We start from the raw sequence: 70,116 nt of genomic DNA, 5'->3' as shown, positions 1-70,116 counted from the left end.
ATCCATTGATATTTATGTACAACTAAAAGTATAAAACTTTTCCTGGAAAATAAAGGACAGACCAGTTTCTCAGGCCAGTTCCTGGAAAGACTGGTTCCCCCGTGTCTTCTTTTCTTTCTTACTCTATTTTCTGGCTGATTCCCATCTGGGACATAGAGGCTCGCTGTGTCTACTTATTTGCCTGGGCTTCTAAGACCCATGCGAGAGGGAGCCCAAGGTGGGGCACCCTCCGCTATTCAAGCGGGCGCCTGTGACCTACATAGACGGTTCAAGTCCTTTGTCTCGGGGCTTTATTGGCTTTCTATGTAAACAAAAAAATACAGCCTCTTTCTCTCCTCTGTTCTCTTAACTGCAAACTCTTTCCTTATCCCTCTCTAAATCTATATATCTCTCTTGCCACACTGTCCCCGCTTCGAATTACCCTGGATCCAACCGGGCTGGACCCTGGCAACTCTGCCCATCTTACAGCTTGGCAAGGTGAGGCCTCGGGGAGCAGCACGTATCCAGGAGGCCGCTGTAGCGAGCCCCAAGCCGGGGCAGGGGGGCTCCCTCACCCCACCCCCACGGGCTCCCCCACCGATGCACTTTCTTCAGCCTCTATAAACACAGTTCCCCCAAGTCAGTGACATCTGAAGCCCTGGACACTTTAGTGAGAGTACGTTCACCTTTCTCCCTGAGCAGAAACACCAGGAGCGAATGCTCAAGTCCAAGTCCCCACCCTCTGTGTGGCCAAGGGGAACAGAGCCCTGGGAGCAGAGGGGCCCCGCCCCTCAACCAGCAGCCACGGATGTCGGCGTGTGATTGGTCCTGGGCCTCTCCAAGTGTTTTTTCCAAAATTGTTAAAAATAACACGGTCCTGATTCAGTTTCAGTCCCAAGTATGTACAGGCTGGCATTGCAGGAGGAGGCTGCGTCATGGACTCCCAGCTGGTCAGGAGGGGCCTGGGCTCAGAACAGGCCCGAGGCTACCAGCTCTGCGGACGGAAAGTAATAACCCCACGGTCCCGGGGCGCTGTGCCCATCCCCCCACCTCACGCACGTGTGCACGCACGCAGGCATGCCCATGAACTCCATGGCACGCTCACACACTCCATGGCACGCTCACACACTCCATGGCACGCTCACACACTCCATGGCACGCTCACACTCGCCCCCAAATACCACCCCTGCCCCCGCACGCAGGCATGGCTCAAGCTTGCATCCACACTCCTGGAGGTCCTATCTCCCCTGGTTCTCACACCCCACCCTACGACCCCTGTCTCTGCCTTAGCACACCCTCCATCATGCCCAGCCCCACCACAAGGCCAGGGTGCCTGCCTCGACTCCCAGGCCCTGCCATCAGCCACACCAGCCCCCTGGGGTCTGCACCCGGCCCAGCCTCCCTGTCCCAGCAGGCCCCCGTTCCTCTATCTTCTGCCGACGGCCCCTGGATGGGAGCCCCTGCAGTACCCACCGCTCCTCCAGCCCTTGGCCCCCTGTCTCTCAATCCTGTCCTTCCCTTCAGCGGCCACCCCACCCAGCCTGGACCCTGAGCCTGGAGCCAGTCAAATTTCCCTTCCTGTGTTTGTTAGCAAATCAGAATCAGGTTGGATGTCCAACGTTGCCGCATGCGAGCATGTGTGTGTCAGGGTGTGCACGTGTGTCTGTGCACGTGTGTCAGTGTTTGCAGTGTGTGCACGGGTGTCTCTGTGCATGCGCACTGGTGTGCTTGTGCGTCAGTGTGTGCATGTATGCATGTGTGTACATGTATGTATCCATGCGTGCGTGTGTGCACACACGTGTCTGTGTGCATGCGCATCAGTGTTGGCGGTGTGTACACAGGTGTCTCTGCGTGCATGCCCATCAGTGTGCGTGTGTGCCTGTGTGCGTGTGTCTGTGTGCGTGTGTCTGTGTGTGCGTGTGCGTCAGTGTGTACATGTGTGCGTCCGTGCGTGCATGTGTGTGCACACGTGTCTGTGTGCATGTGCACACCTCCCCATACGTGAGTGCTGTGTGCCTGCACTGTGTGCTCATGTACAGCTGCACACGTGCAGGGCATTTTCTGGGAGGAACCTTGCTGTTTCTCGTCTGCTGCCCAGCCTGGTAACCAGAGCCCGGCATCGGCTTGTAACTAAGGTACATTCTCATCACTGCGGGCATTTGGGGTTTTGGAAATTTCTCGATGGTTGTGTAGCATTCTCCCCATATATGGTCTCCTTTTCCTGTGTGTTTTCTCTCGCTTTCTGCCAGCGTTCCAGCTCTGGTTTCTTCCAGGCTCCAGTACCCAGGCATTGGGATATTTGCTCTTCTGAACTATAACTCACATCAGTCCTGATGAGTCCCAGCCCATCCTGGGCAGATCGGCCGAGGAAGGAAAGCTGTGGAGTGGCCAGGACCCTCCTGTCGCTCTAGCCATGAGGCCTGCGAGCCAGGGGGCGGTCCGGGGTCCCAGGCCAGCGGCGGGAGATGCTGAGGGTGGTCCAGCTCAGAGGTCAGGTGGACCTGTGGGCCCTGCAGGCTGCGTCGCTCTCAGGAGCTGGTGTCTGCCTTCTCATTCGGTTTGATCCCCATGGAGTCTTCCCACGCTGTAAGGTCACGACGCCCTTTCAGAGAGGAGAAAACTGAGCTGTGGTGGTCCTTAGCTCACCACGTAATACAGAGCTCTGACCCACAGCCTCCAGCACCCAGCAAGGCTGGTGGGCACAAGCCCCCGAGCCCACTGCCAGCATACCCACCACCAGCATTCAAGTGAGCAGAGAGGAGATGCTGTCTCCAAGGGGCCCCACCAGACTCCAGGGCTTGAGGCCGGGCAGTGCCCTCCCCTTGGAGCCGACTTCCCCTTGGAATGCTGAGGACCCTCCTCCTGCAGTGAGTCCTCCGGGGAAGGAAGGGGCCGCGTAGTGACTGGACGGGCTCCAAGGTGGAGGGCAGAGCCCTTGCCCCATATTCCCCTGAAACAGGACCACAGAGGGGGAACAGAAGGACATGGCAGGCCCGAGGCCACAGGCCGTGAAGGTGCTCCCACAGGACACAGCCCCACGGAGAAGGGGGCAGCGAGGTGGACATGGGGGTGAGGCGGCCAAGAGCCAAGACGCTGGGAGAGGCAGGAGGTTTCCTCCCCGGGAGCCTCCCCTCGGTGGTGATCCCTGCCTTGCCAACGCCTGGGATGGGACTTCCGGCCTCCAGGACTGAGAGTCAACGTCTGCTGTTCGAAACCTCCAGCTTGCGGTCATTTGCCCGGCGGCCCTCTGTCCTCTGAACTGTGTGCCTTCCCCGTTTCTGTGCTGAAAGCCCTAATGTGTGACTGTGTCTGGAGATGGGGCCTCTGGAGGTCATTAACATGAGGTGGGGTTGTACATGTGGGGCCCTGATCTCACAGGATGGTGGTCTTTAAAAAAAAAGCTTTATTTCTGGCTGCACTGGGTCTTCGTTGTTGCACGCGGGCTTTCTCTCGTTGTGGAGAATTGGCTCCGTTGACCTGAGGCACGTGGAATCTTCCTCAAACAGGGATCGAAACCTTGTCCCCTGCGTCAGCAGGCCGATTCCTAACCACTGAGGCACCAGGGAAGCCCAGAACTGTGGTCTTATGAGTAGGGAAAGAGGGAGAAAGATTTGCCCACCTCACTCCCCTCTCTGCCCTGAAGACACAGCTGGGACGCAAGCCATTAACCGAGACCCCGGCTGCAGCTGTGGGTGGAGCTGACATGTGGGCCTGATACGTGGGCTGCACCAAATTTCCTCCTAGGGTTCAGATGTCCGAAAGGAGGGGGGTGGGTCAAAGGTCATGCACCCTCCTCTGGGTCCTGGTGCAGAACACGGCACTGTTTCCTGGAGAGCTGCTGTGGGGAGACCCTTCTGCACCCTGTCCTTGCTGCCTGGACCGCCCCTCTGGAAGGCGGAGACGAGGCTGGACATGGCCCGTCTCCCTCCAAGGGGTCATGACACCTGTGCTCCGGTGACTTGAGTCTGGGCAGGACAGCAGGTGATAGACGGAAGTTTCCCTGCACTGGGGAGCTGGGCTCGCTGTCAAGTCTCTAGGTCTGTCTCAGCCTCCTCCTGACGGTGGGCACTGGGGCCCTGGCTGCCAGAGGGAGCCTCGCCCTGGGGGGCTCTCTAGGCCCTTGGCCTGGGTAACTGCAGCTGACGATTCCATCCTTCCCCTCCCTCCCCCGCCTCTCCTGTCCTCTGCCTCCCACCGCTTACTTCCTCTCTTTTTCTTTCTGACTGTTACATTCGGTTATTTTTTTGGCAAACAAAAGGGTTAATTTTCTGTAGTCAAATCCATCAATCTTTCCATTTGTGCCTTCTTTCGCTTCTTTAAGTGTGGAAAGGCCCCCCACCCCCAGGGATCTGTGAAAGCCGCCTACGAGAGCTCGGGGGCGCTTGGGGTCTGGTGCATATGTGCGGTTGCACGGGGTGGGAAGCGCTCTGCTCTGAGCACTCGGGGGTCCCAGGGGAGGCCCCTCAGTCCCCCTTTCTCTGGCAGGTGCAGGGGAGTGCGCTTCTCTCAGCCCTCCCACTCCAAGCTCTTGGATCCCTGCTGGCTCCCACGTGGGGGGGGGCCTGCACCAAAGCCTGGCTGTTTGCTCCCCGTTTAAGACACATTGTCCTCTGGAGAGACACCCCTCTGCCACCCAGGCCGGCCTCTGCAGCTCCAGCCCCAAGCCCAGCACAGGCCGAGAACAGCCAGGCCAGTGATGGAAGGTGCTGCGGGCCAGGGGTCTCTGTGTGCTGGTGTGTGACGTTAGTCTCGAGCTGAGGGTGTGCCGTGTGCCAACTCTGTCCCAGGCCCTGGGAACCCGGGGCAGGGGGTGGGGTGGGTGAAGGGCACACATGAACCCTGACCCCTGGGAGCACCTTGGGTGCAGGCTGTCCTTGCGGTGGGAGGCTGGTGGGCACTAGCTGGCACCGCCCTCTGGCCCCGCCCTCTGGCCCCGCCCTCTGCCCCCCCCCCCCCCCGGCCCCTTCCCTCTCTTCTTTCCCTTTTGTACGCTCCTCTGTTGGTTTCTCTTTTTTCCTCCCAGGTGGGCATTCATTTTTATTTTTAAACTTAGTTTAATTCTATTTTGGCCGCACCTTGAAGCATTCAGTTCCTCTCCGACCAGGGGTCAAGGCTGAGACCCCTGCCGTGGGAGTGTGGGGTTCTAACCACTGGACTGCCAGGGAGGCCTCCTCTGTTAGTTTCTAACTGCTGCTGTGAAACCAGTTTCCACAATCTCAGTGGTTTAAAACAACTCAGATTTATTCCCTGGTAGTCTAGGAGATCCAACCAGTCCATCCTAAAGGAAATCAACCCTGAATAGTCATTGGAAGCACTGATGCTGAAGCTGAAACTCCAATACTTTGGCCACCCGATGCGAAGAGTTGACTCATTAGAAGAGACCCTGATGCTGGGAAAGATTGAAGGTGGGAGGAGAAGGGGACGACAGAGGATGAGACGGTTGGATGGCATCACCGACTCAGTGGGCAGGAGTTTGAGTAAACTCCAGGAGCTGGTGATGGACAGGGAGGCCTGGTGTGCTGTAGTCCGTGGGGTCGCAAACAGTCGGACATGCCTGAGCAACTGAACTGAACCCGAGTCTCGGGCCAGGAGTTCAGAATCAGTGTCTCTGGGGAAACCCGAGTGGGGGAGGGGCTGCTCTCTCCTGGAGGCCCCTGGGGGCCCACCCCCACCTTCCAGGCCCAGCGCTCTGCTCTCTGCTGCCCTCATCAAGGCCTCTCTCTGACTCCCACCTCCTGCCTCCCTCTGATGACGACCCTGTGGTCATGTGCCCCCTTCGTCGTGAATCTAGGGGGACCTCCCTCCTGGGACCCTTCCCCTCATCACATCTGCAGGGCCCCCTGGTCATGTGAGGTGACAGGTTCCAGGGATCTGGACGTGGGGGGGGGTGGTCTTTGTTCAACCCATTCCAGGCCCTTGTGACACGGTGCTGTTGGCTGTGGAGTCAGCCAGAGATGCTCAGGGGGCCTCTCAGGAGGGGTGGGTGCAGAGCAGATCCCCCAGGGAAAGGCCCCTGACTCCTGGAGACTCAGGGACCCACACTCTCAAGTTTCCTTGCCTCTCTGCCTTGATCCTGAGCACATGGGGAGCTGCAAGGCGGGGGGAGTAGGGGTCACATCAGGCTCCCCCCACCAGGTGCAGGCTCACCTGCAGGACCCTTTGGCCCAAGGGTGCTTCACTGTGGGCGGGGGCAGCTGCTGGAGCCCCTAGAGGGGTCTCAGATTAGGAGTAGTGTGTGTGAGTGTCTGTGTGTGTATGCGGCTATGTGTGTACCTGCGTGTGGCAGGGTGTGTGTGTGTGTGTGTGGCGTGTCTGTCTTTGTGGATCTTGGGTCTTGACTCCCAGTCTCTGCGTTGTGCTCCACGTACACTGAGTCCCCAACATACAAACGAGTTCCGAGCCGAGAGCGCGTTTGCAAGTCCAATTTGATCATAAGTCCAACAAAGTGAGCCCAGGTACCCAACTAACACGATCAGCTATATAGTACTATCCTGTAATAGGTCTATAATACTTTCCACAAGTAATACATGAAAGACAAGCACCAAAAATAAACATTGTTAATCTTATAGCCCAGTGCCTTGAAAGGTACAATGAGTAGGCCAGGACAGCAGCGGGCACACAGGGGCTGGCATCCGGTGAGCAGGCAAGAAGAGCCACTGACTGGAGCGGGGAGGGGGCGGGAGATGGCAGAGACGAGGGGTCGTCAGCAACAGGAGACGGGGGCGAGCTGCAGTGTCACTCACGCCTGACGCTGAGGGCACAGGGTCTGGCTCCTTGCTGGATGCAACTCCATCGACTCTCTTAAAAACAATGGTCCAGTGACATCTGGGTGGTAGCTCTGTTTTTCTCACAGTAGAGGACTCAGCAGCACTGGATTGTGCGCTGAACGGCTGCTGCAACCTTTGTGCACCATCTGCATTTGAGTCCTACGTCTCAAGAGCTAACGGTGCCTCCTCAGGCAAAGAAAATCCCCTGGCCACTTCCTGCATCGCGAATCTCTTCGCTCACTTCTCTCGTCTCTCCTCGTCCTTCCGCCGGGCCTCCAACCCCATCGGGTCTTTATTGTGAGCTCCTCAAGTTACAGGCTGACAGTACCGCGCAGTGAAGTACACGGAAGCACAACCACTCAGACAGGACTCACACGCGTGACAGCGTGCGCCGGACATGGGCACTAACATGCATGAGCGAACGTGCGCACACATGTTCCCATCTTCCAAAGTTCACAGTTTGAAGGTTCGTGTTAGGGGGACTTTCTGTATTAGAGCCATCACCTCCCGCCGGGGCTTCCCTGGTGGCTCAGCTGGTAAAGAATCTGCCTGCAATGTGGGAGACATGCGTTTGATCCCTGGGTTGGGAAGATCCCCTGGAGGAGGGCATGGCAACCCACTCTAGTATTCATGCCTGGAGAATCCCCATGGACAGAGGAGCCTGGCGGGCTACAGCCCACGTGGTCCCAAAGAGTCGGACTCCGCTGAGCGACTCAGCACAGCACACAGCATCTCTCCCACGGAGCCCCCAGCTGCCCACCTGCGTACAAGCTCCATGAGCTGTTGTCACCAAGCACATCCCAGGGAAGAGCGGCCTGCGGGCTGTTCAAAGTCCCACATGGGCGGTGAGCGGTGAGCTGGGACCCTCCTGGCTCGGCTCACCGCCTGTCGCAAGACAGAGCCCAATCATGAATTGGACAGGCTGTGGAGAGGGGGCGGGAGACCCTGCCCGGCGGCCGGGGCTGCCAGGTTGTTCCCTGAGGTGCGGTAGGCCATGCGGCAAGGCCCTGGCTGGCAGGTGGGGTCCTGGGGGCAAGGCCCTGGGGTGGGTGGTGCTGGCTGAGGCAAGCGGCTCTCTGGGCAGGCGATGGCCCCATCCATTTTGTGTGGCCAGAGAGCCCCTGGACAAAGCGTGAAGGGCAAAACGTCTGGGGGAGGAGTTCCTCCCACAGGCCATGTTACTTCCCTGGTACCACTGCCTCCAGGAAGCCTACCCTGGTCTCCCTGGTGGGGTGGGGCATGTCCGTTGCTCCTGGCCCAGCATCGGCGTGTCGCCATCATCTCTCTCTGGGCGGCCTCTCTCCCTGGAGGCTGGGGACTGTGTGCGCGCCCTGGCTCTGTGTCCGGTGGGGGGCTCTGCACGGGTCTGGGAGTTGGTTGTCAACGGAGCAGATGGTCAGGGAGCCCAAGGAAGTGGGGTGGTGGGGAAGGGAGAGGAGGCAGGGTCCTGCCTTGCCCTGGAGGATGTCCTCAGGGAGCCACAGCCACAGGCATCCGGGTCAGGGGGCACACGCCCAAGTGGGGAGGGAGGGGACAAGCAGGAAGTCGCTTTCCCTCACTGATGAGATGGCCTGATTCCTGGTGGAGAGATGGGACCTGCTTCCTCCCCACTTTCTCAGCTCCAGTGCTGCCGGCCACCTCTCACTCCCTGTGATGGCTGCACTGGGGCCAGCGGGGAAGGGGGACCATCCTCAGCTCTGTTTCCATGGAAACTGGTGGGGTCCCCCAGTGCTCCAGCCAGGCCGGGGGGTTCCCCCAGGAGAAGACCAGCAGGATGACCTCAGCCTGAAGCCCCCGGGGTCAGGCTGGGGCCTCCACGTGTGCCTCAGCCTCTTCCCGTAGGACAGCTGTTGGAGACGGGGAGGGGGTCCTGGGACATCCTGGGGGGCCTGGGGCCAGAGAACAGGATCCCAGAACCAGGGAGTTTTGAAAGGATCAGGCTTTGAAAGGATCTGGGGGGAAGGAAGAGACAGGGAGAAAGAATTTCCCTGGAGGCATCAGAGCAGCCAGAGGAAACCCCTTGACACATGACCCCTCCACCCGGCTGCTCCCATAGCGCGGGGCTCCCCGGGGGCAGCGGCGTGGCCAGCAGGCTGCTGGCCAGTCAGGGCTCCGTCCCTGAGGACCAGGCGGAAGCAGGAAGGATTCATGCGCTGGTGGAGGGATAAGCAGTGGGTGTCCAAGGCCAGAGAAAGCCCCAAATGCGCCGGGAACCCAGGCCAAGAGTCCCTCTGGGTAAATAGGATCTGTGAAGCTCGGGACAGGGTGGGGCTGTCACAGGTCAGAAGCGGAGTGAGGGTAACCCAGCGGCTCTGCTGCCCAGCTGGGGGCTTCTAAGAATTTACCTTCACGGGGACTGTGCAGAGGGCGGGAGGAGCAGGGGCCCGCCTCTGGGTGCTCCTCAGAGCCAAGCAGATCATCCAATGGAAATATTCATGGGATTTCCCGGCCACTCAAGGAACACCCCTTCCTGCCCACCTCCAGCCTCGTTCTCAAGCACCTGGATCCTTGTGGTGGTTCTGAGCATCCTGCTCTGAGGAAGAGTTAGTACAAGGCGAAACTCCAAGGAGGGGTTGCCAGCGTTGTGAAAACCCATCAGCGTTTCTTGGATGAATGAGAGCAAAGTGGGAAACGGTCCCCACTCATGCCCAAGAGGGCCTGGTGAGGGTGTGTGTACTGGTCAGCTGCTGCTGTGCAAGGAGCGTTGCGCGGCCTCTGAGCGGTATGGGGGGGAGAGACTGAGGGGAACCCTGGAGGATGAGGGAAGACCCTCGGGCCACGGACAAAGCCCTTCTGATGTTTGCAGATGGCGCTGTCGACCGTCGTGCCTGGAAAGTCAAGTCGGAGAACAATGAGAAATCTCTCGCCCTTCCAGCTTCACCTGGACGATCGCAAATATCCCCAAACCAACCAGTGACTCTTTGGTCCGTTTTAAGAAGTAGCACTTAATTGCCATGGTGACTGTGAGCTTGCTAAGTACAAAAGAAAACAAGCTTGTTTCTCCTGCTTTGGCTTCCTGCCGGGGCTGTAACATCCCCATCAGGCGGAGTGGCCGCGATGACCTGCTGAGATGTGGTATCTGATCTCCAGGGCGCTCTCTGAAGACGGAGCCGTGTCTCACGCACTCACCCTGGGCTGATGACCCGGGGTGGGTGGTGGCCGCAGGCCGGGCTCTGGAACCTGTCCAAGAGGGGTGAAATATTCCAGCGTCATGTCCAGGTGCCAAAAAGAAAGCGAGTTTTATTCTCTCTGGTCAGATTGGACAGGTGCTGCGGAGGCTGGGGGTGCTGTGCTCAGGTGTGTGAAGAGAGGCAGCCTGGGAGTGTTTCCTCCGCCGCCTTCTCGTCAGATGGAAACCGGGTCCAGTTAAAGAGCCCCAGAGGCGCGTGGCTGGAAGCGCAGCAGGGACTGGCTAGACAAATCGGAGCCCATGACTGACGCTAAAGCAGGATTAAAATGTAAAGGTGGTTACTGGAAGAAAGATGGTGACGATCAGCACTGATGATGAAGTTTAATTCATGGGAGGAGGGGCTCTAAAACCTGAGAGTAAGTCAGCCAAGGCAGGGGCCCGGATGATCACAGCCGCGCCCTCTGAAAGCACAGCAGTGAGGGACCCTGGGGAAGCCTCCAGCCCCACCAGGAGCCCCTGAGACCCAAACGCCGCTCGCTCACTGTCAGCAGAGTCAGCAGAAGAAGGAGACGGTTTTGATAAAACTGAAGTAAACAAGCTCAGAAATAAAAGCTCCACGGAGGTGATAATTAAACCTGAGCTGGCTCTTTGAAAACATTCTGTAAAATGAACAAGCCCTGCAAAACGTGATGGAGAAGAGTCAGTTCCCCACTCCCCAGAAAAAGCGGAGGCAGGTGGGGTCGAGGGCGCGCTGGGCTCAGGTGGTGGTGGGGGGCCTCTCCCCGCACCAAGGTGCCCCCGGTCCAGGTCATTGTCGCCTCTCCGGCTGGAGGCAGTGGCAGACACACAGCTGAGCTCAGAGGAGACATGGGTCAGAGCAGAGACTAAAAGGGGGCGGTGAGCCAGAGGAGAGAGGATGGAGCCCTGGAACCGCGAGGGACGACTGTCCTGATGAATATCCCCAAACCAACCAGCTCACCGGGGACATAAGCATGAAAACCACCACCATGACCAGCAGGTGGCCTGGGTCAGACCCCCCACCCCAGGTCATGGGAGTGTGGGAACCTTTGCCAGCATGTCCCCAAAACCTGGCCCACCCAGGAGAGGCTGGAGCAGGGGGAGGGGGTGGTCCCTGGCACCGCACGGCACGGGCCACCTGCAGTGGGTGGCCCAAGAGGGTCCTGTAGTCAAGACCCCAACCAACAGGACTTAACCACTGAGCGCAGGGACGTCAAGGACGTGAGAGCAGGTGACGGGTTCCGACGAGTTTTGCGAGGTGTGGCCCGGGCAGTCTCCAAGGCCCACCGGGCTGGGGGGGTGGGGGTGCCACTGGCAGGGCTGGGGCTGCAGGGGTCCCTGCTCGTGGGTGTCCGTCCTCTAAGGGTCCACTCTCAGGGGAGCTCAGGATGGATCTGATGCTCTGCCATCCCCACCTCGATTGTCGGCCGGTTTCGGACAAGAACCCTGTATTTTCATTCATCGCCGGGTTCCTGTGATGTGAGGGTTTCCGCCTCATTCACAGATGGGGATGGTACAGGGCTTCTTGGATGTGGGATGCTGAGTGGCTGGGGCATGACTCTCAGGAGGGCAGGGAGGGGCCCTGTGCTTGCGAGGGGTAGCCCTGTGCAGGGCATCCTGGAGTGGGTGGCTGTCATGGGGGTACACCCACCCCCAGCAGGTACCACCCTTTTTCTCCCCGAGAGTCCGCTCAATGGACTGCAGCTCCTGGGACAGGGGTAGGCCCCCCTCCCCAGACCACGCCCCTCCCTAGACCATGCCCCTCCCTAGACCACACCCCCTCCCTAGACCACCTCCTGGTGGGTCTGGAGGGCATGCACAGAGATGCCCCATGGGGCATGGGTGAGGGTGGGGGCATGGGTGAGGGTGGGGGCATGGGTGAGGGTGGGGGCCGGAGGTCCTGGAAGGGGAGACACGCTCTGGGGTTTCCACCTGGTGGAGGAAGGCTGGGAGGGAGCAGAGGCCCGGTCCAGGCCCTGGGGGACCCAGGGTCCTACCCAGGAGGACCCTTACCAGGAGCCAGTTCTTCACACAGCGAGCCCCTCCCAGCCGTGGGCAGACGCGCCTCATTGGCATGCCAGGGCCTTCTCGGCTCACTGCACAGCCAGCGCCCAGAGATCTGGTTTCAAGATCGTTACTGAGAAGTCCAGCTTTCCTGTAAGCATGAGTTATTACTTGGGAATCAAAGCCCAAGTGAAGGAAGATGACAAAAGTCTGCTGTCTGCCAAACACGTCTGCTGGGGGATAGAGGGTGATAAACACTGCCGAGGCTGTCTCCGGCGCACAGGCGCCGTGGCCAGATGAAACCGGTTCAGCCGATCCCCGGCGGGCATGGGCTAGTCCTGGGCACTTGGTGGTGGGGGAAACCAAAATTCGTGATTGGAGTCCATGGCACTGCTTGAGGGGCAGACTGGGTCAATGGAGGAGGTCATGGGGGCTCAGACCGCCTTAGGTCTCAGGACAGCCAGGCCTCCAGCTGTGTGCTCGCTCCCCTCCCCCCACCTCGTCCAGCCATCACCCGCCCATCCGCGGAGCACCGGAGCTGAGTGCACAGCCTGTGCGGGTGATTGGCCCAGAAAGAGCCTCGCGGGAGAGACGGGTGGGGGAATTTCTGAGAGGACGCGGCAGCCTGGGAGGCACCAGAGGGCAGAGGAGGCTCCTAGCACAGTGGGCAGTGAGGAGGGGAGAAGGCTTCGCGGGAAGGGGTCCTACACTGAGTCTTGCGGGGCGGGGCAGGCGGGGGCCCAGGTAGGTGGGAACCCCAGAGCAAATGGGCAGTGGGGGGGGCGGGCCCGTGAGCAGGGTGTGGAGGCCAGACCCGGGCACCCGGAGCATCCTGAACTTCTAGGACAGGGGGAGACGGGGACCCAGCTGGCAGAGGCCACAGTTCCCGAGACAGAGGGGCGCCGGGACGTCGTCCTATGGCCTGGGAGCCTCTGCAGAGTCCAAACGTGGATCGGGAGATAAAGGTTTAGAAAGGCCCATGGGTGAAGTGCTAACACAGAACGGAGCTCAGCAAAGCTTTCTGCACGGGCAGGACATTGGGCCTTTTGGTTTTCTCATCTACGCCCTGTGGGAAGGATGACCCAGGCTGGACGGGTGCCTGGGGTGCCCGGGGTGGTCAGCTTTACTGAGAGACTGGGCATCGGCCAGGTTTGCCCTCCAGCCCTCTTTCACCTGAGTCTGAGGGGCCCCTCTCCTTGGGGGCTGTGCTGTGGACTGACCCCCACCCAGTGCAGCCGACCTTGCCCTCGAGGGCTCGTCTGGCCTTACATTAGGTCTGCCCTTGAGACGGCACCTCCCCGTCCTCACCCCTGCCGTCGCCCTGCCAGCCCTGGAGGCCGTGTGTGGGCAGCGATGAGCCCTGCCCTGTCTGGACTGTGGATTCATCACCCACCAGCTCCTCAGTTCATTCAGTCGCTCAGTCGTGTCTGACTCTTTGGGACCCCATGGACTGCAGCACACCAGGCCCCCTGTCCATCACCAACCCCCAGAGCTCGCTCAAACTCATCCATTGAGTCGATGATGCCATCCAACCATCTCATCCTCTGTTGTCCCTTCTCCTCCTGTCTTCAGTCCTTCCCAGCATCAGGGTCTTTTCCAATAAGTCAGCTCTTCACATCAGGTGGCCAAAGTATTGGAGCTTCAGCTTCAGCATCAGTCCTTCCAATGAATATTTAGGACTGATTTTCTTTAGCATTTATTTGGACCGAGGACTGACTCATTTGAAAAGACCCTGATGCTGGGAAAGATTGAAGGAATGAGGAGAAGGGGATGACGGAGGAGGAGATGGTTGGATGGCATAACTGATGGGATGGACATGAGTTTGAGTAGACTCCAGGAGTTGGTGATGGACAGGGAGGCCTGGTGTGCTGCAGTCCGTGGGGTCACAAAGAGTCGGACACGACTGAACTGAACTCAGTGTCCCCACACGGAAGTTGTCTGAGTGATAGCTGTGTGACCCACGGAGCGGGTAGAGAGGTGGGTAGAGAGAGGCCGCCTTCCTGGCTGGGACGCCTGGTGCTGAGAGAAGGGGCACGCGGGTTTCGTCCAGTGTGTCTGGGAGGCACTGTCTGAGCGCCATCCGTCTCGAGGATGGGGGTGGGGGCACTCTACTGGCCGGCTTCCTGGCAGCTACGGCGGCTTTGGAGACCAAATTGGCTATTCATCTTGTGGTCAAAATCCCAGTTGAGCCATACCGCCGCCTCTTTGCACACCCCTAAGTCCAGCTCTGTGGACTGAATTCAAAAGTGAAACGTGCGAAGCCCGGCCCACTGTGAGGTTTCCTGTCTCTAAAGCGAAGCTGCCAGCTGTGCGTGAGATGCCCGGGCCAGTGGGGGCTCTGGATCTAGAGGGTCCTCCCGTCGGGTCTCGGGGCCACCAGGGTGGAGCCTGGTTAGTCACGCCGAGGTGTTTCTGTCCCCGGTGAGACTCAGAGGGCCACCCCCTAGATTCCATCAGGCCTGTGGGGACAATCTTTAACCAGGCCATAGGTGCCTTGATTTATACTGTCCCTGCGATGACAAGGCTTTAGGGCTCCCAGCTGCTGGACCCTTACTGTTAATCTCCTTGGCATGAAAATGCATCTGAGCTCATTTCAGTCCTGTCCGTGAGCTAAAGAAATCCCCCGTTTCAGACAGTTTAAGCAAGAGAAAATGACTAAGCGAGCGCTTTATATAACAACCATTAAGATAATTTGATGCTGTGTTTTGATTCAGGGCACAATATTCTCTTGAAAAGAGACATTCTCTGCTTTCTTGAGCATTTCCAAAAGACTGAGAATTAAATCTCGTCCCCAATAAAAGTGAAAAGCCTGGTTTTCCATCTCAATATTGAAGTTAAGCTGAGGCAGGAAACAGTCTTTCAAATTATGCAGGAGTCTCATTAACACTCAGATTTTATGTAATGAAAGCTGCTGACATTTGTGGGGTGTTTAATATTTACCGAGTCCCAGCTTTAGAACAGAGGCTACTATGGCCTCACTTTACGGGGGAGGAAGCTGAGGCAGAGATGGGTGAGGGCTTCGCCCTGGGCAGCCTTGGAGTTGGCCAGGCAGGGGACCCTCAGTGGAGCTGAGGCCAAGGGTGGTCAGAGGCCCACGGATGTGTTCTCTGCAGGTCGGGGCAGCACCGGGAAGACTCGGGGTGAGGAGGGGTCGCCAGCTCGCGTGAGGCTCACTGTCCTGCATCACAGCATCCCAGGCCTCCTTTGAAACACTCAACCCTGACTCCGTCCCCTCCTCCAAAGACCTCAGGATGTGGCTAAGACCTCCTTAGCAGACGTCCAGAGGATCCAAGACCACCCAGCTCACCTCACCAACAGCTTCCTGTCTGCTCTGGAAGCGCCAGCAACCCCAGATCTCTGCGGCCCCACCCGCAGACTTGGTGGCCCAGCTTCACCCTTGCGTGTGGCCTGAGAGCCTCCCGGGACCTCCCAGCCTGGAGGGCGCCCACCAGTCCTTAGTCACCCTGCACTGATGCCTGCCCACTTCTCTCTTCTTGGGCGCACTTTCATTCTCGCGGACGGCAGCTTCGGTGGCTGTTTCTGCCCCAGCTCTGCCTCCTGGGTGCAGGGCTCTTCCCATTATGGCCTGAAGCCCAGAGCCCCCTTGAGGGGGGTGCAAGGAGGCTGCAGGGCTCATTGCGGGCCTCTCACCTGCCCCAGGGCACCCATCCCGGCCAGGCGACTCCTGGAGCAGGCGCTCCTTTCCCACTGGACTGCCTTGCAGCCGCCCAGAGGCACTGGGCTGTCCCGGCCTCCTTGCCCTGAAGTCCTAAGGTCCTTCGGTCATCATTGTTTTGGAGTTAAGTCCCCTCACTTTGTTCTTCTTTCTCAAGGTTGTCTTGGTTATTCTGGTTATTCTGGGCTCCTGGCACTTCTGTATGAATTTTAGGATTTCTAAAATTTATTAAAGCTTATCGGTTTCTTTAAAGAAGTCACTTGGGACCCCGGTCATGGACACAGAGCTGACCAGGATTGTGGCTGCTTGGGAGCGGTGGGGTCTGCCCGCGGGACGTGGGCAGCCTGCTCAGGACGGTCCACAGTCCTCCAGGTTCAGACTAAGTAGGTTTCTGAGACAGCTCGCTGAGCCGTGTGTGTGTATCTATGCGTCTGTGTGTGTGCATGTGTCTGTGTGTGTCTTTGTGTGGGTGTGCATCTGCGTGTGTGTCTGTGTGAGCATGTGTGTGTGTCTGTGTGTGTGTGGGTGTGCATCTGTGTGTGTGTCTGTGTGAGCGTGTGTGTGTCTGTGTGTGTGTCTGTGTGAGCATGTGTGTGCATCTGTGTGTGTCTGTGTGAGCGTGTGTGTGTCTGTGTGTGTGTGTCTGTGTGAGCATGTGCGTGCATCTGCGTGTGTGTCTGTGTGAGCATGTGTGTGTGTCTGTGTGTGTGTCTGTGTGTCTATGTGTATGTTTCTGTGGGTGTGTCTGTGTGAGCATGTGTGTGTGTCTGTGTGTGTGTCTGTGTGAGCGTGTGTGTGTGTGTGTGTATCTATCCATCTGTGTGTGTGTGTCTGTGTGAGCATGTGTGTGCATCTATGTGTGTGTCTGTGTGAGCGTGTGTGTGTGTGTGTGTGTGTGTGTCTGTGTGAGCATGATTTTCTAGGAGGGGACCCAGAGGGCACGAGCAAGGTCCTGAGCTCTGGCTCAGCCAGCCAGGGCTGGAATCTGGCTGTGAGACCAAGCCCAGGTTAGGTAACTGCTCTGAGCCTCAGTGTTCCTAATCTGCAAGATGGGAAGAATGAGACTGTGGTAAGGATCAGATCCGACGCTCGGTGTCAAGTGCAGATGTAGAGACACACTCGGGACTGTAGCCACTAGTACTGTGAGATGTTCTTTGCTTGCTGCTGTGGGTGTGTGGTCTTCAAAGAAGAGCAGAGGGGCTCCAGGGACCCCGCGTCCAGTGGCTGAGAGCAGACCCGGGTGGGGCGAGCTGCTGACTTTGAGGCCCCCTCCTCGGGACAGTCCCAGCTCCCCTGGGGGTCAGGTGGAGAGATTGCTGCCAGTGTCCTGAGCCCCTGGGGTGTGGGTGCCAGCAGAGGCAGCTGGGGCCCTGAGGAGGCGCCTGCGGGGTGCAGGGGCAGACGGGGTGAGACTGGGCGCCTCCAGGTTCCCTCCAGACCCGGAGCTCCCAGGCTCTATGCTCTGGAGCACGACAACTGCTCGGTGGATTCTACTCCAGTGCCACCCTTTGGTGCTAGAGAGTGGGTCCAGACTTTCCGCCAGGGACCCCCGCCTCCGCCCCATGCCTGGAGATCCCCATGCAGCCACCCGTCTGGGTGCCCTGCATCAGGAAGGCTGCCTGGGGCCCTGTGCGGAGCCTGTGCTGTCGAGTTACAGGCCTGGGTGGGAATCGGGGCTCGGCATGGCCGGGGCTCTACTTGCCCACCTGTGAAATGGGCAGGACGCGGTGTGGCGGGGAGGAGCCCGAGGAGACGGGCGGGGAGCGCTGCACCTGTGAGCGGCGCTGCTGCTCCATGGGGGCACGTGCGCTTGCTTCGCGGCCCTGGGCCCCGAGACCACCTGCGCTCAGCGTCTTGTCGGAGCCTGGGGGTGAGGAGGCCTGGCAGCTCCCTGCTCCTCTCCAGTGGCGCTGACCTGGAACAGGGGCCCCGCGGCCCCCCCGATCTGACTCGCCTCGCCCCTAGGACACCCCAGCTGGCCTGGGTTCCCCTGCTTGACCACGGAGGAGACAAGTCATGTCCCATGAAGTGACACCTGGTGGGCTCCCCAGGAAGCAGAGATTCAGGGTGTGGATGAGGAGGTGAAGAAGCGTGCCTGCCTGCCCCTCGTCCCACTAGACCCGGCCTCAGCATCTTGGGGCAGCTCTCCCGAGGTTCACTCCCAGGGCCCCGGGGACCGTACAGTGGTCCTGTGACCTGGCCCCGCCGGGCTCGGGGCTGCAACCTCTGCAGACCTGCTCTGAGATCCTCAGGCCCCAGCCTCTCCCCTGGGCTGAGGTCGGACGCTGGGACCTGGATGACTGTCAAGTCCTTCCTGGGAGGAGGCCACAGAGACACATCTCTCACGAGCACCTGGCCCCCCTTTGCCAGCCAGGCCTGAGGTCAGCTCTGGGAATGAGGAGGCCCGGGGCTCCTGGGAGGCGGTGGGGGGACGAGTGGAAGGGGGCTGGACACGTGGGCTCAGGGTTGATCCCCCACTGGTCCCTCAGCCTTGAGGAGAACGGGGCTCCGCTCAGCCGCTCCCAACTCTCGACCCATCCGTGAGGAACCGTGGGGAGCATCAGGCCTGTATTCTGAGATTTCCTCAAGATCTGGGGTGGACAAGGGTGGGCAGAGGGGCCGCCTGAAGCCAGGGGCCTTGGGAGCCTCCCCCCTCACTGCGTTTCTGGGTCACTGTGCCCTGTGTCAAAACTCCGAACAAAAAATGCCAACAACCACACAAACCCGCTGCACGTTCCGAGTGCCTTCTCTGGGTCCACCGGATGGGTGAGTCCAGACTCGCCCTGGCCCGCAGCTCTGCCGCCTGCTCCCTGCAGAGGGTGCAAGTTCCGCGCTCGGCCCAGCCAGCGGACCCCCGAGGGCCTCGCCGCCCTCCCTCCCCGCCCCCGCCACCCTGGTGGGCTGGGAAAGGCTGGAGCGTGGTGGCCAAGGGCATCCACGTGGGATGCTCTGCCCTCGGACCGGGGCAAGGCCACTCTTATCTTCAGCCACAGCCCCTGATGGAGATGAGACGCTGCAGAAAGTGTCACTGGCTCCTGCCCTGAGCCCACATCCCTCCCCTTAAATGATTTAGACAAACACACATCCCTGTCACAATGGCTGCCCAGAGCCCTTTTATCAAAACCAGAGAAGAGGAGGTGGCCACGAGCCATCAGATTCGGTGAAGATGCATAATGTATGAGCGGAGACTGTTCCCCTCCAGCCACCGCGGAATCAGAGCAACTCAGCCTCAACCTGACAAAAATTAAAGTGATTCTTGGCCCTTTTCCTTACAAATAAGGATCTGACTGTGGTTCTGGCCGAGCTGTTTGCTCAGTAGGTTTATGTGTAATTGGCTCGGCTCGGGGACTGTGGTTCCATCCTGGGGTAGGAGCACTGGTCTGGGGCTGGGAGAGCTGGCTGGACCTTGGTGGTCATTTTCTGGGCCCTCCTCTTGGAGACTGGGAACAGCAACATCCTGTGCTTTTCTGGAAGAAATCCCGGGAGACGCTGAGGTGCCCAGGGGATGGCGGCTTCTCCTCCCAGTGGGGCCGGGGTCTCCTGGCCCCAGGCTGGCGGCTTCTCAGCAAGTGGGCATGGGGAGCGGGGTGAAGGGTGTGGCACGCAGCTCGGTCAGCACCTTTGTTGAGTTCTGTGCACAGGATGCTGGGTTCACCTGTCCTCCACATGGGGATCACCTTCTCTCTCATTCTCTGGCCTCTGACTGTTACTGATGGGATGGTGGCCTTTGGTTTGACCTTCACCAGCATGTCTGTTCAGAGAAGGTAATGGCACCCCACTCCAGTACTCTTGCCTGGAAAATCCCATGGACAGAGGAGCCTGGTGGGCTGCAGTCTGTGGGGTCGAGAAGAGTCGGACACGACTGAGCGGCTTCACTTTCACTTTTTGCTTTCATGAATTGGAGAAGGAAATGGCAACCCACTCCAGTGTTCTTGCCTGGAGAATCCCAGAGACGGGGGAGCCTGGTAGACCCCCGTCTGTGGGGTCGCACAGAGTCAGACACGACTGAAGTGACTTAGCAGCAGCAGCAGCGTCTCTGTTTGGGGGTTTCAGAATATTCTTTCATGTCTTACCTGCTCCACCTGTCATATGCCTTCTGTTTTCAACCTGAGGACTCCTGTCTTTCATCCTTTCGGAAAACGCCATCATCCTCTGAGAACTGGTCCTTGGGTTCTCTTTTCTCACCAGAAGCACAGCTTCTGGTTCATACTGAGTTCCCCCCAAACTAGCCCACATGCCTCTTAGGGCCTGCCTTCACCCCATCTCTCCCAGGAGCTGCTCTGTGCTCCTGGGAAATCACTTCTGTTATGTTCTAATCATTGCCAGTCCCATTTTCCAGCTGTGACAAACCTGTATTGCCCGTCTGTGGAACTGTCTTCTTCAAAAGCTACATTTTTGAAATAAAAATAGAGTTGCCATATGATCCAGCAATTCCACTCCTGGGCATATATCTGGAAAATGTCACAGCTCTAATTTAAAAAGACACGTGCACCCAATGTTCACAGCAGAATTATTTGCAGTAGCCAAGTCATGGAAGCGACCTTAGTGTCCACTGACGATGAACGGACAGAGGGGATGCGCGTAAAGTGCACAGCGGAGTGTTGCTCAGCCCTAAGAGGATGAAACATTGCCGTTTGCGGCAACATGGATGACCTGGAGATGATCACGCTAAGTGGAGGAAGTCAGACAGAGAAAGGCAAGCATCATATGATATCACTCCTGTGTGGGACCTAAAACGTGACCTAATGAACCCGTCTGCACAACAGAAACAGACTCTGAGGCGCCTCTAGTAAGGTTATGCTCAAAATCCAAGCTAGGCTTCAACAGTATGTGAGCCAAGAGCTTCCAGATGTACAAGCTGGATTTAGAAAAGGCAGAGGAACCAGAGATCAAATTGCTAATATCCACTGGATCAGAGAAAAAGCAAGAGAGTTCCAGAAAAACATCTCCTTCTGCTTCATTGACTACACTAATGCCTTTGACTGTGTGGATCACAACACACTTAGGAAAATTCTCAGAGAGATGGAAATATCCTACCACCTTACCTGTGTCCTGAGAAACCTGTATGCAGGTTAAGGAGCAATAGTTAGAACCAGACATGGGACAATGGACTGGTTCTAAATTGGGAAAGGAGTACGTCAAGGTTGCATAGTGTTGCCCTGCTTATTTAACTTCTATGCAGAATACATCATGTGAAATGCCAGGCTGGATGAATCACAAGCTGGAATCAAGATTGCCAGGAGAAATATCAACAACCTCATATATGCAGATGGTGAGGAAGAACTAAAGAACCTCTTGATGAGGGTGAAAGAGGAGAGTCAAAAAGCTGGCTTAAACTCAACACTGAAAAAACTAAGATCATGGCATCCAGTCCCATCACTTCATGGAGAATATATGGGGGACAAAACTGAAATAGTGGCAGACTTTATTTTCTTGGGTTCTAAAATCACTGAAGATGGTGACCTCAGCCATGAAATTAAATGATGCCTGGTCCTTGGCAGGAAAGCTGTGACAAACCTAGACAGTGTACTAAAAAGCAGGCACATCCCTTTGTTCACAAAGGTCCATCTAGTCAAAGCTATGGTTTTTCCAGTGGTCGTGTATGGATGTGAGAGTTGGACTATTAAGAAGGCTGACAAAGAACTGACAGTTTCAAATTGTGGTGTTAGAGAAGAATCTTGAGAGTCCCTGGGATGGCAAGGAGATCAAACCAGTCAAACCTAAAGGAAATCAGCCCTGACTATTCACTGATGCTCAAGCTGAAGCTCCAATGCTTTGGCCACCTGATGTGAAGAGCTGACTCATAGGAAAAGACTCCAGTGCTGGGAAAGACTGAAGACAAAAGGAGAAGGGAGTGGCAGAGGATGAGATGGTTATGTAGCATCACTGATTCAATGGACGTGAGTTTGAGCGGACTCCGGCAGATACTGGAGGGCAGAGGAGCTTTGTGCTGCAGTCCATGGGGTTGCACAGAGTCAGATACGACTTAGCCACTGAACAGCAGCAGCAGCTGCACTGGGTGCTGAGTTTTCTTTTGTTCTTTATTGCTGAGCAAGGGTACACTCTGAGACACCTCCCCCCTCACTGAATTGCCTGGGTTCCAGCCACAGTGCCCCCACTGCACTCGTCTCCCCTGAGCATCTCCTTGATGACCACAGTGGTAGAGAAAAGACTTCTCTGTCCGCTGGCCTCATGTTACAGCAGGAGAGCCAGAGGGAGACCCTAGCTTCTAGACTGGGGGAACAGGCTGTGCTCCCTGCAAGAAGCATCCTTTTCTGAGAAACTGGGACTTCCAAGTCCAGCAAATCCAAAGCCCAGGGCTAGGCAGCAGCACGCTTTAAGTGGGTTACCTGGAGTAACAGCAAGAGGGTGGCTGTCATTTCCAAATCCTGGCTTCCAATTGTGTTTTATGAGGGATTGCAGGAAATAAGAGTAGGTGCTGGCGACTGGTTTAAAACACAAGCTGCATCTTCAGGGCAGCGCCCACATAGCTCCGGGAGTGCGTCCGCTCTTCTGTGAGGCCAGCCATGTCCAGGTGATGTGGTGTGTGTTGGACCAGTGAAATTCATGGACATAAGCCCGTAGCCGCACCGCTTTCAGAGGAGATTGAGTTCCTGGGTGGAATGGGAGACCACGGCAGTGACGAGGACTTTCTTCAGCACCATGGAGAGCAGTGCTGGGCCCTCCCTGCGTTTAAGGACGGTGGTAGTCCTGAACACCTGCCTGCCTGTCCCCAGGAGGGTGGTCGCGGCCGAGGGCAGGACTCCAACCCCACGTGTGCGGGCTGCAGTGTGACGGGCGCAGCTTCATCGCAGTCTTTCCCCGACCCCTCATTTTGGAAGGACCTCAAGGAATCATCCTGGTGGCTCAGCTGGTAAAGAATCCGCCTGCAATGCAGGAGACCTGGGTTTGATCCCTGGGTTGGGAAGATTCCCTGGAGAAGGGAAAGGCTACCCACTCCAGTATTCTGGCCTGGAGAAGTCCACGGACTTCCGTGGGGTCACAAAGAGTCGGACACGACTGAGCAACTTTCACTTTCGTGGACTCATCCTACCAACCTGGGCCCCAGGGATGGTGCCTTGTTTCAGGTCAGCGTTGGCCCCTGGCAGGCGGTCAGCAGACAGAACCTGCAGCAGTGCTATGGCCAGGCTGGGGCCCTGGGCCCTGGCACAGCCTTCAGCACCACTGCCACCCCCGCCCCTGCCCCCTCCCTTGGCCCCCGTGCTGTTTCCGGTCAATCTGCCCGGTGGACTGCAGGCCCAGTACAGGCCGAGCTCCAGACTTTTCAAGAGAAGGCTGAAGTTTGCATGGTTGGGAAAATGCCCTGGGTTTAAAATACTGATCACTAAGTCAAATTTAGAACAAATAAACATACATGCCAATCCAAAACAGAAAAAGAAAAAATCCATATTAAGGGCTTAGACTGACAGGAGCTTGGGGCTCCCACTGCTTGCCGACGGTTATCTCAGCTCTTTCTACTGGCTGATGGGGCTGACTGGCTGTGGCCACCGGGCTGAGTTTTCTGCTTGTGTCTTAAGTTATGGAAACGGTCTGACATCCACACAGCGGGAGAGCAGCTGGGCTTGCATAGCTGACTTCCTGTATCACCGTGGTTCTCTCACATGCTGTGGGCCCCACGCACCCCTGGAGACTGGAGGACCACGCCCACCCACCTCCCGAGCAGGCGGGGCAGCCCTGAGACAGGCTCAGAGGACATGGGGACCTGGAGCCCGGGTTTTGGGGGTCAGTGGCTGTGGAGGGGCAGGAGGAAGAGAGGCAGGGGTGGCCACCCCTACCCTGGTGCCCAGTGCACAGGTGACTTGGGGACACCTCTTGGGGGTGCATCTGACTAGTCGTCTGCACCCAGGAAGGTCCCCAGGAGGAGCGGAAGCCAAGTTCAATGCTGTCCTGAGGGTGGGGGTCAGGGAGTGGGCAGTTGCAGTGGATGCAGGCGGTGGGCTCTCAGGTGGAAGGGGCTGGTGGACGAGATCCCCCTGGGCAGGTCCTGCTCCATGCTGCCTCCTTCTGCTGAGAACCAGGGACCCTTTACAGGGCCGCATACAAGTTCACCTGCGGAATAAGAATGTACGCAACCGTAGATTACAAGTGTCATTTTAAGGAATATTGAATATGGTGAAAAAAAGGATGCTGACATCCTGCGGTCCTAGTTATTAAAAATCATACAATAAATACAATCATCAGAGCTTTATTAAGAATCTATGTAACTGTAGATTACAAGCATCATTTTAAGGAATATTGAATATGGTGAAAAAAAGGATGCTGACATCCTGTGGTCCTAGTTATTAAAAATCATACAATAAATACAATCATCAGAGATTTATTAAGAATCTATGTAACCGTAGATTACAAGCGTCATTTTAAGGAATACTGAATATGGTGAAAAATGGTGCTGACATCCTGAGGTCCTGGTTATTAAAAATTATACAATAGACACGACCCTCAGAAAAAAATGAGAAACCACTTGCCTGTCTAACACTGAGGAATAATTCGGATAAATTCAGCACCATCCGTAGATTGGAATTCCATGGAGCAATTCAGAATGGGGCTTCTAAGGACCTCGAGGCCTCGGGGAAGACGCTCTCCGGTTCTGTTTCACAAGACTGTCTGTGTGGCTGTGTTCCATGCATGTCATGTGTTAACCATGTGAAATAATTAATTCGAAGATGTTCTTTTAAACCCCGAAACTTGATAAACCTCCAAGCTGTGGTATGAAAATCAGCCGTATTTGTCTGATCGGAGAGACCATGGCAGATTCACCAGGGACTGGGCTGCTTTAATTCCCTGAAACCATCTGGTCGTCTGTCACATGGGAAGTGAGGGGATGGAAGAGTTGCTTCAGGGAAGTGGACTCTGGAAGTCTGGAAGCTGGGAAGACAGCTCCTCCCAGCAAAAAGCTGGGGATCATGGGGCAGGAGCTGCCCGGCAGCCTATTTTCCGGGCTTCCGGGAAAGGCCCAGCATTTCAGATTTGGGTTCATAGTAGAGGTCATTTCCTGCCCACGGGTCCTGCTCAGCCCTGCAGTGCAGGGCAGCCAATACATGGAGTGGGAATGCCAGCGGCCTAGTCTCCATCAAACACCCAGGAGGCACCACTCTGCACTCTCTGCTGGGATCCCTGGATGGCAGTGCTCAGCTCTGAGCCCAGGGAGGGCGGAGGGGGAGGGTCCTGGGCCCGTGGAATCACAGAGGATGCCTGTCTCTTCGGGGGCTGCATTGTCTCTGGGAAGTAACACAGAGGGATCCTAGGGCCCCAGACAACTGCTGTCCCCTGTCTCGTGCCCCCCAGTGGGTGTGACTCACCCTGGTCCTCACTGCCCTGAGGCTGGTACAGGAGTGAGGTGCAGACGGGTGCTGGTAGGAGGACTGCCTGGAGGAGGGGGCAGGGAACAGGTGCCGGGTGGGAAATTCTTCACCGATATGGGAAAAGACCAGCTTGTGGAAGAGCTTCCAGAAGATACGGGCTGCCCGTGGTCACCTGGTTGAGGCACACGGCTGGTGAGCCTGGCACAGCCTTCAGGACACGCCCTTCTGGGCATCTCTCATTTTTCTCTAGAGCTCACCGGGTCACCTAGAAGGGTACGCACGTCTGAGCTACCTGGGAAGCGCTGCTCTTTATCTGATTCTTGTGCCATGTGACTCAGTTACGTAGCCTAGTGGTCAGGGTCTGCCGCTGCAGAGGGTCCCTTGTGGGCTCTGGGGGTGCTAGTGGTAAAGAACCCGCCTGCCAATGTAAGATGTAAGAGAGGCGGGTTTGATCCCTGAGTGGGGCACGGCAACCCACTCCAGTAATCTTGCCTGGAGAACCCCATGGACAGAGGAGCCTGGCGGGCTGCACACCACAGCGTCGTAAAGGGTCAGACACGACTGCGGTGACTCAGCACGCACAGCCATGAGTTTTTAAAGCTGTGTCTCTTTCTGCATCCGTAACGACCTCTCTGGGGTCAGCTCCTAGCAGCGGGCCTGCCAGGTGGCATCTTGCCAAGCCTGAGGTGCACTTGGCCACAAGCTCTGCAGATGGTGTCTGTGGGGACCACCCTGTGTGTGAGGATGGGAATGTTGGGGGACTTTTAAGCAAGGTGTGATCTGATCTGCACTTTAAAGGGTCTCCATGGCTGCTGAGTTAGGGGCTTCCCTGGTGGCTCAGACAGTTAAGAATCCGCTTTCAATGTAGGAGACCCAGGTTCGACCCCTGGGTCAGGAAGATCCCCAGAGAAGGGCATGGCAACCCACTCCAGTATTCTTGCCTGGAGAATACCAGGGACAGAGGAGCCTGCCAGGCTACGGTCCACGGGGTGTCAAAGAGTTAGACTGAGTGACTAACGCTTTCACTCTCACAGGCTGCTGAGTTGGAGTGGTCTTTGGGAGCAGAATGGAGGCAGCAGGACCAGCTTGGAGGAGGAGGCTGGCGCTCTGGCCAGAGAAGCTGTGCCTGGGGGGTCCCGGGGGAGGGCAGCAGGTGATGGGGAGGGATGGGGTTCCCTGTGCTGGAGGGCAGAGCCAGCGGAACTGGCTGACAATGTGGTAGAAGTGGGCGTGAGGCGGGAGGGGGGGGGTCACAGGGGACTTTGGCCACAGTGCTGATGTCTCAGATACGCAAGGCATCTCCCCAAGGGAAGGTCACGCTTCCCACTGCGGGAGCCGGACGTGGCCACTAGACCAGTGGCCAGGGATGTGGAGGGGGGCCCAGTGCACGGGGAAGCCTGTCGGCCCGGGTCCTCTCGCGATGCGATGAACAGGCGGGAACACAAGCCGAGCTCGCTCACCTGAAGCCCCTGGGACGCGCGTGGTTTGTTAGCATCATCTGGGCTGGCCTGGCTGCTGCAGGCTCCAGGATTTCTGGTCCGAGCCAGGGCAGGACAAGGTCATCAGTGGACTGAGAAAGGTAAGATGGGTGCTGGGGGGAGCAGTCTGGGGACTGCATGAAATCTGGAGCCCTATTGACGTCGGGGGACAGCTGTGTTCCCCGAATGTTGATGCTGTTTCAAGCCATAGCAGTCACAGTGGCGGATACAAAGTCGGGCTCCTGTGTCTGACTCTTTTCCAAGCGCTTTACATGGACTAACTCTGGGTCTTCAGGGGAGGAAGCTGAGACACAGCAAGCGGAAGTGAGAGGTCAAGTCCCCCGCTCCTCAGCCATGGTATAGAATTGACCTCTGGGTCCTTGCACAGAACTGCTCCGCGTTCCCCACCAGACCAGGGCAGAGGGCTGGTCCCCAGCCCTGCCGGCCTGTTGTCCAGGTGGGCGGCTGGACTGGGCGTGGCCCTCACTGCTCAGGGGTCCGGGCTCGCCTGCTGCCTGGCCCGTGTGCCCAGCCTCCAGGGGCCGTGGCCAGGTCTCCTTCTCCTCTGGACCTCCAGCTTCCACAACGGGGGTCCTGGCTTCTACACCGACTGTTCAATAATTACAAGGGCTTTTCTGACTTCATTGTGGAGGAGAGAGAGCTCCCACAGGCAAGGCGGTTAACCAAGAGTCGCCAGATCGTTCAGGCGTCAGCTTCAAGGCTTGCACTTAAGCTGATTACTGCTGGTGGTAACAAAGGAACAGGTGTTTCCAACCCTTTAAAAACAAATGTATTTGTGAAAGTGAAAGTCGCTCAGCCCTGTCTGACTCTTTGCAACCCCATGGACTATACAGTCCATGGAATTCTCCAAGCCAGAATACTGGAGTGGGTAGCCTTTCCCTTTTCCTGGGGATCTTCCCAACCCAGGGATCGAACCCAGGTCTTCCACATTGCAGGCAGATTCTTCACCAGCTGAACCACAAGGGAAGCCCAAAAATACTGGAGTGGGTAGCCTATCCCTTCTCCAGAGGATCTTCCCGACCCAGGAATCGAACCGGAGTCTCCTGCATTGCAGGCAGATTCTTTACCAACTGAGCGAGGTGAATATTTGCATGCTGCCTCTGGTACAAGTAACATGCTCTCCTTTATCTCCGGGGCCCTGGCGCCCCGGCGCCCAGCGCATGTCAACGTCAACACCGCTGATGGGCAGGGTGGTTCCCGAGCCCCTACCTGGGCTTGTTCACCTCCAGGCTTCCATCCTCCCTGGGTGAGCTGGGGTGGACCATTTTGCTTCTCTACAGCCTCACCTCCAAAATGATGATCCCGTTATAATGTCTGGGATGGTTAAGTGCGGCAAACATAGCCCACTGGAGAAGGGAATGGCTAGCCACTGCAGTGTTCTTGCCTTGAGAACCCCATGAGTAGTATGAAAAGCTTAACTGAGAAGTTATGTTGAAAGCATCAGTACAAAGTAGCTGCTAAGCAAGGGCTTTTGGGAATGATTAGACACCTGCCTGGCGCAGGCAGGGTGCTGGGGTGGGCGCGGTCATCCTCAGGAGCTGTTTGTATTTCTCACGCACCCTCCAGATGAGTCTGCGGCCTTGGGCCGTGGCCTCAGCCCTCTCTGTCTGTGTCTTGCTTCGTGCTACCTGGCAGGTCTCAGGGGGAGACGGAACCTTCCTATGCTATTTCGCATGGCCTAGTTTGCATAGGGGATGAGCTCATAGCAGGTAAACGTTTGCCATCTGTGTTTCCTCTCTGTGTAATCCCTGTCCCTGCCTTTATCCACTTTCCCATCGCATCCCTGTCGTTTTCTTGTTGGTTTGTGAGAGCTCTTTATATGTGCTGGCTCTGACTCCCGTACTGACTGCTGTGGGGTGCAGTGGGGGGCTTACCTTTTTGGGGGTCCTGTTTTGTTTTCACCACAGTTGCTTGAATCCGTTTTGCATCAAAACATCAATTCCTCTTCACTTGCTTATAAATATTTCAGTATGTGTTTTTAAAATATGGAGAATATATGCAGGATTTTAATGAACAGAATTTATTACCTTGATGGAGCTAAATCGATGAAGCTTTTTGCTGTGTCTAGTGGTCTTTGCTTATTATGAAATCTCTACCCACGCCAAGCTTATGAATGTGGTTTTCCTTTATTCTTGTTAAGGTTTAGAGTTTTGTCTTTCATGCTGAAATCTTTATACTGTCGAAGTCTGAGTTCTTTTGGTGTCTGTTGTGAAGAAGGAAAGCAGTTCACTCTTAGCCACGCAGATCGCCGTTTTCCCATCACCGTGTATGAAGGGGGGTCCACCCTCCTCTCACAGATTGGTGACGACTGCGGCCACAAACATCTCTCCGTTTTCAAAGTCATTTAAATTAGTTAATCTTTGGCCTCGCCATGTGGCGTGCAAGATCTTAGCTCCCTGACCAGGGACGGAACCTGTGGCCCCTGCAGAGTCTTAACTACTGGGTTGCCGGGGAAGTCCTCAGCCACAGCCTTCTTCTACGGTGTAACTGGATTCCTTTGGAGGCTCCATCCACTCTCCCTGGCCATTTTGCCCATCTTTGCTCAAAACCACCCTCCTTTAAGATGTGATAACACTCCTTCACCGTGCGGCGATACGATCTATACATTTTCCGCTGCTCCCCTTGTCAGGTTGAGGAAATTTCCCATCTGGGCTTGGTTTGATAAGAGTGTTTATGACGAATAGGTGTTGAACTCCATGACATTCTCTCAGTTTTCCGGATGCATCGAGGTGAGCTTATCAATTTCCTCTTTCAGTCTGTTGAAGGGGTGAATTACGTGGGATGGTTTTCAAATGCTGGACTCACTTAACATGCTTGGAACAAATCCACTTAGTCAGGAAGTTTTACCAGGTATGTTTCAGCAGGTATCACGGGTTCCATTTGCTAATACTCTGTTACGAACTTTCATATCTATATTCATGAGAGATCCCAGACTGTAGTTTTCTTCTCTCAGAATATCTTTGCCTGGTTTTCATGCAGAGTATCACAAAACAAGGAGGGAAGCGTTGTTCACATCAGGATGGATTCATGGATACGGGGTTACAAGCCAGGACTACTTCGCTTCTGCTGCAAGTTTCCCAGGTTCGGCCACTGGGAACCCTTCCGGTGGCTCCTGAGCCCCCCGATCAGCCCCTTCGTTGCGTGCCCGTGTACACTCTGTTTCTGAGCACGTTGCTACTTCCTGGCGCTGCAAGAGCCCGAGCAGTGCTGGAATCAGCCATTTCACCGAGCAGCCCTGGTTCCTTTTATTGGGAGAAGGCATTAGAACCCGAGCACTGGGCACTAGGTGCTTCCCGCTACTGGGGAATCATTCCTTTCAGGGCCCTCCAGACCACAGAGCAAGGAGACGCGTGTGTTCGTAGTTACCATGTACACACACACACATCTGTAAAGGTGTCTGCATGTAACCGTGTGTGCATATATTAAATCGTCGCAGGGACCATTCTAGTCCCCTCCTCTTGCTTACCCGTAACTTTCCACACACAGAGAAGGCTGGCTTGCACTGTCCATCACCCATTTATTAAATTGTTCGATTCCAGTAAACACGCCTTGGTTGGTTTTGGTTGATTTGCGTCTCTCTCTTTTCATCCATTCCGTCGAAGCCGCTGAGCACACCGGTCTAAGTGCTTGCCAGCGCTGCAGCAAGCCTCTTTGATTCCTAATGTTCGTGATTTGTGTCTTTTCTTCTTCCTTGATCCAGGTGAGAGCTGTATTTCACCAGGGCTGGGGTTTTGCCGGTTGAGTGTCATAAGCGCGACGAGGGGTAAGGGAGTGAAGGTGTGTGCGCGCGTGAGTGCACTCTGGTAAAGGAGAGACTCTGTGCACTGTTGAGACCAGCTGAGCGATGAGGGGAGTGAGGGCAGGAAGCAGGTGAGAGGCCTGAAGGCGCGCGGGGGATGACGCACTGCGAGCCCCAGGTGCTCAGGGGCCGCTGGCCCGCATGAGACGGGAAGAGAGGACCCTGCGGGCCGTGATGACAGAGACGCTTGGATGGGAGGAGGCTGTGAGCTTGAAGGTCATGCCGAGTCCAGGGGACACCCACGGGGGAGACGCTGCCGGAGTGGACGGCACGTCAGGAGAGGGGGTCAAGGAACCGGGAGTCCGGCTGGGCTGAGCTGGTGTTCCCGCTCTGGGCTCCGTCTGCAGAGACCCAGCGGTCAGCTCTGTTTCCCAGGGGGACGAGGAAACGGCAGGGCCTGGCACGGTTTGGATCTTCACTGGGCCACCTGCCAGCAGGGTGACCTTGTCTTGGTCTTTAACTTATCTGAGCCTCAGTGTCTCCATCTTTAAATTGGGATAATGGGCACTTGCCCAGCGGTCCCGTGGTTAGGACTCTGAGCTTCCCTGCACAGGGGACAAGTGCAGTCCCTTCAGGAAAGTAAGATCCCGTATGCCGTGTGGTGGGGCCAGGTTAAAAAGACGGGTGACAGTACCCACCTCATAGGGCTGTTGGCCACATTTAATGAGGCAAGACGCCTCAAGTGCTGCCTGGCGCAGAGTAAGCGTGCAAGAAAGTTGAGTCCCCTGTCAGCTATTTGTAAAAATTGTTTTGGTATACTTCCTCTCTTTTTACATCTAGCAGGAAAATGATCCTAACAGACGTGGCTAAACCAGGGTGCGGGTCTGGTTCTATACCCATCTGACCGCCTCTGAACTGAACTCATTACATCTATTTCCAAATAAGGTCACAGCCACAGGGACCAGGGATTAGGCCTTGGGTGTATTTTGGTGGGGAGGGGAACCATGCAACGCATAACAGCATTCACCCAAGAAAGGGCATAGATCATAAAATACTGGCAAAAACTGACTGCTGTCGAAGCTGAGGGTGGTTAACTGGGGGCTTGTTGCACGAGTCTCTCTGTTTTTGTGTATGTTTGGAAAATTCCATAATAAGATTTTTGTTAAAAAAAAAGTCATACTTTCAATGAATATTTAATAAACTAGAAAATGTTGAGTGCAGAAGATGATATACAAAGCTAGACATATAATAGAAGCCTGTACAGAAGAAATGACTCCAAAGCGCTCAAGGCTGTTTTCTCTGGGGAGTATGAGGCTGGCTGTTTCCTTTCTGCTTCTCTCTTTTTCTTGGCATTTAATTTTTTTGTATTTTCCAAAATTCCAACCCTGAGTGTGGATTGTTTGTATAACCACAAAATAATCTTATTTGAACAAATCAAGCCATCCCTCTATCCATCTATGCACATGTCCATTCAACAAACAGGCCTTCCTGGAGCCCCTAGCGCTGCCAGTGGGAAGGTCCCTGTCTCCCCCGGCGTGGTGACCCCGAGCCCTGGGGCAAGTCTCAGGCGTCACCATGGATTCAAACCACTGCCGTGGAGGCTGGAGAGGCAGACCCCTCTGCAAATTGTTTGAAGTCATTAACGATTTGGGTAAAAACCAATCGGAGGCTGTCAGCGTTCCAGGAGGACTATGGTAAGCCAGGGGACCAGGGTCCTTAATCAAGGTGGGAGATTTGGCCAAACAAGCAGCTGGGAGCCCAGCAGGCACAATGGGGAAGCTGTCCCCCTGCAGGGAGGCAGGAAGGGGCTGCTCCGCATGAAGGGAAAGAGGGAGAGGCCTGCGCATGCCACTCCCAGAAAGAGGCTTCAGAGAGCAGCCCCCTCTGTGAGCAGCAGAAACCCCCTCCCGGGGCCTGGCGGGGGCGCTCGGTGGTCAGGGACAGGCCTGGAGTCGGGCAGTGTGGGCCTCACTCCCAGATTCGATGAAAGCCACCAGCTTGTGCGTCACCAGAGGCGACCTGCCTCGCCCCCAGCAGCCCAGCTTTCCCTTCTGTGAAGCGGGGCTGATGGTGCCCAGTTCTGTTGTGAGATGAAAGACCCATGTTTGGATATTGCTCAAAGCTCTGCTGCAGACACGCTGTCCCTTGGGCATCCACGGGATGGGACCCAGGACCGCCCCTGCCCCCAAGAACAAAATCCCTGGATGCTTGTGTCCCTTATCAAAACAGCCTGGTATTTGCACGCGTGCTAAGTCATTGCAGTCGTGTCCAATTCTCTGCGATGCTATGGACTATAACCCGCCAGGCTCCTCTGTCCGTGGGATTCTCTAGGCAAGAATACTGGAGCGGGTTGCCATTTCCTTCTCCAGGGGATCTTCCAGACCCAAGGGTCAGACCAGCACCTCTTATGTCTTCTGCACTGGCAGGTGGATTCTTTAGCCCTAGCACCACCTGGGAACCTAGCAAATCCTTCCACACACTTTAAATCATCTCTAAACTCTTCAGTATACCGAATACAATATAAATGCTGTGTAAATAGTTGCCATTGTGTAGGGCAAATTCAAAGTTTTGCTCTTTGAGAACTTTCAAGGATTTTTTTAAAAAATATTTTTCATTTATGGTTGGTTGAATCTATGGATGTGGAACCTGTGGATATGGAGGGCCAACCACAAAGGCTCAGCAAAGACGAAGGTGGTGGTGATAAAGACCGTGGTAGAGGGACAATGATGGGGAAGATGAAGGCATGACGGAGGAGGACGGGGAGGACGTAATGAAGAATTAAAAGAGGATGAAGACGACGATGGTGATAGAGCATGGTAAGGATGGTGATGAAGATGGCAGTCACGGTGAGGAGAAGGAGAAGGAGGAGAAGGAGGGGGAGGAGTCACGCCAGGGGCAGGAATGAGCAAGACCCCCACCCTCAGCCTTGCCATCTCAGTTTGCATTCTGGCAGAGCAGACAGCTGGGCTGACCACCCAGGTGGCCAGACAGGTGGGTGGTCTGCACTAGGTTTGGGGGCAAGTATCTGAAGGCCCCTCACAGGAGGTGCCGCTCCTTCAATCCTGGGCAGATTGATTAGGGGTGAGCTGAATTTTGACCCGATTGGGTTAAAATGAAATAACATTTTGGATTTCCGTTGAGTTGGAGTTGGACTGAATTGAACCGAAATGAACTGCACTAAATTCAATGTGGGTTGAGTTGGCTGAAGTTGGGTTGGTGGACTCTGCTGAGATCTGAGAGCCTTCCAGTCTCAAGGGTCCCCCAGCAGCCCAGAGCTCTGCCCCAGCTGGCTCGGTGGCCCTGGGAGTGTTTGCACAGCTGGGGACGTCCGTTCACAGCGTCACAGCCTCTCCGCCACTGCTCTCTGCCTCCCATCTTCAGGGTGCCCTGGCGGTCAGGGATCCCCCAGTTTTGACTGCCTGGAAGTGTACGTGGGGATATGTGTTTGTGTGGGTTTGTGTGGGTGTCACGGGAGGAGGGGGCATATAAGCTCCCATCCCAAAGAGGGGCTGGGACCCCCTTCTCCGCAGGAGGGTCTGCAGGCGGCAGGGACTCCACAGTAGCCTGTCTGTGGCCCCTGCTCACTCGCGGCTGGGGCTCCTTCAGCAAACTCTTGCAAGGGTTGGTCCCTAGGAGTACGGTCAGGGCTCCTGGCCTTCCCTCGAGGAACGCTGAGGGGGCCCAGCTGAGTCTGCCGCCGGGGGCTGTGGGCACCTTCCCACTTGGACGCCCCATGGACAGGGGGCTCGCCGCTTCTCAGCCAAAAACTGGTTCTGTCACTCCTTGCACTTGTTCCAATTCAGCTTCTAGGTGCCTGCAGAAGCCTCTGGCACTTTGCCAGCCCCGTGTGCTTGGGGCTCTGACCCCAGCATCAGGAGGTGGGGGCTCGGGAGCCACCAGCCTTGCCAGCTGTCTCCAGGGCAGCTTCTTGGGCCTGGCAGCTACCCAGGGCCGGGCAGGAGCTGGCTTTCACCTGGCTGCTCATCCAGCCCAGGGTAGGGCTGATAACGCCCTCCTCCCACAGGAAGCTGGGTGCAGAGGCTGGGAAAGTGGGGGAGGCAGGAAAGCAGGCCAGGCAGGCAGGTCAGCCCAGAAAGTTTGAGGCTCCTTGATGTTGAGGGGGGTACCCGCTTCCTGCCTCAGATTCCAGCCCTGGCCCCTCCCGGAGATGGCAAGAGACCCAGCCTGCAGACAGAGGCAGCTGCTCTGCACCCAGGGCCTGTCCTCCAGCGACCCGAGGCCCTGGGGGGACCAGGGCTCAGCCAGCCTTGGGTCCTGGCTCCCTCTGCTTCTGCAGCCCGGCCCCCTACCCCAGGACTGCCCTGAGCCCCTAGTCCTCTATAGAACCGGGGCTGAGTGCCGCTCCCGGTTGCCATAGAAACAGAAAGCCTCAGGGGTTTGCAGCCTTGGAGATGCTGGCTCCTCCCCTCTCTGCCAACTTCCAGGTCCCCGCCCCCACCCTCAGGGGAGGGAGCAACGCGGTTCTGGGCGATCCCACCTCCTTTCCAGTCTCATCACTGATAAGCCCCCGGCACTGCCAGGAAATCCACTAACAGATGAGGAAGCAGGCCCAGAGAGGGAAAGCAGCCGGCCCAAGGCCACACAGCTCCCATGGGGCAGGGCAGGGGCTGGCCTGGGTTTCCCCAAGGTCATGAATCAGGGGCCTCCCAGGGAGCTGGGAGGCTCCCTCCTGCACAAAGCCCCAGGTTGCTCGGTGTCTGGGGTGGAGGAGATGTCTGCACCAGTGAGAGTCCCTACCCCAGTCCTGAGTCCTGAGCAAGGTCCCCTGGGCCTGCACTCGGCAGCGAGGGCCCCCAAAGAGGGAGGAAGCACTTTATCAGTGGGCACGGCCTGCTGAGGGCGGTGGGGCCAGCCTTGGGAAGCTGCACAGGTGAACACAGGATGTTTGTCAAAACCGCAGGGTTCGGACCGTGGGGACGGAACGGGCCGTGAACCCTGTGCTTTGGCTAATGGCAAGGGAGCAAGGCAGCTTGTCCACGGTCCTGGATGCACAGCTCCCCTGCCAGGGGGCACTGTCAGGGGGGCTGGGGGAGCAGGTATAGGGACTCTGGGCCTCCCACCCACTGTTTCTGTAAACCTAAAATTCCTCGAAACTGTAAAGTCCATTGGTTAAAAAGACAAAATAACAAGAAGAGAATGGGGGACCAGCAAGGGGTGAGGGAGCTGGCGGTCCAGCGGGAGGGGGTGGTCCTGGAGTCTGTCCCCGCCCCCTGGGACTGGTGGCCCCGGTCATCTGGGGGCGGCTCGAGGTTGTCCCCAGTGCTGTGATAGGTGGTCAGGTGGGTGCAGTGGCCTTCCAGAGCATTCTGGGCGGAGATGTGACCCCCAGGCCTCCAGAGGCCCCATCTGGCTCCACTGGCCAGGAGAGGGGGAGGGTGGGGAGCCTTCAGATCCAGAGTAGGGGCTTGTGCAGTAGTGGGGGGATGCTCAGTAGACATCAAGGACCCGGCCCAGTTCTTCGGGCACCCATCATTTTGTTGTGTCCGTGTGACGTCAGCTGAGACCCAGGTGGGGAGGCCACCATGCCAGTCCCCAGGAGATTGGCTAGCATGAGCTCCTGGGAACCTGGGCTGCACCAGGGCGGGCAGTGGGCCCGGCCCCCTGTGCCAGGTGGCAGGATCCCAGAGGGGGCTGCATCCACCCACCTCCGGGATCTTCCAGCCAGAGCTGCCTGGGGCCGTTACACAGAGCTGGAAACCCACTGACGCCCTCGGAAGATGGGGATTGCATTTTGCTGTAATCTGCAGCTCTTTTGATTTTGTTTTACTCGCTCTTCCCTGTAATTATCCCATCGGTGGGTGAAAATAAACCTCGACAAAGAGACAGGCTTCCAGAAGGAGGTGTGAGGCGAGCGGAGGGGTGCGGTGCTGTCGGCCTTCCCGGCTTCCTCTCCCCTCGAGGGGCTGGACGGCGGGGGCGGGGTGCCCCTGCAGGCACTGGTCATTCTGGTTTGTCCGCGAATGTCCCTGCTTAGCACAGAAATCCCATGTGCCGGGAACCCCGTCCTGGGTGAATGGGGTGGTTGGAGGGCCTTTGCACAAGCTCCTGCGGGTCTCCGGGACCACCCACCGCGATCGGCTCCTCCTGGGGCCCCACCTCAGCTCCAACCTTGGGGCTCCTCTCTCGACGCCCTTTGTTTGCCCCAGGCCTTGGGCCTTTTCTCCCCTTTCTCCCTTGGGAAGCCCACCCGGATCCGTCCCCCAGTTCCATGCATGTCTCCCCAACAGAGCTCCGGACCCCAACTTTCAGCTGACAGCCAAGCAGTCAGGCTGCTGAAGAGCAGACGGGTTACACTATCAGCCTCAGTCTCCTGTTCTGTGAAATGGGAATGGCCGCGACTCTGCTCGTGGGGACTGCAAGGGCTACAGCGATGAGTGAAGTCAGGGGCTTCGACCCAGTGCTCATCCCATCAGTTAGCCACAGGCACACCTGATAGTGGGTCACGGAACTCCCGAAGCCAGGGCGGGATCTGCATGTTACAGACGAGAGGCCCGAAGCTCAGAGAAAGGAATCAACTTGGGAAGACCCGGCCAATCAAGGCCCAAGGCCAGGTCCACACTGCCCGGCTGGGACCGTGAGGCCACCCACCCACTCCCACCCAGCTTCCTCCTGTGGGTAGTGGTATGAGGTCATCCTAGACCGGCTTTCGGGGCAAATTCTGCGTTTCAGCTCTCAGAAGCATCTCCTAACTGTGCCAGTGGCAGAAACAGGGAGAAGGCCGTGCATCGAGAGACAGCTTATTCACAGGGGAGCCGTCTCTGGGTTTTTTAGCTCTGAAACAAGGAACTCTGCTTTGAGGGAAATAAGAAACATTTTCCCCTTTTCCCGCCTGGACTCTGAATCGCTGGGGTGTGAGACTAGCTGCTGGTCATTATTTCCGCTCCCAGGAGAGGCGCCTCCCCAGAGCGTTTAAACCTCTTGGCCTACCCTGTGTGTGCCCTGCGGGGACCCCCACCCACCTGGCTGCTCCTCCTCCTTGGGGGCCGGCCTTTGGAATAAGAGCGTTTAGCATTTTCAAGGGTTCTCAGCGGAGGCGGGGTTTCCCTTCCCCGCCCGGCGGGGATGCTAGGCCATGTCTGCTGACACTGGTTGTCACAGCTTTGGAGTGGGGAGGCCCGGTGTGAACGATCGTGTCCAGTGGGGGCCAGAGGCAGGGACCCCTCTGGGTCAGGGAGCAGGATGGGGAACACTGGGCCGGGGTGTACTAACCCATCCCCCCTCACTCCAACTTCTCAAGAGCTGGTGAAGACTCTTGAGGGGCCCTTGGACTGCAAAGAGATCCAACCAGTCCATCCTAAAGGAAATCAGTCCTGAGTGTTCATTGGAAGGACTGATGCTGAAGCTGAAACTCCAATACTTTGGCCACCTGATGTGAAGAGCAGACTCATTTGAAAAGACCCTGATGATGGGAAAGATTGAAGGTGGGAGGAAAAGGGGATGACAGAGGATGAGATGGCTGGATGGCATCACTGACTCGATGGACGTGAATCTGAGTGAACTCTGGGAGTTGGTGATGGACAGGGAGGCCTGGCGTGCTGCAGTTCATGGGGTTGCAAACAGTCGGACATGACTGACTGACTTTGCCGCAGACCCCGACTTTGTCCCCTGCCTCGGTGTCTATTCCTGCTCCCTGAACACAGGGACGCTGCTGTCCAGGGTGACCTGCCGTGTCCGGGGGCTGGGGGAGGGTGGAGAGTCACTTCCTGGCCCACCCAGCTCAGACAGACCCCTTTGGGCTGCCTCTGGCCAGGCCGCCGGGTCCTATGGAGGGTCAACAGGCCACCCCAGGCTGGGTCTGCTCCTCAAGCGGGACCCCTGAGCCCCGCTTAGGGGCTGGGTTGTGGGAGCCGCTGGCTTTGGGGCCCTGGGCTGCAGCCAGGCCCTGTGGCCGTGATGGATTGGGAAGACCGATTACGCTTTGTAAAATAATTTTCTTTTCTTTCTTCTTTTTTTTCCCCCCAAATAAATGGAAGAAACCTGTGGTTTGCAAATCTGCTGACCTAGCAGGAGGCTTCCACTGACCCACCCGTGGTCAGCAAGAGGCCTGAGCCAGGGATGGAAAACACCACGAGGCAGACCCCAGCCTGTGTGGGGGGAGCGGGTCACAGGTTGGCCGCCGGAGGAAGGGGTGACCACGCCCAGGCAGACCCCAGCCTGTGGGGAGAGCGGGTCACAGGTCGGCCGCCGGAGGGCCCCTGGGCACGGGCGTGGGGTGGGGGCAGAGAGGCGTGCCCCTTCCCCAGGAGGGTGTCACGGGTCTCCTCCTCACGCCCGTCTGTCCATCTCCTGGTGCCGCGAGGTCAGGCTCTGGAGTCCTGCCTCCGGGGCCTCGGCTTCCTCACTGGACGCATGTAGGCTCCCACCCACCAGGGAAGGGAGTGATCACGCTCAGGGAGCAGGCATCACTGGGAGGGAGCGTGTGCCAGATTTCAGCGCCACGTGGCCTCGTGCGGAGCTGTGACACCTGGAGCTCATGATTGCCTCGAGCTCATCCTTCCCGCCCTAACTTCTGGAAACGTCCCACTCTCATCCAGTGATGACAGGCGAGGGGCCCTCCGGTTGAGGTGGGGGCTTCCCTGGTGGCTCAGCTGGTAAAGAATCCGCCTGCAATGTGGGAGACCTGGGTTCGATCCTGGGTCGGGAAGATCCCCTGGGGAAGGGAAGGGCTCCCCACTCCAGTGTCCTGGCTGGAGAATTCCATGGACTGTACAGTCGGGTCCAGTGGGAAAGAGTCGGACACAATGATGGAGCAACTTTGGTGTCTCTTCCCCCGTCCCGGCCTCTCCTCGCTTTCTCTTTTCCGGTCCCCCTCCTCCGCCCACCCCTTCCCCAGGGCAGTCAACCACGCGTCCTCAGGGCTGCGGCCGCCCAGCACCACCTCCACTGGACATACTGAGGCTCTGCCTCTCGTCCCCAGCGCTGACCTCGGCCTGGGATCGCAGACCTGGGTGTTCACCTGCCTCCCGGGTGTCCCTCAGAGCCTCAGCTGAGGCGCCAGATGGGCCCCATCCTCCTCCTCGCTCATTGTGCGGGGAGTCCAAAGGCTCCGGGGCCCAGACTCTGGAACCTTTCAAGGCATGGTTTCGGAAGAGGCCAGGAGGGTGGGGATGGGGGGCAGGGGCCAGGACCGAGGAGGAGGAGAAGAGCCCAGTAGGGCTGTGGGGCAGGCGACCAGGGGGTCTCAGGAGGTGGGCTGAGCACCGGCTGAGGGAGGAGGCTCTAGGCCAGACGTGTGGCCCCCACGTGTGAGCGCTGGGACCCGGAAAACTGCGGTTTCAGGTGCCCTGGGGCGGGGGGCGGGGGCACGCGGAAGGCGCTCATCGCACAGAAGCTGTCATTAACTGTTGGCCTTATTTTCTGAGAGCTCCTGAAGCTGGGTGCTTTTGCACCAGGCCCCTGGCTCGAGCCCGGGCCCTGCCCCCCAGATCCCGGCAAGCCTTGCTCTGCGGCCGGGCTGGCCGCGTGTTCTGTTCAGCTGCTCCGCGTGCTGCGCAGCGAGAAGGTTTCAAGCTCTTGGGAATCTGTAGCCACCCCACCTCTTCCGTCCTGCAGGGGCCGGGGGCTGGTGATGGGGGAAGGCTGTGGTCTGGCAGCCCACCCAGAGCTCATCTCTGCCCCAGGTCACACCGTGGGGAGGGCAGGGGTGGAGAGGAGACTGGGTGGGAGCGGCCTTTGCTGGGGCTGGGCAGGCCTGTGGACCAGTCTTTCCCCCACCTTGGGCCTGGGTTTTCCCTCCTTCCCGACAGGACCGACCATCTCTGGGTACTGACATTGTCGAGTGGGGTGGTGGACCAACAAGGCTTAAGGGATTGAGGCCCACAGGGCTCCTCTCGGGAGGGACACCGCGCCAGCCCCACCCGCACAGCCCCAGCCCCAGGCCCACTCCAGGCCGCTGAGGGTCCTGGAGATTGAAACCTTGCTACACACACACACGATTCTTCATCATCACCTGCTCCCTGATCCTTCTGCAGACACTCAGTTCAGGAAGCTGCAGGTGCCGCCCTGGGGGCCTCAAACCCCGAGCAGGATGGAGCTTCTAGTGGCTTCTCTGTGCTGTGTCATGAGGAGCCCGGAGGTGGGACCCACGGCCTTGACACAGCTGGAGGGATGGTACCACGCCGGGAAGCTCAGCGGGGCTGGTGGTCTCCCTCTGGCTGGCCTGGGGGCCTTTCAGCCCCTTTTGGGCTCAGTGGTAGCTTGGAAGGTCGTGTCTCCCAACTCCATTCTCGTTTATTCATGGTGCTCAGATTGTTCAGGCCTCCCCTGGTGGTGAGGCTACAACCTTTCACCTCAGGCTTCTGCCTGTTTCCCACCCCCCCCCCCCCAAAGGTTATTTTTATATTTCTGCCTATCCAGCCACAATCTGCAACCCATACACCATTCCATCCGCATACCTGCCCACCCACCCATCCGTTTTCCACCCACCCACCCATCCATCCATCTATCTACCCATCCATCCACCCACCCACCTATCCACCCACCCACCCCATCCACCCCCACCCATCCACCCCCATCCCCACCCATCCACCCACCATCCATCCACCCACCCATCCATCCACCCACCATCCATCCACCCACAACATGTATCATTCTCTCCACTTCCCCACTCATCCTTCCATCCACCCATCCATCCATGTGTCCCGCCATCTGTCCATCCAGTTGCCCACTGTATCCACGGCACTTGTTTGTGTGCGTGCATTCACCGGCCAGTTCCGCAGCCTTACTCGTCTCTCCCGTTCTTCCTCTGACAGGTGCACACCCTCTTACCATCCAGCCCCTCTCACCATCTGCACTCACCTGTCTACCCGTCTGCCCGTCCACACACCGGTTCATCCATGTAGATCCACTGAACACCTACTTGCTCCATCCCAGGCCTTGTGGGTCCCAGGAGCTCCAACATTCTCCAGACCGCCCGTATTTAATATCAGATCAGAACATCCGGCCTGCTCATCATGTCTTGTGCTTTGAGGGTCCTGATCGATGCCCAGATGTCTAGAGAGCAGCCTTATCGTATATGTGTGAAGTGGAATTTCCAGCGGGGCACAGGCTGGAAGGGTGTGTCCATTCCCCTTTGGAATGAGCTACTGTGGGGGGAGGGAAGGGTGCCACCCTAGAATTCTGGAACGGAAACGGAACTTGTCATGGAGAGAGCCTGAAGTGGGCTGTTTCTTGGCACAGACGAGCTGTTGCCACTCCGTCCCCGGGTTTCCTTCTGTGTGTTTATGTAGCAACAGTGTCGAGGACCTGGAGCCCCTGGGGCGGGGCCGGGGGTGACAATACAGTCGTGGCCGCTCCGTCATATGCCTTGAGGGGAGGGGTGCTGTCCTCCAGACCCACTGACCTTAGTGTGTCTGGGAGGCAGGCTGTACCCAGAGGAGCATGTAAAGGAGGGTCCTCCCCCACCGTCTCCCCAGATTTGGAGGCAATTTGTGGGGAGCAGGAGGTGAGAGGGGCCTGCATTTATTGGGGAGGTCTCACTGGTGGGGAGGGCAGCTCAGAGCTGCTGGCCTGTACTGAGTTCGGGGCTGGGGGAGGAGCAAGTGCTGCAGCCTCGTGCACTACCCCGGGGTGGGTTCCCTGCCCCGTGTGTCAGCCAGGGGCCGCCAGAGTCAAGTTCTGAGGACCCGGGGGGCGGGGGGCAAGCCTCGCCTGGACGTGCCACTGATGAGCTCCTCCAAGGGAGAGACCCAGGTGCATCCTCCGCAGCCTTGACCTGAATCTCTGCTCAACCGAGGCCCCACCCCAGGGCTTGCATAATTAGTATCTCCTAACCTAATTACAGAACTTCCTGCTAATTCCCAGGGTGTACTTGAGGGCGGTCTGCAGCCCCTCCTTCACGTGGATGCTGGAGAAAGAGGCGGAGAGTATTGCTTGGAGTCAGACCCACCGCCTTAAATCTTTGTGGTGCTGCGTGCAAGCTGTGTGACCTTGGGTGTGAGGCTGAACCTCTCTGAGTCTCATTTCAGGGACTCTAAATGGGGGTAGGGATGTTCGACCCTGTAGGGTGTAGCAGAGTGGTTGAGAGAACGCGCCTTTCCTTCCCCAGCCACACGTATTCCTGGCCTGGAGGAGGGGCTCTGGGGGTGCCTCTCCCCTTCCCGTCCCCCTGCCCAGCCTCCCCCTCCCCTCCCCCTGCCCACCCTCCCCCTCCCTTCCCCCTGCCCACCCTCTGCCTCCCCCTCCCCTCCCCCTGCCCACCCTCTGCCTCCCCCGCTGGTGGAAGCAGACAGCTCTCCCAGAACAGCTGCCAGCTGGAAAGGGCTTGGCCTCTTGCATTCCTGTTTGAGAGTCTTAAATATAGGCTAGGCAATTAGGACAATCCTGTAGATGAGTTTTGAGAAATCAGTTTGGCCGCTGAGTGGGTGAAGAGAGCCAGCCGCCCTCCTGCCCGCCGGCCTGTTTTTGCGGAGCAAACAGGACATCACCCTGATGTATTGCCTTATTTACTGAGCAAACCCCTGAGCCCAGGCCAGCCCTGTGGGGCAGTGGTCCAGGCTCACAAGGAGAAGGGGGTGACTCAGGGCCTACAAGGTTCCCCCCGGGTCTGGGCAGGGGGGCCGCGGACCTCAGGCCGCTTTGTCACCCTGCCGCCCACCTCTCCCAGGCCCCAGCCAGCCCATCATGTCCTGGGGGCCGCCAGCCACACCCTTCCCTGTCCCCTGATGGCCCCTGTGCCCCCATGTCTCAGGTGCTGGGACCCTGCGGGGGCCTCACCCTGCCGCCCCAGCCCTTAGGCCATGAGCTCACCCCAGCCTCCTCTGCAGAAGCATCTGCTGGGCCCAGACAGCCCTCCTAGGAGGAGGTCTCCCCTCCGCAGCCCCGCGTGAACCCCACGGCTGTCCTGCACTCTCTGTGTCTTCCCCAGGCTTTGGCGGGTCTCTCGCTCTGCCCTCAGGCTCTACCTGGGACAGGCTCTGCCTGGGACAGGCTCAGGATTCCAAACACTTCATGACATGGATGGATGGCTGACTCTCCTGCAGAACACACCACACGCCAGGTCCTGTTTCAGAAGTTTCCATGCGTGTTAGCTCACTCACTCCTGGGACAGCCACACTGGAGGCACCCTGATGACCCTCCTGCTTTGCAGATGGAGAGCCTGTAGTGTGGAGCATGAGAGCCTCACGGTGACGGGAGGGACAGGAGCTGGGAGGACGCTCCCTGCGGCATCTCTGCCCAGCCACGAGCCTGTGGGGAGGACGGGGCAGTCCCTGCTCGCCCCGCTCCCCACCACCTCCAGGGTCAGCTGCCCCATCCCTGCCAATCTGCCCCATCCAGGGATGTGGCTCTCAGCCCCCTTCCGTCCACCGCTCCTGCCTTTTTGTCTACAGACGTGGTCTGGTCACTGCCCCTGTGGCTCCTTCTGGCATCCGAGCTCCTCCCTGTTTATGGCTGCTGACCTGTCACAGTGGCTGAGAGGGGGCCCCCAGAGATAGGTTCCTGTCCTGAGCTCTGGAACCTCGGAATGCGATCATATTTGAAAAAGGGATCCTTGCCAAGAGGTAAGCAGTTGCGGATCTCTAGATGAGGTTGTCCTGAATCACCTGGGTGCCCCCAAAACCAACAGGCATCATCCTTGTGAGCCTGGAGGGGAGGGGCCGTGTGACGACGGAGCAGAGGTTGGGCGGATGTGACCACAAGCCCAGGGGCTCCTGGACCCCCAGGAGCTGGGAGAGGCGGGAGGGGCCTCCCCTAGAGCTCCTGGAAGGAGTCCTGACACCTTGATCTGGATGTTTGGGGCCAGAAATGTAAGAAGATAAACTTCTGTTGCTACCAGTCCCCCAGGTGGTGGTAATCTGTACGGCAGTGGGCAGACTCGTGCATTCCTGGGCCGGGGGGGTGATGCTCCATTGCCTGCACTTTGCGGACCCAAGAGCGGATGTCGTTTTCCGAGGACGATGGGCTCCAGTGTGACTGAGCCTTCCCCTCGCCCCGGGGTACCTCGAGGCAGGGTTTGGGGAGCACGTGGGGACACAGCCCTGGGCACCTTCTCAGCCCCTCGAGGGCCGCCTTCTCTCTCAGCTGGCACCCTGCCTGTGCCAGATGGGACCCCCCAACCATCTGCCACTTCAGACCCTGGCGGTTGGCTTCCTGGGTGGCTAGGTGATGTGAGCGCAGATAGCAGGGGTCGGTGCCCAGCAGGAAATGGTCAGGAGACAGGGGTTGGGCAGCGCCCCCTCCACGGACCAGCCTGTGTGAGGTTCCTCCGTGCAAACCATCCTGAGACACCCCCTTGTGCCAACCAAGCATGATTGCCTGCCTCTTCCTGCTCACAGTCCGGTGGCGGCCAGTGTGGGGGCCTCTCACCCCAAACCCCTCTCCTGGTCTGCTTCCTGTCCCCTGATACCCCCCGCCCCGTCCTGGCCTTGCCCCTCTCACGAGAAGCGGCGGCAACTTCACCCTTGCCTCAGGTTCTGCTCTCCGGAGGTCCTGGCTGAGATAGGCAGCCCCACATCCTGAGCCCCTCTGGCTGCCCGTGGTACCCACCTCCCCCCCACCCCACCGTGTGCTCCCGACTCCTCACCAGCCTCATCCTTCTACCGAAATTTGCCCCTGGCACTCTGAGGGCGGCAGAAAAGCTAGCCAAGACAGCCCTCTCTCTCAGTCGGCCAGCAGTGGCCAAGGCCCCCTTCAGGTGCTCACCCATCTCAAGCTGGGCTGGCTTGGGAGTTCTGGGAAGTTAGAAGGGCCAGAAGTTTACTGGGTGATGCTCATAAAAGACAACGGGGCAGGCAGAGCCCGTGGATGGCAGTGCTGGGCTGGCCCCTGCGAACGGGGAGGCAGAAGACGGACAAGGACCCGAGGGCCTGGGACCGCAGGGAGGCTCGGGGAGGGTCCCAGCAGGCCCACAGTGGCTCCCGGGGCAAGGCTGCCGCAGAGGCAGCTGCGAGGGTCAGAGACGGCGAGCCTGGCCCCGCTGTGCCTGGCCACTGCCGAGTCGCCGAGGCTGTCTGCAGCCTCAACTCAGAAGCAGAGCCAGCCTGCAGGTGCCATGGCTGTGCCTCTGTGTGTGTGCGTGTCCGGTGGGGTGTCTTGAGGGAGATGCGAGTTCTCTTCCATCACTGTCCATAAATGTGGATCAACTGTGTGCCCAGCCCGAGGGGCACCCACAGGCATCAGACCCCTCCCCAGTCCAGAGTGGGCACCAGAGGGGAGAAGGCAATTCAGGGACCGGCGCTGTAGCTCCCGGAGCCACCGGCCCAGGACCCCGGGACCTTCTGTGCTCCCAGGGGCTCCCGTGATCCTGACGCCCTCCCATGCCCCCGTCCTGCCCCCACCAACGCTTAGCTGGACCCTTCCCCTCGCCGCGGCGCCTGCAGCCTCCTCAGGGACTCTGAGCTCGCAGGGGCTCAGGTTGCCGTGGTCCCCAGACTCTCCTCTCCCCAGGACCTGCTTATTTCTGATTCAGCACACAGCGGGGTGGGCTCTCGGAACCCTTGGTGTCCCTGCCACGCTGGGGGGCGTGGGGGAGGTCATGTGGACACGAGATTCCCCTGCCGACTGAGCCCTTACCAGCCAAAGTGAGCCGGAGGCTGGGGGAAGGTTCCAGTCTTCCTTGTTGGTGGGACTTCAGGCTAGAGCTGGAGCTGAGACGTCGGGGTGAATGAGGTCCTGTTAGCTGACTCACTGTGGGGATGAGGCCGAAGCCCCAAGCCAAGTTCACGCTGACCACCTGGGCATGGCCAGGGGTCTGCCTGGCCTGCCTCTCCCGCCTTGGAGGCTCCTAGGCTGTAGACCCCTGGGGCAGCCAGAGGACCCCCAGATCTCCCCAACACCCCGATCTATGGCTCTCCTCTGTATCCCGGGGGTCCCGTCGGGGTCCTGGGGACGGGGGATCCTGCTCAGCTTCTCAGCTCTCCCCAGAGGCTTCTCCCGCAGCCCCGTCACGTGTCCAGCAGGGACTTTACCACCAATGTGATGAAGTCCCCATCACATTGCTCTGCTTCAGAGCAATCTGCCACTTTGAGGAAGAGTTAAGAAAATGAATGTCAGCAGAGCACTTGGCCGTGGAAATCATCACCGTCTTCCCATGAGCACGGTTGTGCGGGGCTCACTGGGTTTAACTGGCCTACGGCTTGCTGGTGCCCTGGGCAGGCTTCTCGGCCCTGCAGGGGGCCAGCCCCCGCCCCCCAGGGTCAGACACAGCCACGAGCTTGTCCAGTCTGGACACCACTCGTGACAGGGAGGGAGAAGGCAGGGACAGAGACACGAGCCCGCCGTCCTTGCCACCTGTGGCTCTTCTTGGTGACACGTGGATTTACCGTGCTAAATCCCTCCTCGCCTTCCCAGGGCAGCTCCAGGGGGCAGGGACTGGTCAGGTCAGCTCGCTCCCCGTTCCCCAGAACCTGGATGGGGCCTGGCCCACAGCGGAAGCTCGAGATTTGTTCAATAAATGGATGGATGGATGAGCGGATGGATGGATGGGTGAGTGGGTGGATGATGGGGGGATGATGGGGGGATGATGGGTGATAGACGCTGGATGAGTGGGTTGGTGAATGATGGCTGCTGGCTGCCTGGCTGGCTGGGTGGGCCGGTGGGCAGGTGCGGGGGTGGATGGTTGAGAGAAGGGGGTGGATGACAGACGAGTGGGTCAGTGGATGAAAGGGTAGTGGGCTAGTGGGTAATGGATACGGGCTTCCTAGGTGGCTCCGTGGTAAAGAATCCACCTGCCACGCAGGAGGTGCAGGAGAAGCGGGTTCCATCCCTGGGTCGGGAGGACCTCCTGGAGGAGGGCACGGCACCCACGCCAGTACTCTTGCCTGGGGGATCCCACGGACCGAGGAGCCTGGTGGGCCCCAGTCCGTGGGGTCGCAGACAGTCCCACACGACCGAGAGACTAAGCATGCGTGCGCACACGGTCAGTGGGGGGAGAGGCGGGTGGAGGGGTGGGTGGGTGGAGGGTGTGTGGTGGGTGTGTGGAGGGTGGAGGGGTGGGTGGTGGGTGGTGGTGGGTGGAGGGGTGGGTAGAGGGGTGAGTGGCTGGTGGACATCCCTGAGCGCCAGGCCCTGATGTGGGTGCCCTCAGGCCCCTGCTCCCCCGTTCCTCACCAGCTGCTGGAGGGGGTGGCTTTGTCATCCACTCCCTGCCTGTGTGTGGTGAGCATTTCACCGCTGGCCCCACGCGTGCTCTGAGTGGTGAGCATTTCACCGCTGGCCCCACGCGTGCTCTGAGGAGGCAGCCCCTGCCTAGGGGCATGTGCTGCAGCGTGTCCGCTCACTGCGGAGCCCGGGCCACCACGAGGGCTCAGAGCCAGGGCCAGGCCTCTGGCTAGGCCCCGTGGCCTCAGCCAAGCCTGACGCACTGGTGCACCTTCCCTCCTTCCCTGGCGGCGTCCCTGTTCCCAGCAGGCTTCAGCCTGGGGTCTTCACAGTTCAGCCTTTGAAATCAGCGTGGGCTTTGGGCAGCCCCTGAGAGGAAAAATCATGGTCAACTTTGCAGTTAAGAATGAGTCCTTTCCTGCTCTCCCCCAAACCTGAGCCGGTGTGGGGGGAAGGGACAGGAGCCAGCCCGCCCCCTGGACAGAAAGAAGGCTGATGTGGGGGTGCTCCTCCCTCCCCCTGTGCTCATTCCCCACCTGGCGCACTTTTCCCCAGCAGACTCCTACACATACGTCAAAACCCAGAAGGCCCGCTCAGATCCAGAGTGGGGACCGAGTCTTTTCTCCCTTCCTGTCCCCACACAGGTCAGACCCTTGGGGGTGACTCACCTAAGATAGTCTCCTGCTTAATGATGAGGAAACTGAGGCCACAACGAGAGTCCCGGGCCCAGGCCTTACGGACCCTGACGGCTAGTCCCGATCCTGAGCCTGCCGGGGTCTCTGCCCCCTGTGATGGCCAGGTTGGTGGGCCCGCTCGGCCAGCCCACAGTCCCCGGTGACTCACACACTCATCTCAGGTGAAGACATTCCATAAGCACGTTCACTTCTACCCCTTTCAAGTGATCGGGCGAGGCCCACCCACCCTGGGGCGGGCTGGCTGCTTTATGCCGTCGACGGCTCCAAAAGCTAAGCTCATCCAGGCGCCCCCGCAGACGCACACAGAGTCGTGTTGGCCGAACATCCGGCCTCGGATCAACTGACACGTGCGAGGAAGCACCACGCTCACAAGCGCGGATTCAGAGCCGTGGCCCCGGTTTGGGCCTCACGCTCCAGGCCTGGGCCCAGGCCCTTCACCTCGCTGCACAGGGAGGAACGGCACCCTGGCGCTGCTCTCATGGCGACGGGATGCTGAGGCCCAGAGAGGGCAGGCAGGCCCCCAGGTCACACAGCAGGCCCCGCGGCAGCGACTCCCGCTGTTAGTTCTCTGCCAGCTGAGCTGGGAGGGTCACCGGTCCCCAATCCTTCCCTGGTCCCTGGGCCCCAGCGCAGGGTGGCTGCGTTATCATCACAGGGGCCTCTGTTTTTGACCTCAGCAGCACCACACCTAACACTTTCTTTCATCTTCTCAATTGCCTTTCCCAATAACCTGGGAGGCAGGGATGATCCCATTTCACAGATGGGGAGACCGAGGCACACAGGGTGGGTCCCAGCAACCCATGGGTACAGACCCGGCCTCGATGGAGTCACAGTTCAGTCATATTTTCTGCCCCCTGCCACCCCCGTCAGCCTCCTCCTCCTTCCTGAGTCCTGTGGGGAGAAAGGGGGTCTGGGGGTCTCCGTTTAAGGTGCCTCTGTGTCTGTAGGCGGTGTGTGTGTGTGAGTGTGTGTGCATGTGTGTGAGTGTGTGTGCATGTGTGTGTGTGTGCGCACACGTGTGCATGCCCATGTGATCAGGGCAGGGATGGAATTTCTCCTCTAAGCCCTGAGCCCACCGTGAATCCGTAGCTGGTTGTTTTGACCCAAACTTGAACTCCACACAGTTGCACACCACGCCATGGTTCACTGGTGGCCTTGGTTTCAAAGATGTTTCCTGACTGAACAAAAGCAAAAAGCCAACAAACAAACTTGAAAGAGCAGAGAAAAGGCCAAGGGCAGCTGTGGGGGGTGCAGGACCAGATCAGAAGCAGATGGTCCAGAGTTGCACTCAGGGTGCTGAGTGGGAGCTGGGGGCAGGTCCGGGAGGTGAGCATGGGGCGCCTGCCTCAGCCTGTGGACGCCCTCCGTCCAGGCGGATCCAGGGTCCTCCTGGGCCTGGCACAGAAGCCAGAGCCCGGCCCTCCCCGTAAGCCGACTCACCCTCCGGACCCCCCAGCAGCCCTGTGGAGAGGTCCAGGCCCTCCTGTAGCGACGGGAGAGGGAGCAGCTCCCAGGGCTGAGCTGGGATCTGACCCGGCACTGACTCCAGGCTGGGCACCGCCCCTCACTGCCCACCCTGACCCCGGGCATGTCCTGGCTGCTCCTGCCCTCCTGCACGCACTTTCACTCAGCCTGCTCGCTCCGATAGAGAGACTGAGTCGCCTTCCTCCACCTCCCTTGTCTCCTTCGAGCCCCCAGGACGAGGCGGATGCTGACTGCCCCAGGGGGCCCTGTGAGGGGTCAGGACGAGAATGCAGGCCGGGCGCGGAGTGAGGCCCACACGAGGGTGGCTGTTGGGCTCACGCTGCCCGCGCCGGTCCCCCCACGCGAGGGGTGGGGAGCATGGGACCCAGCCCTTGCTTCCTTCCCGGGGCGCGGTCTCCTCTTCCTCTCAGGGCCCTGGGGCTGGACGGGGCGTCCCCGCAGCCCTGGGCAGCGTGTGTCCTGGATGTTTAAGTCCAGACTGGGTCAATTCCCTGCCATTTGGGCCTGAGCACCGGGGCAGGGGCGGTCAGCGGGTAGCTTCCCGTCGGCTCCATCAGCCTGTTTATTGCGCCTCCCTCCCAGGGGCGGGGGCTCCAGGACCCTCCTGGGCTCCTATTCAGGGGCAGGGGGTCTGGTCCTGGGAAGGGAAGGGTGGGCAAGAATGAGAGGCCCCCGCAGGCTCTGATCTCAGCCAAGCTTGACTACTGCTGCTGAGAAGGTGGGAGAGGAGGAGGGGGAGGGGAGGAGGGGAGAAGGTGGGAGAGGAGGAGGGGGGAGGGGAGGAGGGGGAGGAGAGGAGGGGAGGAGGTGGGGGAGGGGAGGGGGAAGATGCTACGACGGAGGACCAGCATCCACAGCAGCTTCACGGTTTCATCCACAAACAGATGCAATTCGGATCCCCAGCCACTGCAGGCCCCTGGACCAGCGCGGCCAGAGCTGCGTTTTAGGAAACCCTGCAGGTTCTCATCCGAGTAACACGAACAGTCGCAATGTCCCAGGCAGCCACCCCGCCTTCTCTTGGGCCCCACCTCCGTGTCCCCAAGCCCCAGGCTCCCAGCAGTGCCCACTGCGCACCAGCCTCCCCCCTGGACTTGGTCAGCCCCTCTTCTGCTCTCTCAGAAGACCCAGGCAGGCGGCCCATGAGAGGAGGTGTCCGGCAGGGCGCTGGCCACCTTCTCGGAGACCCCACCACGCCCCTCCCTCTCTCAGACCTCAGACTCACTGTCCAGGGAGCCTGGACATCCAGGGACGCCTCATCGTCCGACGCGCTATGGTAGCTCCCGACTTGGGCTGGGGAATCTTTGGGGCCCTGGGGAGGTCGTGAGACCTCAGGCTGCCAGGCCCCCACCCCAGGAGACCCCCACACCCTGTGCTGGGCAGCGGTCTTCCTGGAGGGGCTGGGCCCTCGGATTCCTATAGCCAGCTGGGCGGTCTGCTGACCCACAAGCGGGGCTCAAGGCAGAGTGGTGGTGACCGAGGGGGGGTGACCACCTGGCCCGGGGCCCAGGGGTAGTGCAGACACTGGCGGACCCAGGCAGGGGGCAGGGGCCGTGCTGGGGGAGGCTGGCTGAGGACTGTCGGGAAAGCTCTTTCCATGTTCTGCGCCTGGAGCAGGAGGTGGCCTCTGCCCTCCGAGCAGCAGACAGGCCTCCGAGGACCTGGACTCAGGGTTTCTCCCTCCCTGGGGCAGGAACGAGGTGGTGCTTTTGAAAATCTGTTTTCAGAGCCATTTACACAATGGCTCTCTGGCCCTCATTTCCAGAAGGTTCCACAGTTGAAGGAGGCTGTAATCTCAACGCGGATGTCAGTTCAACAAATCATGTGCACCCTGGGTCCTCTCACCCTCGTCAGGTGGCCTCAGGCGTCCCGCCAACACCTCGGCCTCCTTCCTGCCTGCAGGCCCTTCCTGGTCTGTGTCTCTCCACCTGGACATCGGCTCTGATCTGTCTATTTACACCCTTAAGGCCTCCCTCAGACCAGCCCCTGGTCCGGGCAGGGCTGGAGCCTCCTTCCTGGGGCTCTTGCTGGGGGTGGTCTGGTCAGCACCACTGAAGTCAGGGTCTGGACACTGGCCTCTGACCGTGAGCCGGGCCCGAGCTCAGGGGGGTCCCGGGAGGACCCAGTGCTTGGATGCAGTTTTCAGACAGAAGCCTCATGACCAAGGACCGGACGCTCCTGATCACCTGCCAGGTCAGCACACGCCCCTTGAACACGACCTTATCTTTCATTTCACTGAAACAACAGTGTTAAGCACATCATTCAAAGAGCCAGATCATTCTTCAAGTTTATCATAAAAACCATCTTGTCTCTGGGCCTCCCCGGCTTTGATTCCCCCTCCCTGAAACCTTTTAACTTTTCATCTGTTTTGGTTTTGGTTTGGCTTTCTGGGTTGGGCGTGTCCTCCCTTCTAAATGACGTGTTAATCTTGTGTGTTGATTTTTCAGGGTAGACACCACCCCTTCACTTTCATGGTGACAGACACTCGCTGAATTCTCTCAGTACCCGCCTCCCCCCCACCACTGACTCCCCGTAGAGGGGAACTGCATTTGGGATTAAGTCACTATTCAGTATTAATCGGTTCGTCAACATATGGATTAGATCTTTTAAATGAGACTCATCAATCCATCTCCAGTACTTTGCGAGGAGCTGACTCATTGGAAAAGACTCTGATGCTGGGAAAGATTGAAGGCGGGAGGAGAAGGGGACAACAGAGGATGAGATCGTTGGCTGACATCACCAACTTGATGCACATGAGTTTGAGCAGGCTCTGGGAGTTAGGGATGGACAGGGAGGGCTGGCGTGCTGCAGTCCAGGGGGTCGCAAAGTGTTGGACACGACTGAGCGGCTGAGCAACAGAGACATCAGTCCATCAATCCTCTAGTCAAATGCTGTCTCATCGGTGTTTTTCCCGGCCTCCCTGAGGTGAGCTCCTTGGGGGCTACATCCTACATTTCCTTCCATTTCCAGCACAAATTCTTCCCCTGAACTTTTCATAAAAGCCTGTGAAAACTCATCCTCCTCTGTGTCCCCTGCAGGCGGCTGGTCCAGCCCAGTCTCCTCCCTGGAGATGCCAGTCCGAAGCCGTCTTTGCTCTCTGCCCTCAGCTGCTCAGTCTGTCTCCTGGATGCGTGCGTGGTAGGTCGCTTCGGTCGTGTCCAACTCTTCGTGACCCCATGGACTGCAGCCCACTAGGCTCCTCTGTCCATGGGGATTCTCCAGGCAAGAATACCGGAGTGGGTTGCCGTGCCCTCCTCCAGGGGATCTTCCGGATTCAGGGATCGAACCCGCGTCTCCTGTGTCTCCTGCGCGGCGGGCGGGTTCTTCACCACTAACTCCGCCACGCATTCCTGCAGCTCGTTTCACTCTCTCCTCCTGCGCAAGAGGTCCTCCAGGAAGGAGGTCCCGGCTGGGGACTCGGGGGCTGTGTGCTTCCTGAGCGATGGAGGGCCCCGTCTGTCCCCGTCTCTGGGTGGTGGCCGGGCAGGCTGTGGAATCTGGGTCCAAGTGAACTTTCTCGGCCATGGATGCTCCACCGTCTCCCAGCCTCCAGGACGCAGCAGAGAAGGTCGAATCCGTGCTGCGTCCTGACCTTTTGTGGCCGATTTCTGCTCCCCTCCCCAAGGAAACCTTACTTCCCGTGCAGGGAAGCCACACTTGGTGGCTCTGCTCCGCGCCTGAGCAGGGCCCTTGGAGGCTCCGGGAGCTGGACGGAAGGCCTTCACTCCAGGACAGAAGTCTGCCTCCCTCCCTGGCTCACCCCGGCTTGAGCTCCAGGACTGCTCCCCCAGCGGCCTCGTCTCCCGTCCTGCCCGCCTTCTCCTGAATCCTTGCTCTCCCTCACCTCTGGGTCCTCACCATCAGCTCCTCAGTCTTCCACCGTCAGCTAATTAGTGTGCAGCAATTTCTCCTTTTTGCTGAATGCTCACTTTTATGGGGCCATGCTCTTATTTTTGTGAATGCATTATCTTTGCTCATCTCTTCGAGCCTCTCTCTCTGTTTCTCCGGGAGTTTCTCCCCCCTCTCTGTTTATTCCCAGTTCTCTTTTTCCGTTTGAGCCTGCATTTCTGTCTTTCTTGTTGGATGCCTTCTCGATGTTGGTGATCCAGGGTCAGCGGCTGTCCATCGTATGTGGGTCGGGTTCCGTGACACCTGGTCTAATGAGCTGACCCTGAGCTGCGTCCACACTCACTGCCACCCAGGGCAGAGCCTGGCATAGCAGGCTTTCTGCTCCTGGTGCTGCCCTCCTCCCACTGACAGAGTCCGAGCAGGGGGTGCTTGTGACGGTGTTGTCTGTGACTCTGAAAACCTGGACAAACCTACACGTGCTGATCCGGGGCATCCACTGCATGTCCAGCCTTCCCGGGGAACACCGTGTGGTCTGCAGTGATGGGCAGGGCTGTGTCCACTGCTACGGAGGTCCATCTGAGACACAAGGGCAGCTCACAGATCACCAGGTAGAGCTTAAGTATTCATGCGGAGAGACCTGTGTGTGCATTCAGAGATCAATGTCTGGAAGGACATTTAGCAGAAAGCCACCAGAGAGCCTTATTTCTGGGTGATGAGATTTGGAGTGATTTCCTTTTTCCTGTGTTTTTCTACCTTGTCTGAATTTTAACTGCAAGTGTGGAGAAGGCGATGGCACCCCACTCCAGAACTCTTGCCTGGAAAATCCCATGGACAGAGGAGCCTGGTAGGCTACAGTCATGCGGTTGCGAAGAGTTGGACACGACTGAGCGACTTCACTTTCACTTTCACTTTCATGCACTGGAGAAGGAAATGGCAACCCCCTCCAGTGCTCTTGCCTGGAGAGTCCCAGGGACGGGGGAGCCTGGTGGGCTGCCGTCTGGGGTCGCGCAGGGTCGGGCACGACTGAGCGACTCAGCAGCAGTGGATTGCCTTTATAGTCATCTTCATCTTGGAGAACGAAAATCACTCGCCGGAATAGTTCTCTAGCTGCTTAAAAGCAGGTGCCGGCTCCCCACGGCTCACAAGCAGTGTGGCCCAGTGTCTGGACGAGACACCCCAGCTTTCCGGGGCAGCGTGGGGCTCCCTCCCCGTCACGCCGTGTCGCAGCCACCATGTCCTTGCCCTGCACCCCTGGTCCCCGCCGTGGCTGCTCCTGCTCCTCTGTGGCCTTGCCAGGCTCGAGCGCCGACCGCCAGCACTGCCCGGGGGTGCCCTCAGGTCAGCCCGCCTGTGTGGCCCAGTTTGGGGTCTTCACAGGCACCCCTCCCTGCTTTCCAGCACTGTGAACGGGGTCTGGCGTATCTTAGGTTTCTCGAGTCTTTTCTATGGGCTGGAGGTGGGACGACGAGTGTAGAGAAATCATGGGTGACTTACCCACTGATGCGCCCCTCCCAGGGGCCCAGCACGGTGCCTGGGACACAGCGGACAGGGAGACCCTGAAGAATCAGTGACTGAGGACAGAGCGGACTTGAAGGCGGGGACACGGAGATCAAATGTGTGAGCTAGAGTTCTCGATTCTGTTCTCTTGTAAGAGACAAAATGAGGAGGTGCTGGGATAGCCGCGATCCAATTCAAGTGAATGTGAAAAATCACTTTACAGCCGAGTTAAGAATGGTTTGTTTAACCAAGAAATTGGTGTTTTCCTTAACAAGTCAGTAAGCAGTGGCTTTGGAAAGTGGGGCTCGTGGCTCAGCCCTCGGGTGTTACAGCCTGTGTGTGTATATAACTATCTGCTAGGTTGTGAAAAGCCAGGTTGGAACCTAGGGGCGGAATCAATGCAGCGTTTACTTCCCTCTTTTGGCGATAAGCTGGATGAGCGGGACTCACTTGCTTTGGAATGACTCCGGCTGTTCTGTTTGAGGCCTGGGAGTGAAAGGTCTCTCTTCTAAGGCATGCAATTTGCACTCTGTGCTGGGGACAGCAGGCTGGTTGGATGACAAATGCTGTTAGGAATCGGAGTTCACTGACTTTTGTGCTTCAGATCTGAGTGCCGGTGTCGGCTCCAGGAGGGCCCTCTTTGCAGCCATAACGCACCCCCTCTGAGCTCCCCATAGAGCAACACTGAGGCTGCTGTGGCCGGAGGCTGGGTGGTCCCAGTCGTGGTGGGGCACAGCCCCACAGGGCCGGCAGGGGGACGGTGACAGTGGGGCCCAGGGTGCCGTGAGGTTGGGTGCATTTGCGCTCCAGGAGAAGAGTGTGCAGGGAGGGGGTGCGTCCCACGTGGTCCTGCGGGGAGGAGGAGGGCGGGAGGGGAAGCCGAGGCTGCTCTTGGCCCCTCTTTGCTGCAGGGTGTGGGGACTTGGGCGCTCTCCTGGGAGGGTGGGGGGTAAGGGGCCCTTAGGCCTCGGAGAGCCCAGGAGGGCCTGTGGGCCTGTGGTCCCTGTCCTCCTGGGCCCCGGGAGGGCCTGTGGGTGTGGTCCCCGTCCTCCTGGGCCCCGGGCAGAGATCCAGGACACAGTGGAGCCAGTTAGTGGATAATGAAGCCAAATGGAGTGTTTCTTCTCAAGGGTGAAGCAGCCCATTTTTCTCCATCTGCAGGGCTGACAGCGTGGAATGCGCTCTGGGCACCGAGCTTGGACGATGGAAGAGGCTGGCACCATCGGACAGACAGCCCGCCGCCTGATGAGCCTGCTGGCCACGGGAAAGGCACGGGGCGGACCAAGGCCCTTCCATCTGTCCGTTCCCAGGTGAGCGCAGGCAGGAATGCCTGCCCCGAGCCCGCCCAAGGCCGCTGGTTCTCCAAAGCCAGAACTGGGAAACTGCGTGTTGCTGGGGCCTGGCCATCCAGAAGACACCCTGTCCGAGTCCCTGGGCTGCAGAGTCACCCCTTGGCCAACGCCTGCTTCTGTCAACAGGCAGAGAGTGCTCGCGGCTTCTGGAAGAGGTGGAGGGCTACAGGCCAGAGGGCTGAGGCCCCTGCTGGCCAGCGGGAGACCCAGCAAGCGGGGGTGGAGAGGGGCAAGGAGAGGACTGCTCTGCAAGGCAGAGGCCCGGGGCCGGGCTGGGTGCAGAGTCAGGTGAGCGGGGGCGGAGAATCAGGGTGCTGGCTGGGTAGAGGATCGAGGCACATCTGCTGGGCTTTGGCCCACACTCCTCGTGGGGTGAGTGAATGGTCCAGGGCTTCTGGGAGGGGTCTTAGGCTGGAGATGGTCTCTGAGGCCCAGCAGAGCCCAGGGAGTGAAGGCTGGGGGAGAGGACTGTCCTTGGCGTCTCTCCCACCCTGGTGGGCAGACCCTGAGGACGCACCAGCTCCGCCTGGTCACAGGCGGGGGAGCAGCCTCCTGCGCTGTGCCTGGGCAGGGCAGGAGCTGTGTGCAGAGCTGGTGGAGGTGCGGGGTCGGGGGGCGCTGGGCACACCCCATCCCTCCGTGCATTCTTCCCTTTGCTGGAGGTAGGTGCCCTCCCTGGGGGGATGCCCTCCCTGACCTGGCCACCCCCTGTTGGACTCGGCTCCAGAATTGGCGTCACTTTGTGTGGGTTAGCTCCGGTCACAGTGATGCTGCATAACGAACATCCAAACTCCGCAGCTCACCGCAGACAGCGTGAGCCTCTCGCTTACCAGCCTGCGCTGGGCCAGGGCTTGGCGGCTCCCAGCTGAGCGCGTGCAGGGCTCCGGGCCGTGGGCTCCACATCCTCCCTGTGCTCTGCCTCCCTCCCCGTCCAGCCTGGTCATGCCCTCCCCTCTGCGGGTCGCAGGGTAGGGTCAGACGACGCTCCCAACAGAGAAACCCTGGGGGAGCCTCTTGAGGCTCAGGGTCAGGACGCACACTCCCCTCTCCACCGCCCTCCATCGGCCAGGCCATAGGGGAAGGGTTCTTGCCACACTGTGGTGGCTGTCTATATTCACCTGCCTCCTCTAGGAAGGGCCTCCAGGGTCCCCAAGATCGTGACAGGCCCTCCCTCTGATGGCGTGTTGCAGCCCCGCGTGGGTGCTCACAGCCATCTGTCTGTCCACAAGATGGATGTCCCGAGGGCAGGGGTCACCGTGTTCCACGGCAGACCCAAAACGTCCGCGCGCAGGAGGTGCTTCGTGTGGCGTGAGGGGGAGGGAGAGAGGGGGACCCAGGGGTGGGGGGTTCCCCTTCCCCTGTTCTGTGAAGCCCTTCTCCTCCGCTGGGACCAGGCCTTCCTCTGCGGCTCCTCGCACTTCGGGCTCCCTGACGAGAGGCTGGGCGGTGTGGGCGGGGTGAGAGGAGAGGGGAGGGGGACCCCAGAGTGCACCCCGGAGCCTGAGGACACAGCACCCGTGGAAGTGGTAGCCTGGAGCACTGAGCCGCCCCCAGCACGGCTCTGCAGCACAAAGCGGCTGGCTTTCATCCCCCAAAATGGGAACCTGGCTCGGAACACCTCCGAACGCCTTTACAAAGCGAGTAATTGCTTAACTGCAATTATTTTAGGAGGTTTAACGAGGCTGCATGGGTGCTCTTTAAGAATACCTCTTCAGCTTAAAAATTCCACCCACGGTCCCCTGAGGATGGGGCCCAGAGGCCTGCCTCCTTCAAGGGGCTCAGCAGTGCCCCAAGGCAGGGGGGTGGGGGGCCGGGGGGGTCCTCTGGAGGGGCTTCTGGCAAGGCAGTCAGCCCTGCCCAGGGAGGCAGAAGGACCCTATTGCCAAGGGAACGGCCTCCTTTGCACTCCGAGGAGGCTGGGCCCCTCCTGGAGAGGATCCGCTGGGCCAGAACTCGGTGGGTGGTGGGGGATGAGGAAGAAGACGGAGGGACGGAGGAAACAGTGATCGCCTTCATGTTGGGCACCTTTCTGAGCCCCCGCTTCCTTACGGTAAAGAGCCTTCCCTCTGGGTTCTTGCAAGGGAGACGTGAGAGGCTGCACGTGAGGCACCTGCGTGGGGATGCTCGCCAGCCCTTGCCGGCCCGGGCCGCTTCACCTTCCCGCTCGGCTGTGAGGTTGGTGACACCAGCTTCTGGAAGAGCTGCCCACATGGATCGAGCTGCAACAGACACAAGTGAGACCTGCTCAGCCACTGTGGGAGGCCCGTCACCCGACCTGCGTGTGGGCAGAGGCCTGGAGAAGGCTTCTAGGGAACACTTTATGTTTGCAGAGTCAACCCCCAAACCACGAAAAGCAGCGTGTGAGACGACAGAAAGAGATGAGCAGTGAGCACAATCTAGTGAGTTATTTAAAAACATGTCACAACCACAGCGTGTCAGCACAGGCTGGCGCGTCCTCACGTTTGGACTGCTTGCTGGAGAAGGCATTTTGAGGAAAAGGACAGCTCGGGGTCCAGCTGTCTGACCGGGGCTTTTTATGATTTCCCCTCAGAAGAACCCCTCGGGCCAGACTCCTCTGTCCCCAGCCTGCCCTCAAACAGCTTCTCCACGGTAGGACCGAACGAGCCTCTGCTCTGCATGGACAGAGCTGGGATGCTCTTAACCACTGTTGCCCCCTGGGGTGCCTGGGCTGGGATGGGAGACCCCACCACGTCTGGGGCCCCCAGAGGAGATCCAGGTGGTCACGAGGGCTCCCTGGGAGAGTTCTGGTATCACTGGATCACCTGTGAGGCAGGCAAGCCGAGTGTCATCACACCGTGAGGGGGGTTAGCAGGCTTGTTTCTTACAGCTCAGTTCAGTCACTCAGTCGTGTCTGACTCTTTGTGACCCCATGACTGCAGCATGCCAGGCTTCCCTGTCCATCACCAACTCCCGGAACTTGCTCAAACTCATGCCCATTGAGTCAGTGATGCCATCCAACCATCTCATCCTCTGTCGTCCCCTTCTCCTCCCGCCTTCAATCTTTCCTAGAATCAGGGTCTTTTCCAATGAGTCAGCTCTTCTCATCAGGTGGCCAAAGTACTGGAGTTTCAGCTTCAGCATCAGTCCTTCCAATGAACACCCAGGACTGGTCTCCTTTAGGACGGACTGGTTGGATCTCCTTGCAGTCCAAGGGACTCTCAAGAGTCTTCTCCAACACCACAGCTCAAAAGCATCAACTCAGCTTTCTTATGGCCCACCTTTCACACACCCCCTCAGGCATCCGTCCACTCACGCATGTTCACAGCCACTCGCTAGCATTTTCACAGCCTCTGTGTCAGGGGTTGACGAGGAAAGCACGGGTCCTGCTCTCTCGCGAGGTCACAGACCCCTCTGTGGCTCCCAGCTCGCCGACGCCTCCCTGTTCCCCTGCGGTCAGTCTGTTCCCTGCTGCTTGATCCCATCGCTGGCATTTCAACAGCTCTTTAACCTTATCTGAAGCTTTGGCTTTGGTGAAACGGATTTCAAAGGAGAGGGAAATAATGTTCCATTAAAGGCTCTGAAAACATTGATCATCTGGTTTCTGCACCATCTCCAAGGCGGAGGAGCCAACGACTGTTGGGACTGAATTTTCATCCTTCTTGCTCGAGGTTTAGCGTCAACCCCAAGCTAACAGCCACTAAGAGCCGCCGCAGGACAGGCAGTCAGGGCCCGGGAACAGCTGAGGCTTTGAGATTCCCGCGTGTCTGAGCCAACGTGCCTCTTGCCGATTTCCTCTTTGAAAAGCACAACGCTCAATCACTGATGCCCTGAACACACAGCTCCCACTCACCCGGCCCCCAGGTGGCTGGGAGAGCCCAAAGGGCGTGGGGCAGGAGGGCACCTGAGGCCTCGTCTCAGCCCCCGAGGCCATGCCATCCCCCGTGCTTGCCCTCCCACTGCCTCTCACAGCACCCTCTCCCTCAGGTTGGGGTTCTTTCTTTCCCACCTCCAAGTCAGATGCTGTGACCCCCGCCCCCCGCCTTCTTGCGCCGCTCGGGCCCTCAAAGACTGGCGGGCACACAGGCCTTCCTCCCACCGAGAAACAAGTGGGCGTGTTGGGGCCCTTCCCCTCTGCCCCCTGGCTCTGGGGTGCTCCTGGGCCCCGGGGACTGCTCCCCACCGCACCTCTGCATCCCCCAGGGGGGCCGTCTTGCAGGGCCTCCTCGGCCCACACCCTCCAGGGCGGCTGGGGCTTGACAGCACCACCCAACACTGCCCCTCCACCCCGCCATCAGTCCTCTTTCTCGGTTTCCTGGGGTTCAGAATATTTCCATCTGCGTTGACACGGGAGACACAGACAGGCCAGGGCATTTCCAAAGGGCACCTCTGGCTTGGACGCTGGGGGGCGGCGGTCTGCGGGGAGTCGCTGTGCTCATTTTGCCGTGAGCCTGACCCTCCTCTGGAGAGCGAGCAACGTGTGCGCACAGCAGCGGGCGGCCCTGCGGAGGCCAGGGGGTGCCCCTCTCTCTGCCCCACGGGGCAGGCTCCTTCCACTGCCTCACAGCACACAGGTGTCTCACACTTCGGGCCGCAGGCAGCAGAGCTCCCCGTGGCCACCCTCGGCTCCCCCCCGAAACCGGAGGTCGCAGGCCCTACAAGGGAGCGAGGCCCAGAGGCCAGTGACCAGCGCCAGTGGGCTTATCAGAGCAGGGTGGAGCCCCGCCGTCCCTGCACCGGACCTTCCCAGGCCCCAGGCCCTGGGCCTCAGGGAGAAGGCGGGGCCCCAGGTCCTGAGGTCGCCAGACAACCCCCGCCCCCATCTGGGGGCTCCCGGTGCCTCCTCTGCCCCCCAGCCCTGGGCAGGTCAACTTAACCAGCCGGCTCACTCAGCTGGGTTTCCACCCTCCACTTTGGGGGAAAGAGGCAAGTACAGCCAAGAAATCAAATCCTCACACGGAATTCCTTGCAGGGTGCCTGGATCCTGCCCCCATAACCCCCGGCACTGATAAGGCCAGGGACAGGGGCTCTCGGGGAACCAGGGTTTCAAGGGGGTAGCTCCTGAGAGAAGCGTGTTCTATGTTCCCAGGTAGGTGACCTAGGTGAGCACCCCCGCCCTTGCGGGCACAGCCCTGCCGGGGGCCCAGGCTTGACTGTCTCAGGAGAACAGGGGTGGGGTGGGTCAAGGTCTCCAGGCTGCCGGCCGACTCTGGGTCCTCAGGGAAGGTGGCCCTGAGCCATGTGCCTCGCGTCCCCTTGTCCCATCCGGTGATGCTCTGCTGGACGGTAAGCTGCCCGAGAGACCGACAAGCCCCCGATCCCACCCGATCCCTTCCTGGGATCCTGGGGATTTTCCGGGAGCAGTCAGTGCTCAGGACTGTTATCTCATTTTATCGAATGAGGGGAAGCCACAGGCTCCTGCCGATAGCCCTGAATCCTGCTCCTTGCTGGGCTGGGATGAGCCTCAGGGGTCATGATGAGCAAGGCGGGCAGGAGCGGGCACTGGGGGCTGATGGAGACACTCAGCCTCCAGGGCGAGAGAACAGCCCCTGTTGTTGCTGAGAACACTTGGCCAGCAGTCCCCGAAACGGCTCTGGGCGTTCACCATCCTGTCTCCTCCCTGCTCACTGCGGACAGAGGAGCCGCCAGACAGAACCCTGAGGAGGCTGTGTTTCCACACTGGACGGCTCCCCAGCTTGGTGGGCTGGTTGTCACAGTCTCAGCGCTTGGTGGGCCTGCCTGCCAGGTGGGGCGGCCGAACCTGGTCCAGAGAGATGAGGGAGCCTCAGACCCTGTCGGCGCCTGGGTCCCCTCCGAAGGGCACCTGGCCCCAGGCTGGGTGTGCAATTCCCAGCGTGCCCAGCACGGGAAAGAGTGTGACCTGGGAGGTGGGCTGGGGGGAAGGTGTAAAGTTCGGCTCCGATGCTTCCTTGCTGCATGTCTCCGGGTAAGCTTCTGAGTCTCTCTGGGGCTCTGCTCCTCACCTGTGAAACCAGGACGATCGCAGTGTCTACCCCAGGGTTAGTCTCTCGGTCGTGTCCCACTGGCGACCCCTCCAGGCTCCTCTGTCCGAGGGATTCTCCAGGCAAGAATACTGGAGTGGGTTGCCATTTCTTTCTCCAGGGAATCTTCCCGACCCAGGGATTGAGCCATTGAACCTGGGTCTTCTGCATTGCAGGCAGATTCCTTACTGTCTGGGCCTTTGGAGGCCTAATGCGTTAAAGGATGTCTGTGACAGCCACTGGTTTAGAAGAAATTCTCAATAGAGATTAACTGGGAGGCAGATGAACGTGGGGGAGGGTTAAACGTGGGGGAGGGTTAAACGTGGGGGAGGGTTAAACGTGGGGGAGGGTTAAACGTGGGGGAGGGTTAAACGTGGGGGAGGGTTAAACGTGGGCGGGGGGCTTACAGAGACCTTCCCACCGTGCAGTTTGCGGTAGGAGCTCCCCTGCCCTCCTGGGAGGATCTCTGGACAGAGATGGTGGTACACTCTGGGGATGGTAGGATTTGGCTCCCGGGAGCAGGCCCACACCTCGGGTGAGAACTGGTGCCAGCAGGACTGGCCAGTGGGCTCCGTCCTGGGGAAGGTGAGGCCAAAACGAGGGCAAGCTGACAGCTGCGGGCCTCACCCACGTGCTGGGGGGTGGAGCTCTGGGTGTGTACACTACGTGTACCAGACTGGCCTGGCACAGAGGGGGCCCACCAAGGTGCTTCGGAAACCAGAGCAGGGCCAGGCCCGCCCCAGGTTAGCAGTGGCAGCCAGCCAAAGGCCACCCTCCTGCCTCCCCAACACAATCATGCTTCAGACTCAGCACTGATGAGTGACCCTGGGCCTCTGGGCGCCTCTCCACAGGGAAGCCCCCAGTTCCATCTGCAGATGGCTCTGTACCCCAAGCTCCTCCACTGAGGAAAATGAAGACAGTCCCACTTTGCTTTTTCTGAAAGCTCCGCAAGTGTATCTTTGGAGAGGAAATTCATCAGCTCAGATAATTCGTGTGCCTCTTGAGACATCTCAGCAGATCATGAAAAACCCTTAGGAGCCTGCAGCAGAGGACCATGGTGGAGATGCAGACGGGGGCTGAGAGTGGCCGGCGTGGTTTGGAAGCCCTCGATCCGGGCGCAGCAACCCACTCCAGCCAGAGCCAGTGGGGTCTTCAGGACCCTCACATGTCTCATCATCCAACATCCAGATGAAAACCAGCCCTGTTCCCGGCCCTGCAGGTGGATGTCTGAGACAAACCCCTGGGAGAGACACAGGTGGGGTCAGGGATCTGGGTTCAAGCCCAACTGTGCCTGCAAGCTGAGGTCCTCACCTGCCTTAGGGATCAGACGAGGAGGGGTGTTTCAGGCGCAGCCACAGAACAGGTCCCCATGAGGTGACCGGGACCGCCATCCTGGCTTGTAGCCACAGCCGAGACAACCCGTGGGCTCTGGTTCCCACGGCACAGACTCTCGAACGGTCACGGGGGACTGTGAGTGACCACACCTGTCATTTACTGGGTGCCAGCCTCTCTCGTGGAGGAGGAAATGGCAAGCCACTCCAGTATTCTTGCCTGGAGAATCCCATGGGCAAAGGAGCCTGGCGGGCTACAGTCCATAGCGTTGCAAAGAGCCGGACATGGCTGAGCGACTAGCACACAGGCTTTCTTGGAGCCCACCCTAGATGGGGACTTGATGAACTGGCTCATTGAAGCCAGAGGGTGGGAGCTCCCTGTGAAAGGTGGGGATGACTGTGGTCCCTGAGGAGGGGTGTCCCCCAGCATGGTGTCCCAAGCGCGTGCCCACTAGGGCCGCTTGGCTGTGAATGCCAAGGCCAAACGCAGCCCGAGATTAAAGGCTCACGTCATCCAGGATCTGAGGACGGCACAGACCCTCTCCGTCCCAAGGCAGGCTGCTGTCCGCTTAGGACATGTGTGACGGTCCCCCGCCACCCCAGCTCAGCAGCCCTGGGGAAGATTCTGATAGATCCACGCACGCTAAGCACCTTAGGGGATGAAGGGCGAGGTCTAGGCCATGCACCCACCCAGAGACCACAGGGGCGTGGGGATCAACCACCCCCAAAACCAGGGGAGCAGAGGTTGGTGACCAGCAAAGGCTACAGACAAGGTGTCAGTCCAGGGCGCCCTCCCAGCAGGAACAGGGGCTGCTCCTGGAGGTGGGGAAAGCGAAAGTGAAGTCGCTCAGTCGTGTCCGACTCTGGCACACCATGGACTGTAGCCCACCAGGCTCCTCTGTCCATGGGATTCTCCAGGCAAGAAAACTGGAGTGGGTTGCCATTTCCTTCTCCAGGGGACCTTCCTGACCCAGGGATTGAACCCAGGTATCCCGCATTGCAGGCAGAGGCTTTACAGAATTTCACCCTGTTCTCAACCACAGGTGTGGGACTTTTACCCAATTGTTTTCATACAACTTGGCTCAACAACCAGGCCCTGATTTTCCCTTGATTGAAGCAAAGCGTGAGGCTTCAATGACTTCACCAGGTTCTCGGCAGACAAACCCAACTTCCAAGAAACTAACAAGTTGGCAGATGGCTTTTGAGCACCACTTGTTTGCCAGGCACTGCCCTCGGCTCCTAGAAGCCCTGAGTCAGAGTTGGTACCCTTGGGGAGTCCCCAGTCCCCTGGGAGGAGGAGGTCCAGCTGTGGGCAGATGGCAAAGAAGAGGCACTGGAGAGGGGCTGGGGGCAGACTCCCAGGGGGAGATGCCGGGTGCACCTGAAGCGGGGGGCCTGGCGTGGCCTTTGGCGCTGGGTTGGACTTGAGATTGCGGGATGTGGTGGTGACCGGCTTCCCCTCGGGAGCCTGGTGGCCACTGTATTGTGTGGCCCAGTCGGCCATGAACAGAGACCAAGCACCCTCCTGTTCCCAGGCTCTGTGCGAGGGTCCAGGCGGGAGGGAACCAGAGCTCCTCGGTGGGGCGTGTATTCCGGGGGAGACGGAGGAAAGCCACTGACAAACAGGTAGATGGAACGGACATGAATCTTTGTAAACTGGTGCGCCTGTTCTGCGTGCCCTCCTGCCAGCGACAGGGTCTATTTTCACCTTGTCAGAGCAGTTGACGTTCACAGCAGACCCTGTGAGCCCGCCCGACCCTGGGTCAGGTTAGAGATGAAAAAACCAGGGAAGAGCATTCAGATTGCTCCAACGGTGTGAACACTGTTCAGAGCGGGCCTAGGCCTGGGCTGAGATGATGTCCCCTTTCCACCGGCCCTTTGTCAGCCCCTGGGTTTTCAAGGACCCTTCCTGCAATCCCAAGGCGAATGTGTTCTGTCTACTCATCGCCCACCAGTTGCTCAATGTCACATCACTGGTCAATTTCCCCCAAAGATCTAGTACAGCTCTTTTCCGCAGGTTTCAGTGGCATTTGTTTTTAGACACGTGCTTTATTATATCATCACTTCCTCCCTAAAAATGGTTGCTTCTGTGTTATAACGTCCATTCTGCATGTTGCCTTTTCTGTAGACTTCCCCCTCTGCTCCAGTGTAGACGGCGGCTGGCCAGGCCTCCTCCCAGTGCTGCCCTGGGCCTCCCCTCACCCCTGCACAGAGTCAGGCTCCCTGATTCTCACCTTCTGCATCTTCTGTCTTGGTCTTATGCCCTGCTTTTGCCGGAGCGCACCCTTGATTAACTTCCTCACATGAGAAATACGCATTGTGCTCTTGAGATTCTGAGAATGTTTCAGGCTCCTTCGATCGTCTCTGTCTCCTCCGGGGTCAGCTCTTCCCGAGCCGGCGCTCTGTCCGCCTGCCTGGGGGTCACAGCGAGGCTCCCTGTTCAGGAGGGAGCGCCTGCCTGGCTGCTGTGAGCTTCCTCTGCTGTCATGTCAGAGTTGTCTCTCCGCTGGGCAGCTGAGCCGTGTGCCCTGGAAGCTTAGCTTTAGGGGAATGGCAAGAAGCTGCTTTGGCCTTTCCAGGAGCTGGGGCCTGAAAGGATTTGTGGGGGACAACTGGTGTCCCCTAGAGGTTCAATTTCGTTGCTAGGACAACTCACCCAGGGAGTGTTTTATTCCCTGGGGGTCCAAGCAGCCTGCCTGCCCTCTAAGTGAGGAAGTGGGTGGGACGGGGGGACAGGGGTCCCCTCCCGCTTCTCCCCTGCAGGCTGTGAGCCCAGCGCCGCCGTGTGCCTCTGTCGGGAGGGTGGGCTCACCCTCCTCCTGCAGCCCCCTGCAGGGTTTACGCCCTGATCTCCCTTTTGCACCACCCGTCAACCCACGTGCCTCTCTTCCACCGTCCAAACATTTATTGAAAGCTCCCCTTGCCTGGCGACCTGTGCCCCTCCTACGCGCTTCCCTCCTGAGGGTGTCATTGTCACCGTGGTTCTGTGGATCTCGGGGAGATGGGAGGTGAGCACAGGTTCTGGTCTGCCATCCGGGGCTGGGTATCTCCCGGGGTTTGACATGCATGGAAGAGACGTAACAAGGCTCTCATTTCACAGGGGAGCAGAGTCCCTTGAAGGCCATTCAGAGATTGGCCTGGAGAAAGAGACAGCGGCGGGAGGAGGGCAGGAGGGGCTACCAGGTGTCCAGGGACGTGAGAGTGAGGCTGACCTCGGACCTGCAACCGGTCAGGGACCAAGGATGGATCGAGGCTGGGCAGGGACAGGCAGAGAGGAGTGAAGGAAGAAGAAGAGGGTGAGGAGGTCCCAGGGCAAGGCTCCATGTGGGCCCTCAGCAGAGAGAATGGTGGGACCCAGGGTCAGGGCTGGGGGCCCCACCAGTAGGCGATGGAGAGGATGGCATCCGAGGAGAGCAGCTGTGGACGTGGCTGGCCGCAGGGTAGCCAGGACCTCCTGGGCCCCAGGGTTCCAGGAAGGGGCGTGGCCGAACCCCAGAGGGAGGGCTGTGGCTGTGGCCGAGAAACAGGACTGCCCCGGACACGCTGCAGCCTCGCTTCCCCGGCCTGGCAAGCAGCGAGCCCGGGAATCAGCCTGTCTCTCTCAGCCCGCCCTGTTCTCTCTGGCGGCTTCCTATTGGCCAAACACGCAGAGAAGCTAGAAGTAAGGGGCCCCTTGAAGTGGCTACACGGGTCTGAGGGCAGGGGCCGGAGGGGGATGGGAGGGCCAGGCAATGGTGGGGGGGTGCCAACTGGCTGGCAGCCCAGGCCCTGCTCCACAGCCCCCTGGCAGACAGCTTGGCAAGACGTGTGCAGAGCTCATGCGAAAGAAACCATAAAACACTCCTGCGAGGCACGAAGAAGGCCCAAAATAGAAAGGTTAGGACGTCCCAGCATCATCAAGATGTCAGCTCTGTCTAATTTAGGGTATAGATTTAATGGGCTCCTAATAAAAATTCCAATGAGCATTTTTTCACGGAGCTACACGGTTGATGTTAACATTCGTATGGAAAAATAAACAGGCGAGAATAGCTGAGGGCGGCGAGGAGGAGGGGCTCGGGGTGGGCATTACGACACGCTGCGCAGACCTCTCCTGGACACAGCGGGCTGATGACTCGGGAGGGCCGCGGAGCTGCAGAGCCACGGAGCCAGGCCGCGGCGGCGGAGTCCGGCGTGTGATGAAGGACGCGTCTCAGTTCCCCGCAGCAGTCATGATCCGTCAAGTAAAATGAGGCCGGGCGAGTAGATCATTGTTTGGAAAAAGATAAAATTAGATCCATTTCTCACATCAGGCAGAAGAATAAACTCACAAGATCAGAGCTCCGGAAGTACGAAGCTTTGATATACAAATACCAGAAGCAAACACAGGTGAATCCTTCTGTAAGCAGGGTGCGGAGAAAGGCTTTCCAGCTGTGAGTAAAAACCCAGCTCCGATAAAGAAAACAGCAACACGTTTGTCTGCGAAAATGGGGAGTCTTGCATGAAAAATAAGTAAAGTAAAAGACACACTAGGAGAAAACATTTGGAACTTACCTTGTAGATAGAAGCCTTGATATATGAAGAGTTTTTAAAAGGTGGGAAACAAAAGTGCAAAAGTCATGTAGAGAAAAGCGCAAACTACATGAAAAATACTTCCCAAAAAGGGCTGTGAAAATGGCCCTCGGACAAGAGAAAAGTCACTTTGCTTCTCCATATAAGAGAGCTACAGACTGAAGCCAGGCAAGGTGCCATCTCTTATCCATCTGACTGGCAAAAACACAAAAGTCTGACAACATGCTCTGCTGGCGAGGGCAGGGGCCGGGGGGGGCGGGGTGGGAGGGCCAGGCGATGGTGGGGGGGTGGGTAAACGGGTAGGCCCAGGCGCTGCCGGTGGCAAGGAAACCGGCGTCCCCCTGTGGGTGGACAAATCCACAGGTGCATTTACTCTCTGACCCAGCAACCTCACTTTGAAGAATTCACCCCAAAGATACACTTTCAACATCACAAAATACAGGGGCACAGGGTGTTCATTCCATCAGTAGTCATCGCGGCAAAGTCGGGAGAGTTACAGGTGCAAGAGGAGGTGGGGACCGAGTACCCCACACCCATAGCGGGGTGGGGCAGGGCCACTCACCAAAGGGTCTCTGCCAAGCACTTTGGAGTGGTTTCTAGGATGTAATATTTGAAGGGCAGCAACAGTGCAACCACGGGCACGTGTATGTCATAAAGAAAAGGAACAGCAAAAAATGCACCCAGACGGCCTGTCTTTACGAGAAGACACTCAGGGCAAGTAAGCAAGGAGTGGATGAGATCCCTCCCCTGCCGGAAGAGCAGGTGGGGGAACTCGTCTGTGAAGTTCGCCTTTGGAAGCAGGTTCTTGTTCTACACATTCAAGTCGATTCAATCAGCGAGGAGGCGACAGGGGAAGACAGAATTGAAAGCAAACTGGTAGAAACCAAACTCCATGGGTCCAGAGGCATCCTGAAAACCAAAACGGAAACAAAAGCAAACCCAGAGTGATGGTCTGGACACCTCGAGTCTTGGGTGGGGCTGGAGATGGGGCAGGGAAAAGCGGGAGCAAGTTAGAACAGCCTCTGGTCGGGCTCTTGTCCGTCTAGTCAAGGCTATGGATTTTGCACTAGCCACGTATGGATGTGAGAGTTGGACTGTGAAGAAGGCTGAGCGCCATAGAATTGATGCTTTTGAACTGTGGTGTTGGAGAAGATTCTTGAGTCTTTTGGACTGCAAGGAGATCCAACCAGTCCATCCTAAAGGAAATCAGTCCTGAATATTCATTGGAAGGACTGAGGCTGAAGCTGAGACTCTAATACTTTGGCCACCTGATGAGAACTGACTCATCTGAAAAGACTCTGATGCTGGAAAAGATTGAGGGCAGGAGGAGAAGGGGATGACAGAGGATGAGATGGTTGGATGGCATCACTGACTCAATGGACGTGAGTTTCAGTAAACTCCGGGAGTTGGTGATGGTCAGGGAGGCCTGGCGTGCTGCAGTCCATGGGGTCACAAAGAGTCAGACACGACTGAGTGACTGAACTGAACTGAACTGAGCTTGTCCGGCTGATGAGAAGCCAAGGGCACACCCCCGGGGGCACTGCCGTGGGAAGAAGAGACAGAATTGTGGGTGGGGCGGGAACCAGCCCAGGTGATCAGCATGAACTCAGCAGCTCTACAGTGTCCAGGGCCTTCGCTGGTGGTCAGACGGTAAAGAATCTGCCTGCAGTGCGGAAAGCCCAGGTCTGATCCCTGGGTCGGAAAGATCCCCTGGGGAAGGGAATGGCTGCCCACTAAAGGCACCCAGTGTTCTTGCCTGGAGAATCCCAGGGACAGAGGAGCCCAGTGGCTGCAGTCCATGGGGTTGCAAAGAGTCAGACATGTCTGAGCGACTGACCCCTTCACTGTTACACTTGCAGTGTCCTTGCAGCGCGTGTGCACATGTGTGTGTGCCTGTCGGCTGCACGCTTACACGTGTACATATGTGTGCGCAGTTCCTCTGCCGATGTGTCTGAAAGCCTGAGTCCGTGACCCCTGGCGCCCAGACACTCTGATTTCTAAAACACTTTCTCCTAAAAGGAACCAGCCTTCCAAGAGAAATGGCTGATTTTAGGGCTGCGGCAGGGAAAGCCCGCCTTGAGCCTGGAACCTCTTGTCTGCCAGAGAGTAAAGAGATGCTAGCAAAGGTGGGACGTCAGAGATCCGGAGCCGGCTCAGCGGGGTGTTCAGGGGCTGGCGTTCGGGGTGATCTGAACATCAAACTAACAAA

The sequence above is a fragment of the Capra hircus genome, chromosome 6 (genome assembly GCF_001704415.2).
Source record: "Capra hircus breed San Clemente chromosome 6, ASM170441v1, whole genome shotgun sequence".
Classification (NCBI taxonomy): Eukaryota; Metazoa; Chordata; class Mammalia; order Artiodactyla; family Bovidae; genus Capra; species Capra hircus.
The sequence above is the reverse complement of the archived record's forward strand: the minus strand, read 5'-3'. Positions refer to the sequence as shown.